This window comes from Lygodium microphyllum, chromosome 26 (assembly GCF_053477565.2).
Source record: "Lygodium microphyllum isolate KBCC chromosome 26, Lygodium_microphyllum_v1.1.10, whole genome shotgun sequence".
Taxonomy (NCBI): domain Eukaryota; kingdom Viridiplantae; phylum Streptophyta; class Polypodiopsida; order Schizaeales; family Lygodiaceae; genus Lygodium; species Lygodium microphyllum.
In genome coordinates this window covers 26,706,894-26,778,982 of record NC_141160.1, presented here as the reverse complement: position 1 = coordinate 26,778,982, position 72,089 = coordinate 26,706,894, and the positions used below count along the sequence as shown (strand labels likewise).

General features: G+C 43.4%; 1 protein-coding gene across 3 annotated transcripts; it reads right to left on the bottom strand.

Moving 5' to 3' along the window:
* Window positions 1-12,192: 12,192 nt before the first annotated feature.
* LOC148013074 (alpha/beta-Hydrolases superfamily protein) lies at window positions 12,193-71,768 on the bottom strand. 3 transcript variants are annotated; one of them, XM_087668184.1, is made up of 10 exons: window positions 71,338-71,756; window positions 70,773-71,043; window positions 70,575-70,657; window positions 70,389-70,489; window positions 42,092-42,187; window positions 41,941-41,994; window positions 13,695-13,843; window positions 13,390-13,507; window positions 13,150-13,219; window positions 12,193-13,049 (listed from the first exon to the last, which is right to left on the bottom strand). In XM_087668184.1, the coding sequence occupies exons 1-10, from the start codon at window positions 71,477-71,479 to the stop codon at window positions 12,907-12,909; spliced, it is 1,227 nt and encodes a 408-aa protein (XP_087524310.1). In that variant the 5' UTR covers window positions 71,480-71,756; the 3' UTR covers window positions 12,193-12,906. The 3 variants fall into 3 exon arrangements, 1 of the variants encoding a protein (XP_087524310.1); XR_015688890.1 differs by lacking the exons at window positions 12,193-13,049; window positions 13,150-13,219 and adding an exon at window positions 41,311-41,512 and having other exon boundaries at window positions 71,338-71,768; XR_015688891.1 differs by lacking the exons at window positions 12,193-13,049; window positions 13,150-13,219 and adding an exon at window positions 41,311-41,512 and having other exon boundaries at window positions 13,392-13,488; window positions 71,338-71,768.
* Between the last annotated feature and the right edge of the window lie 321 nt (window positions 71,769-72,089).

The following is a 72,089-nucleotide window of genomic DNA, read 5'->3' as shown; positions in this document are numbered from 1 at the left end:
TTCAAAAGGAATAATAATTAAATATGGATATGTGATGAAGGAAAAATAAAATTGCAGCCATTTAGAAAATATCCACAATTTAGGTTATGAAAATAAGATTTGGATTTTTATATTTAATCTATTTTGTGTGTTTTTTTTTAAATATTGGTGCTTTGTATGAAAATATGTTAAAATTAAAAATGAAAGGAAAAATGTTAGGGGTGGGTGGAATTTTCTAGAATTTTTTTTATATTTTTTACTAATTTTAAATAAATTTTTCGTAATTTTTAGGTAATTTTGAATAAATTATCAAATATTTAATTTTCTGTAATTTTAGTGGTGGAAATTTCCACCTGACAGATTTTCCAAAAATTTGCAGAAATATAGGGAAATTTTTTTAAAAAAATTTGAAATTTTTCTGAGTTGAAATGAATTTATAAATTAACTAAATCAATTAAATCAGGGAAAGCAGCTTAGTTTGGTACGTAGGGTCAAATCAAGTCAGCTAAGTCCTGTTAGTCTGGACAGATCAGGTAAGTCAAACTAAGTCAACAGACTAAGTCAAGTCATGTTAGTCAATGGAGACTAGGTTAGTCTGGGTTAGTCTAGGTCAGCTAGGTAAGCTAAGTCAAGGCAGGTTAGGTTAAACTGGGTTAGTCTAGGTTAGTTAGGTAAGCTAAGTCAAGTCTAACTAACCTACATTAGGCTAACTAACCTAGGGTTAGTTAGTAAAGTGGGGACTAACCTAAGGTAGGTTAGTTAAATTAAGGTTAGGTTTAGGAGACTAGGGTTAGCTAACTAAACTAAGGTTGAGTTTAACTAACTTAGGGTTGGATTAACTAAACTAGGGTTAGTTTAACTAACTTAGGGTTAGATTAACCTACGTAGGGTTAAATTAACCTAATTAAGGTTAGATTAACTTAATGAAGGTTAGTGTAACTAATGTAGGGTTAGTTGACTAATGGAAGGTTAGTGTAACTAACATGTGGTGGTGGGGGGGGGGGGGGGGGGGGAGAAGGAAGCGCAGGCGGCGCGGGAAGGAGCGAGCGTCGCGGGGAGGAGCGGCTGGAGGCGCTGTTGCAGGCGGAGAGGGCAGAGGAGGACGAGAAGGCCGCTGGGCGAGACGGCGGAGCGGCCGTGAGGAGAAGCGGGCCGCTGGCGGACGAGGTGGTGCAGGAGGCACGGGCGACGGAGCGTGGAGGAGATAGGAGGAGCGAGTGGAGCGGAGGACACCGCTGAGCGGGAGAAGGGCGCAGGAGGCCGCCGAGCGGGGGAGGGCATCGTGAGGAGGAGGTGCCTGGTGGTGACCTTGCTGGGAGGGAGGGGAAGGAGGGAGGCGGCGCTGTGGGGAGGGAGGGGAAGGAGGAAGACGGCCGCTGCGGGGGGGTCGAGGAGAGAGGGGGGAAAGAGAGAGAAGAAAAAGAGGGAAGGAGAGAGAAGAAGAAGAAGAAGAAGAAAAAGGAGGAGGGAGAGCACGAACAGTCAGGTACAGGTACGTTTTTTTTCGTTTTTTTATATGTTTATGTTTGTTTTTTCAATATTTGGGTATTCTTTTTTTTTTTGTGTTTGGGTGGTTGTTGTGTTTGTTTCTCCTTTTTTTTTCTTCTTCTTCTTTTTTCTCATTTTTCTTTCTCTCTTTTTTTTTCTCGGTCTTTGTTTTCCCTTTTTGTTTGTTTGTTTTTTTTTTCTTGTTTAAATTAAAGTTAGTTTTTTTAAAATGTTTTTTTTGGATTATTTTCTTATTATTTTTCTTATTTGGAGTTTTTATTGTATTTGTTTTTGTTTGAAATGGTGTGGATAGTGTTTTTTTTTAATTTGTTTTTTTGGTGATATTACATAATGAAAAAAAATAAGAAAAGAACGCATCCCTGGCCCGTGCGCATGCGCGAACAGGGGTAAAAAAATTTGCAATGACGGATACAAACGGACAAGGACGGGGATGCACGAGCCACGGGTGCCACAAGGGCGTCCCAGGGCGCGTAAAACCAAAAACAGGTGCGCTCACGCATGAAGCGAGAAACACGGTTAACGGAAAAAATAAAGAAAATTTAATAAAATCCAAACCGTATGTCGGATCAAAAATCCGTAAAAATGAAAAATGGGCCGGGGGATAAAGGAAAAATGTTGGAAATATGCAACACCGGTTCCGAGACAAAATCAGGGTGCTCACATGGAAAAAATGCAAAAAAAAAAACCCGAAGACACAAACGAGCATTAATATCGAAAAATCCACACATCGGAATGAAGTATGGAAAGAATGAAAAGTGTGCAGAACAATGTGTCCAATGACCCTATCATGTCAAAACATAGTTCCGATCGAGATAGGACGCGTTCACATGGAAAAAAAAATTCCCAAAAATGGGTCGAAAAATGGACTCGAAAATGAATACGGGAAAAACCGTGTGTCGGAATAGCAAGTGGTAAAAAGAAAAAATGTCTCGAAAAAAGGAATTCATAGGATGGGAACAACAAAGCTCTGTTTGGGGGGAATTAGGAAGGGTTCACATGGAAAAAACACGAAAAATGCATTTAAAAACGCTCGAAAAAATCAATAACTAAAAATCCAGCAGTCGGAAGAGGGGGGAGGAAAAAGGAAAAAGTGGAGGAAAGGCTGGCAGGACACGGCTGTCAAACCAAACTGGAATTCCGATGAAAATAGGGCAGGTTCACATGGAAAATTTGTGAAAATAGGCACGAAAAAAAACTCTAAAAACCCACAAAAATTAATAACGGATGAACCGTGTATCAAAATGACACAGAAGAAAAAGGAAAAATGTCAGGGAGAAAGGGTAGGATAGGCTTGACATATGAGATCAGGGTTTCGAAGCAATAAAGACGCGTTCACATGGGAAAATATCCCATTTATAGAAATTACTTCAAAAAGTAATAACTTGAAAACCGTCTGGCGGAATAGGGGTCGGTAAAAAGGAAAAATAGGCAGTTTGAAGGGACGAACAGGGTTGTAAGGTTGGATGGAGTTTTTGATAAGCGTAAGGTTCATTCGTATGAAGCATAAAACCAAGAATAATGGCAAATAGTCACGGAACAACCCCTAGGATAGGGTGAAATAGAACGTAAGGGTGGGGAAGGGACCCCGTCAGGGTAACATAAAAGCAGGGCATAGATGCATGATCAAAACAGAGTGTATGCATGGGGGTATACAACATAGACGCGCAGGGACGCGTCCCGACACTTAAGACTTTAGCAGGAATGATAAACCAAACATCAAGGACATGGTACCTCACATCAGACCAACCACAAATGTCCCCACACTTAAAACATGACCAGTACTGAGAAACAGAAGGTGTAGGGTTAGAAAAACTTGGCCCATATTGCTGAGGAGGAATATCGACTATTGAGATTACATCTGGAGGCATCGTCGGCTGCGGGAGGTAACAAGGTGTCTTCACAGCACACGTCCTTTGTCCTTCGTGGTAGAGATCACGCGGCAGCACCTAGGGAGATAGCTAGTTGAAAGAATCATAGGAAATTCGTCGATGACGAGGGATATTACACTCAACTCACGATCACTCAAATGGAATGAAAGAATAGTCACTCACCCCATTATTAATATCACTCGAGGAAATCAGGATGAAAACCCATAGCTCACACCCGGTTTAGGAATCAATAAAGGAATGGTGCAGAGGGAGTATGCCAGGGTGCACAATTGATAGTGCATCAGTACGTCCAACCCGTCTGGCATAGGTGCAAGGAGAAAGGCAAGGGAGCCTTGTAGTGCAGTGTATAGAACAGAATGACGTGTCTTGTGCTTATGGCAGAAACCCAGCCCATAGGTGCATAGGGAAATGGAAACGTACCTGACTCCAAAGGTCGTAATGTCCCTCAATCCTCACCTCTCGGTAATTGATTGAAGAAACTCCAGAGTCACACTCAGCCCACCCTCTGTCTCACGCTCCGTTGAAAGATAGAGAGGGCAGCCATGTCCTGAAACCCGTTGATATAATCCTCACGGTCACTTGTGCAAAGGTTATATGCCTTGTGTGCATTTGATGGTGCAACTGTGCATTCCACCCTGTGCTGACATACAGTGCAAGAAGGAAGGCCAGGGAACCTTATGGTGCATTGCATAGAAACAAATCGTGCTTTGTGCATTGAGAGGCCCTTCCCGTGTGTGCAACACTCCATTCACACATCTCACCTCTCATTTGATTTAAAGGGAAAGACTGGTCACTCACCCCACCCTCTGTCTCACGCTCCGTTGAAAGATACAAAGGGTAACCCATACTCACGTCCCCATCCTGTTAAGATGAAAGCTCACATCACTCCAGAGGTTGGTGATGAAGATCATATCGACTGTTGGTGTCATTAGGATCTTAAGGAGGAGGCATACCCAGGGAGGCAGCCTACAAATCTCGTACATCAATGATTTGTAAGAAGAGTCGTCTGTTAAGAAGGGCAGTCGGATTGATATTGTAGAGACAGCGCACCAAGGGAGGTGGCTTTAAATTGCTTGCTGAAGAGGTTCTACTGGTGAGTCAGCTATCCTGAACTGCGGGGTGTTACCACCTTTTCCACAGTCAGCTTCTCGCCCAAGGGTGTTTCCACCTTTTCTTGGAACAAGGCCTGCTATGACAGGGAATTTCTTCCTTTTCTCCCATAACAGTTTCGTTTGTTTTGTTTTTTTTTCTCTCTTCTTTTGCTTTTTCCTTTTTTTTTTCTTTTTTTCTTTTTCATTAAGAAAGAGAATGGTAGAAATACCATATGTTAGGACCAACCTCGCCACCGTTGTTGGATCAGACGAGAAGAGAACAATGTCGGGTTGAGATGTTTCTGTGAGGGGGTAGCAAAACGAGACCGCCTCATGAGGAGAATCATAAGGGCTATCAGAAGCACAACCAGAAGGACAGTGCAATGCCCAAAAGGGAGAGGGTAGGTTGACTGTGATTGTCAAGATCCCCAGGGAGGGAAGTACTTCTTCAGGCGATATCCATTAATCAGGAAAGGATCATCAGAGGCATCAATGGTCTGCACTTGAACAGAGCCGTTAGGATTGACGGCCAGTACCTTGTACGGGCCTATCCACTGTTGTTGGAGTTTGCCATGAAACTTGCCAAATCTCGAATCATAGGCTAGAACAAGATCACCTTTAAACTCCTTGTGCTTGCATAGGCCTTGTGTCACGCTTGAGTGGTTTCCATGCACTGTAGGGCCATCCGCCAGATCTCATCCAAGCATTCCAAGTGCAGGAGACGATGTTGCAGTGACTCACTATCTCCCAAGCATTCTTTAACTGCCACTCGCAAGGAGGGCAATTCCAACTCAACAGGAAAGACAGCTTCTGTACCATACACTAGCTGGAAAGGGGTTTGTCATGTTGTTGCCTTATAAGAAGTTTTATACGCCCAGAGGGCCTCTGTAAGTCGATCGTCCCAGTTGCGACGATGTGCAGCAATCGTTCTTGTCAGAATCGAGCAAATAATGCGATTGGTGACTTCAACTTGGCCATTGGCTCTAGGGTAATAGGGAGTGGACTTACGATGGCGGATCTTATACAGTTCCGTCAACTCCTCCATGATTTTGTTAAGAAAATGAGTACCTCTATCACTTACCAGCTCTAGGGGACTGCCAAAACGGGTGATAATATTCTCGTACATGAACAGTGCTACATTGTTACCATCATCCCACTTTAGGGCTTTAGCTTCACACCACTTTGTGACATAATCCGTACATACTAAGATGTATCTATTCTGCTTCCGTCTGGTAGGTGGATCAATGGGACCCACAAAATCAATCCCCCACTTCTCAAACGGCTTTAGGGGAAGAATGGGTTGCAGTAGCATGGCACTTGTTTTGGTGGGTTTCCCCATTCGTTGACAAGCATCACATCTTTTACAGTAATCATATGCATCCTTGTGGAGGGTCGGCCACCAGTATCCTGCTAATAGAGCCTTCCTGGCTGTTGCTTCTCCTGCGAAGTGTCCACCACATGGTTCGTCATGGCATGCTTTCAATACTATACTGATTTCATCTCCTACGACACATCTTCGCAGTACTTCATCTTTGCCTTTCTTATACAGGGCTCCGCCTAGTAAGGTGTAGGGGGCTGATTCTAAGAGAAGCTTCTTCCTCTCGTGGCTTGAAATGCCAGGAGGATATTGTTGGGTTCCCAAGAGGTTGGCTATGTCTGCATCCCAGGGAGTAACTATTTCAACTAGAAACAAGGAAGCATCAGGAAGGTCTGGATCATCCTGTTCCTCTTCTTCTGTTTGAGGGATCCGTGATAGATGATCGACTAAGACATGGGAATGGCCAGGCTTAGTGACTACTTCAAAGTCGAACTCGTGGAATAGGAGCAACCATCTCATCAGTCGTCCTTTAACATCTGCTTTGTTTATCAAGAAGGACAAGGCTTCATGATCCACATAGAACTTGAAATGTGTGGACAATAGATAGTGTCGAAACTTCTCCAATGCAAACACCATTGCCAAGCACTCAAGCTCTGTCTCACTGTGTAGTTTCGTTCCCTATCAGTGACCTTTCGGCTTGCATAATATATCGGTTGATCTAATTTAGAAGGGCCCTTTTGACATAGGACAGCACCTAGCCCTTCAACTGATGCATCTGTGTGCACATGGAACTCCTTCGTCCAATCAAGAGGCTGTAAAATATGTGCTTGGATCAGGCACTGGTTTAGAGTATTAAAGGCCTCTTCACAGCCATCCGTCCAAAGGAAATCCGCCTCTTTCCTTAAAAGCTTGTGCAGAGGGGTTGCCTTGGTTGCAAAATGTGCAATAAATCTTCTGTAATAGCCCACATGGCCAAGAAATCCTCTCAATTGCTTGAGATTTGTTGGTGTTGTTAAGGCGGCAATCTTTTCAATCTTTGCCAGGTCTATTGCAATTCCTTGTGCAGAGACAATATGGCCCAAAAGAACTCCCGAGGAGACGCCAAATACACATTTGTCGGGGTTGAGAGAAATCCCATACTCGTGGCATATGTCAAAACATTGCTCTAGGTGTCCCCAGTGCTCTCGGATCAAGCTCTAGATGCAGAAGTCATCAAGATACACCTCAATGAAATCATGCAGATGGTTCTAGAAGGCAGCCATCATTACTCGTTGGAAGGTGGCAGGAGCATTATAGAGTCCGAATGGCATCACTTTGTAGGCATAGGCCCCCCATTCTGTGGTGAAGGTTGTTTTAGATTGGTCCTCTTCTGCTATTTGGATGTGGTTATATCCGTTGAATCCATCCAAGAGGGAATACAGCTCATGGCCTGCCACTGTGTCCAACAGTTGGTCTATAAAAGGGATAGGAAAATGATCATTCTTCATCTTCGAATTGAGCTTTCAAAAGTCAACACATATTCGAAGTTTCCCATTCTTCTTGGGTACTACCACAATGGGCGAAACCCATTCACTGTTAGCCACGGGATAGATGAACTCTGCTTCAAGAAGTTTCAATAATTCGGCCTTCACCAGAGCAGAGTAATTAGGATTCATCTGTCTTTTTCTTTGCCTTACAAGTTTGGCATTAGGCTCTAGGTCAATGTGATGTTGGCATACTATGGGATCAATCCCCTTTAAGTCTTTGTAGAACCAAGCAAACACATCTAAGTTCTCCTTGAGTAGGTCTCACAGGACCACTAGTTCTTCTTCTGGAAGATTGAGACCCACTTTCAGGTGATGTTCCGTTCCTTCAACATCCAAGAACGTTACTTGTCTTTCACCTTCCACTTCGCGGATAAATGTCCCACGGATTGCTTCTGGGTAAAGGTCTGACTCTTTCAAGAGATTCCTATCCTCGTCTAATGTCCCACTAAAACCAATGTCCTCCTTCTGAACAGATGACTCATTTGTCCGTTTAAGTTGTTGAAAGGGTATCAGATATTTTTTTGCTTTTGTTTGAGTGGTGACCTCTTCAGGACTCAAGGCTTCATCTTCAGAGGATGCATCCAAGAATGTTACATAGCACGGACCTGCTAGAGGCCGTGACTTTGAGGGCTTGGGCTTCTGTTGGCAGAGGGCATCATCATCATCTTTTCTTTTAACTGAACAGTCAGGGCAACAAGAGCCACTGGTGAACTTAATTTTTATGCTTTTAATCCATTGCTTATACAGATTTTGCATACTTTGTGGTCCATTGACCAACCCAAACGGAACCATGGTCATTCCATCCAGCACCCGAAGATATTCAACCTCTGAGATCTCTGTAGGGACATCAACAAGATCATCCTCTATCAGAGGGAATTCATCATCTGCACTTTCATAACCTACTTCATTTTCTTCCTCATTATTTTCATCATCATCCTTTGGAGGCTCTTACTCTGCTTTTATAGAGGCTCTGTAGGAGAAGAACAGATCTTCTGCCTCTGCATCTGCTTCTGCTTTTGTCACCAATTTTGGCTCTACTTCTGCCTCTGACTCTGGCTCTGTATCTGTTACTGTCTCTGTAACTATCTCTGTATCTGCTCTGTCTCTGTTCTGTAGCCGCTCTGTATCTGCTCTGCATCTATATTGTATCTGCTCTGTAACTGTACTATCTCTGTACTGACTCTACTCTGTCTCTGCAGCTGTCATGTAACAAGGAGAACAATACATCCATGCTTCTATTTCACTGTCAGAGGTGATTTTAGAAGTTAATTCTAATTGAGGCAGGAGATATTCACCCATGGACCAGGATTTTACTTCCATTGGCAGTTGGCTTACAGTGCCCACTGTTAGGGACTGTGCCTCTATTTTCTTAGGAAAGATTTGCTTAACAGCCTCTTCATCTCCTGATGTACCATCTGTTACCTTGTTAGAGGAGTCGATTATGACTTCAATGGATGTGGATCCATTGCCTTTTTGCGATCCATATAGCTTTAACACTACTTAATTGGATCCTCTGCCTAGGGCTAGGGTTCCTTTGAACCAATCCGTCTTGGCTCTTGCTTCAAAAAGCCAAGGTCTTCCCAATAGCAGAGGGTATGAAGTCCCATAATAATTTGGTTTGACCACCAAATATATCAGCCAATAGTCTCTTCCTACAAGGGTTGTTTTTACGTATGGGAGGATGCCCAACGGTTTGACTCTACTTTGGTCTGCCAATCTGATAAGCATTACAGTCTTCCACGGTAAGTTTATTAACCATTACAATCTGCTCTCTCTTGAGATCTACCCAAATATTGTTAAATGTGATGTATTCAAATACAACTTTTGTTTTTTTCTTTTCATAGGTCATTCATTCTTTGATATGAACATATTCCTCCCCAAAAACATTTGGAATTCTACAATTCATAGTAGGCCTGGTGATTGAAACTATAAGTATAGTAGACCTTCCACAATTCCCACAACAATCATAATTCTTGACTAACTACTTTGAGCAATGGGTGATAGTAATCAATATATGAAGAAATGAATTACCATAAGCAAGCTTTTTCAATCATTTTGTGTGAGGTGACCAACCAAGTTACAAATGCAAGGCACAACTCGTAGAGCATTATTGTTGAGCAGATGATTGGTTCAATATGAGAGAGGATAACCTTTTGTGACCAAGAGGATGATTGTCTTTTTATAAACCTTTTGTGATCATTGTCTTTTTATAAACCCTCTCAAAATACAAGGATATTTCTCATTATCCAAGTGTTACAATTGATGCATTCATCAAGCGTAAGGTTGAGTGTATCTTTCCTAGCATCATTTGTCCATGTTCCTTTGAAATAAGGGCTAGGGAAGGAAATGCTTTTAAATTTATTATAGAAAAAAGCCTACATAATGACAAGTTCCAAGATGGATAACATGATGTGGGATGTTTTCACAACATTTAGTAATGTTAGTAGAGAAATTATTAAAAATGGGGTTGGGATGTTGATGAAGATGTCCTTTGCAAAGTTAGTAATCCAATATGCTTGAGCTAAGGTGCTAGAAATAAGTTGAAACTTCTTGTTAAGATCAATTGATAGTTTCATCATGACTTCCTTGCAAGAATGGAGGATTGACATGAAAACATGTGTATAGTTAGTATACACAATAATTTCCACATCGGCTAGCCAACTAAAGTAATTTTTGTGAGCCTTGAAAGTTCTCATTAAGTAAGGTCCATGCAACTAGAATTGTTGCTTGCCAATGAGGACATAAGAAGTATTGTATACATATGTGAAGCATAATCTCATTGATATTAGTATCCTCCAAATCATTTCCCTAAAACCTTTCCATGGCCATGTAAGTGAATTTTTTGGCAGACATGTATGTGTTGTCAAGTATGTGTGTGTGTGTGTTTTTTTTTTTGGGGGGGGGGGGGGGGGGGTTGTTGGGTTTGGGGGCGGCAAGGCTGCACTTTTCATACATAATACTAAGACAAGAATAGAGCAAACATGTGTGAGGGTGAGTGTGTTTGTGTACACAAAAAACCTTCTAAGTGATAACATGTGTGTGTACTTAAGATGGACCTAGTAGTAACGTGCGTGCATGACCTTAAGATGTAGCAAGTGCATACCAAGTGAGCTAAGTGTATCATTCAGATGTGTGTATGCGAACACATGTACATGTGCATACATGTGCATGGAACTGGTGAAATTTTAAGAGAAATGTTCATTTGGTAAGGGTCTCAAACAACCATATGGTACCAAACTTTCAAGATCAGTAGCAATATCGATGTCTATGTTGCATACATGCACTCAATACAAGCTTTTATGTTAGAACATATGTGCGCATATAAGAGACCACTATGAGATTTTGTTGAGCAATTGAACAATTATCTATTTCTTCACATTCTTGTTCAGTTTATGGTGAAAGGTCATGTTGTGAGAGGAGAGAGAACCAAGGTCATGTTTCACCTATGGAGTAAGAGTAATGGAATCCATACACTTGATCTTTCTCCATGTATCTTAATTAGGGGTGTTGATTTATACTTTGGACCAAGGATATCTCAGGTTGACAAGATTCCCCCTAGTTTTATTCATACATAATACTAAGATAAGAATAGAGCAATCATATGTGAGAGAGAGTGTGTCTGTGTACACAAAAAAGCTTCTAAGTGATAACATGCATGTGTACTTAAGATGGACCTAGTAGTAGTAATAGTAGTAGTAGTAGAGAGAGAGAGAGAGAGAGTGTGTGTGTGTGTGTGTGTGTTAGTAGTGTTAGTAGTAGTAGTAGTAGTAGTAGTAGTAGTAGTAGTAGAGAGAGAGAGAGAGAGAGAGAGAGAGAGAGTGTGTGTGTGTGTGTGTGTGTGTGTGACCTTAAGATGTGGCAAGTACATACCAAGTGAGCTAAGTGTATCATTAAGATGTGTGTATGCAAACACATGTACATGTGCATGGAACTAGTGAAATTTTAAGAGCAGTGTTCATTTGGTAAGGGTCTCAAACAACCATATGGTAACAAACTTTCAAGATCAGTAGTAAGACTGATGTCTATGTTGCATGCATGCACTCAATACAAACTTTTATGTTAGAACATGTGTGCATATAAGAGACCACTATGAGATTTTGTTGAGCAGTTGAACAATTATCTATTTCTTCACATTCTTGTTTAGTTTATGGTGAAAGGTCATGTTGTGAGAAGAGACAAAGCCAAGATCGTGTTTCGCCTATGGAGCAAGAGTTATGAAATCCATACAGTTGACTTTACTCCATGTATGGTTCACCCATGGAGAGAGCATTCTTAAGTAGGGGTGTTGATTTGTACTTTGGACCAAGGAGATCTCAGGTTCACAAGATTTCCCTTAGTTTTCAAAGAGGTGAAATATTAGGGATTTACCTTCTCACTATCATATCACAATAATGGTCTTAAGCTCCCAAAAGAATTACAAATGCAACTCAGTGGTGAGACAAAAAGAATTGAGTAGCATTGTCAGTTTGTTGCAGTAGGCTTTGCCCTGGCTTTCACTCTTCCCCATAAGAGCAAAGTAGATGTTGACCTTCAAAAGGACCTTAGCAAGAAAGTCTCTTTGTATAAACCTTCCAGAAACTATAGATGTAAAAGAGCTACTCTAAATTTACCCTTCAAAATGAGAGTCTCAGCTACCCTTCCAATTTGAGGGCTGTGTAAAGGGAATGAGGGAGTATGCAAGCATTAACTGGAGGCCTGAGAATCTCGTTCAACCGAAGCACTTGAAAATATCTAGTGAGGTGCAAACTTAGATGGGACAGCATGCAAAACTGAAAACTCAGTTGCCGACTGCAGCATTGAGTCCAATTGGAGGAGATACATACATTCAGAATACTGTAATGCTTTCTCCTTCCAAAATTCAAGGAAATATATAAATGCTCTGTTATACACTTGCTTCTTGCCTCAGGACTAGCATTTTCAGTTAACACGAAAACACAAATCAACAAACCGACCGACCATAGTGCGAATGAGTGAGTGGAGTCATGGAAGTTCAATATCCTTTTCAAACTTTGCACACTGAGTGGCCTCAACACAGGGGAGAGCTTACAACTAAAACTCTCAATATGCTGTCCTTGTCAACTGTAATGAGACATCGAATCAAATGCTAGATTCAGTGTGTACTGATTACAAAATGATGTGATGAGGAATGATTGAATGTTGAGACTGTAAAGTTTCTAGCACGCTCCAATAAACAATATATATGCTGACAATGTTCTACAATGGGTAAATGAGTGGTTATTTTGGCTGGTATCGAATAGTCCCCCAGAATAATGAAAATTTATGTGCTGTAACAAGAAATCGAAAATGGCTGCCAAGCATTTTTGCTTTCTAAAACATGCCAAATCCAAACCAGATATTTTGAACTCTACCAGTGTGACCTTGGAGAACAGCTGTATGTACACTCTGGATTGGTGAATGTCATTTTGATTACTCACCAGCACATTACAATGATTGAAGCTTCCAGATTCCAAGAATTAAGGTTAGGCTTAGCTTGTGAAAATCTACGTATCTCCAATTTCCAACAATCCACAATGATAACATCTGGAGTAATCCATGAAGTGCTAGGCCAGCAGATCCAAGAACAACTTCACAAGTTATACCTTCTGCTTAATGAACAATTTCTGCAGTCTACTCAAAGCAGAGCAGCAACATCCACATGCAAGCCATTCACAAAATGCCCTCATAAATGCTGAACAGCTATAGTCGCTCTCTAAACAGACCTCAGGCATTGCAGTTCCTGTGCAACAAACAGCCATGGTTAAGCCAAAAAATTTCCCTTCTAGGATACATGCTTGGGGCTTAGAGATACAATCAAAAAGTCTGAATAATACACAAACCTTTTGTCCAGTCAGATGGATGAATTTTAGATTCTGCTGCTTGAATAAGACTCATAATCTCTTGATTTACCTAATCAAAAGGTGAAAGGAAAAAACCAATATCTCAAAAGTTTCCATTTTCAGAGCTGGAAAATAAAATAATGTTTTACGTTAAGTGCTTAGTCAAAAAAGGATCAAGCTAGATATATCACGTGCATGTGACAATTGTTGATGAAACTTCAAAAGCCAATCGATCATTACCTCATCCACGTTCTGATGTGTGATAAGATGTCCTCCATCAAGTTCCACCATTCGAGCAACTGGATGCAGCCTTTTTGCTATAGCTCTAGCATGTCGTATCTGGGCAATGACATCACCTCTGCTTATGCAAGCATTACAAGGAATCTTATATGAATAGCACATTTTTGGATAATGGCAAAGCTCTCCACACTTGTCTTTAAAGAATGTACAAAGATACGACATTAGTGTAGAATGTCATTCGATATAATCTCTCAGAGCTAACAACATAATACATCCTGCTCAGTGGGCCAAGCAAATAAGTATACCGGCCATGAATCACAGAGACCAGAAAAGATGACGACGATATTCTTTTGTATTCCTCAGAGGTTACTTGATGTTTCCAGCAAGCATTTAGTTGGCCACTTTGTCCATAACTCGTCTGCATGCCATTCGCTGTGATATTCCTTACATATTCCTGCATAACCACATAAATAAGGTGACGTATTAGTCTGGATATGAGAATAAGTACTATTGAAAACCATAAGCACTGCATGAACATGCACAGCAGGATTATGATTTTATGGTTCACGGTGGATAGTAATTTCAAATAACCCAAATGAAGTTTCTCAAGATGCTCCTCTAGTTGAGAATGCATATATTCTATTGGTAAAATCTCAACATGGGACACATAGATCTATCTTTCAGTCCTTTAACACCTGTTGCAGCACAAGCTTTAGGGCTTGCATTAGAGAAACAGACATAAGCAAAAACAGCATAGAAATACATGTATTCATTACCAAAATTTCAACAAACCATGCAGACGGGTAAAACCTCAGTCCAGCAACAGCTGCAAAGAGTGCGACTAAAATTTCTGAGACGTGGATCATGATTGCACTATCCTCTAATTGGCTGAAAATAATCGTTAAGGCATAGCCAGGTGCTCCACAAAGCACCCACTAGGAAGAAACTGAATTTTGCAATGATGGAGCATGTGTCCAAAGCTCAACATCAAACTTCTCTCCAAGCTGGAGCCATCAAAAACTTCTAAGCGTTGTTCATCCATGTTAGAGCTCGTGCAATGTGTACTAAGACCTTTACTAATCTCACTTTTTCATCCAGTAAAGAACTAAGCCTCTTCTCGGTATTATCAGCCCATGCCTTTGCACCATGTATATCACCCATGACAGAGAGCCCATTCCCTCAGCATTAACAGTGGAGGCACATCATCAAATAAAATGCTGTGCAAAATCAGGCATCTGCATTCTGCATTTTGGACCCATGTTCAACTGTTCTCTTGAATATCCGCATGTTCAGCCCTTAGCCACGTGGCATACATACATGCAACACAGATTACTCGGATACAAACATGCATACGCCCATGCACGCATGCAAGCATGCATGTAGACACACATCCACCCACTATATTTAACAAGGTATTATACAAAGCTGCAACACTATTACTTTAATAAGGCCTTGTTAGAGATAGATATATAACCATTGGGTCGATACCTAATGAAGGTTCTTTTGCAATCCAAATTAACCTATTCCTATTAATACTTAATAAAATTATGCAGATTAGAGGTTAATATTAATAAGATTATTCAGATTAAAGGTTAAATGTAGAGTAAGACTTGTTTTCTCATCATCAAATTGCTGCTTGAATGGCACACTGCCCATCCATCATCACATGCCTGCTGTTGTTTGTGCACTGCTTCAGCTACCTGTCATCAGCAGTACCCCTGTAGTAGAAGAACAACAACAAGAAGCTGAAGAAGAAGAAGAAGAGTATTGCTAAAGACAGCCTGAGAGCCACCCTGGAAAGTTGAACTTCCAAACCATCGCCTTCTGCTGCCCTGTGAATCTGATGTGGCTTCACCTACAAACACCTCACCAACAGGATGTACTGTGCGCCACATGCCTGTGTGTCAATCTACAACAATGCAGTCCTACCATTGACACAAACATGCTTATCCTATCGCGCTAGTCAACAGCAGCCTGTCTGTCGTCGACTGACCTGCGTACGGCCGTTAAATCTATCCACGTCATCACAATTTAAAAAAGGCTCGACATGTAAGTTTGCTCACTTTTTTAAAAAAATAAATTTTGAATTTAAAGATTTAAAAAAGGCCCATACCTGCCCTGTTCACTACCCTCAGTTGCCTGAGTCCACAAACCTACCACCTGCCCCATTTATGAAGTGCCTGCCAATCACTCTCCTCACATGGCTGCCCTACACGCTTAGCTGCCTCTTACTCTGCACTGTGGTCTTCATGACAACTGTTGCAATATTACTTTTCTACTGCCCATCACTCACTTGCAAGATTGGTGATACTATCTTCAACACTATTTCCTCAACTCACACTATTGTTCAAAAGTATTGCCACTGATGACTGCATCTACTATCGGGATGTCAAGATATGGCATCACCATCCAAAAATTCTCAGGCGTGGACTTCTCCATCTATAAGAAAAAATTTCAGCTCGTAATTATGGGGGAAGGCATATGGAGAGTTGTGTCCACTGATGAGCCAGAGCATGTTCGGAACAACCCACAACATCATCAAGAATGGCTCGAGAAGAGCAAGTGTGCTCGCCATCATCGGGACCCTCTTCATCACCTTGATCTCACAAAAACAGCAAAAAGCAGTATGGGGTGGCCTTCAAGTCACATTTGGGGGAGATATTAATAATTCCCAAATTATTTTTGAAGATGCAATTGTTTAGTATCTCCTACAATCCTTCGGAGACTCTTAACAACGTCTTGATCATCTAAGTCTCATGTACCAACAATTGACCACTCTCAATGGTCATTTGGATGACGACGATAAAAAGTTTGTACTTCTTAATAGCTTGATGAAAGAAGCACAATTCCATGAAACCGTGACAACTCTCAAGGTGGCTCAAGAGATTAAATATGAGGAGATGGTCACCATCCTGTTGGATGACTAAAGGCGTAACAAAGATGCTCACATAGCAACATCTGCCTTCTACACCAAGAAACAACCACCTAAGTGCCAATATTGCAAGCATATTGGTTATACTATTGACCAATGCTACAAGAAGAAAGATAAGCAGCAAGACAAGCAACACACCCAATATGCTGCTCCTAATACCTTATCTGAGGCACTACATGAACAGCAGCAGAGGTGAGATGAATGCAGTAGTGGTGAGATGTGGCTCAAATACCACTGTTGAGTATAGAGCTCACGTGTTTGACTACCAAGCTATGGCAAATGGAACTCCATGGAGGGGGGGAGGAGGAAAAGAGGGGGGGGGATGAGAGAGAAAGAAAGAAAGAAAGATATATTAACATCTACATAAGGCCAATGTGATCTATGAGACAAAATCCAGAGTACATCCATATCTAATGTCATCTCATCAGTAAGGTAAAGATAACATTACAAAGAAGTGGGTGGCCTATGAAACAATACTGAAAATAACTATACGATGGGACTATACTAGGGTTGAACCATGTGTAGTGTTGTTCCATCGATAGAAAAGAAAAGGAAAGGAAAGGAGAACCAGATCTGATAGAACCATGTACAAAAGTGTGCTGGAGACTATGGGCTGTAGCTGATCTCAAGATCTACACATGATCTCAGCTATGATGCGGTCCCTAGTTGCTTCACTGATATGCTTGGTAGTGAATCTTCAGTGTCTCGTGATAATGGCTCTATTCCAACTGTGATATGGCCTCCTCGGACGTGGTCCTGGTAGACGGGGTCATCATGCTCGACAAAGGGAAATGGCTCTATCTAATGTGACTCCACGGTGTGGCCTGTAAGGTGTGTGGCGGGGTGGCTCTGTCTCTGCTAGGCTGGTAGTGTCAGTAGGGTCGGCTCTGTAGAAAAAGTCTGTCACTGCTCTCTATGTGTGTCCCTCTGGGTGAGCTGGCCTCCCGTCTCGCAATAGTACAGTTTGGCACCTCTCGAGCTCCAGGAGGAAAAGACCTAGGGATCTCTGGTCCTCGTACTCCATGACGCGACAAAGAGGTCCAAATCCATCAGGGAAAAGGTAGTGGCACCGTCCTTGTATATCATAGTATACTGTGCATCTGCATATGTAGTGCTCCTCCGTCTCAGGCTCTCGATCACAAAGCTGGCAAGTCCTATCCTCTGCTAGGGTATTTGTCCATCTGCCTGTCTCCATCTAAAGCCTATGTGAGGAGGTGCGAATCTGTCCGATAGCAACCCGTACGCTATGGGATATATGGGTGTCCATATATGCTGGCCGAATAGTGAAACCATCATCAAAGAGACACAAGAAATGACTCTTGTAGAACTTCATCCTTGATCCTAGAGGGAGTGGTGGATGGATCCATATCCTTGCTATCTCAATCCTCAAGATATCACCTTTGATCACCTGGTTCAACTCTGATCAGCTGAGAGAAAGTGTAGGGCATTCAAGGCTTTAATCCAAAGGTGGAAGACAGTCAAAATCCAAACCATATAGGCTGATCCAAATAACAATCTGTGAAAACCAGCAGTTCTTCTCACCTCCTACTAGAGGTTCCCATAGTCTGTGCCAAAAGGTCACTGCCCTGAAGAGTGCCTCCGTAACTATAGGTGTTGCCCCTAGCTTTGCTCTAACAATGGGATGTGGGGTGGAGGGCTTACTCCTAACCATGCGTGCTATCATAATGATCAATGGCCTTTCCATGCTATCCCAACCATCATAATAAACCCTCTCTACTCCAATCTAATAGTGAGTGGGCTAAGACATTTGTGGTACAAGCTGCAACCCATACCTCGGCTCCATATAGTAATGTAGGTGTGACTAGGGTATCAAACAACCAGAGTTTGGTGCGGGGCTCTTGGAACTATATGTGAGCACATTGACTCTCGAGTGCCCCTAGTGCTGCGTATCCACATGCCAAACGTGCCTCTGATGCCCCTCTCAACGAAAAACATGGGCTAGAGAAGGTGACTCCCAAATAGACATATTCCCTCACATGCTCCAATATGTCTCCCCCAAATGTGAATTGGTACATAGATCTAGTCGCCTATGCTGCTAAAGTATTGAAAACCATGATTTTGGTCTTCCCAAGGTTCACTGTGAGATCTTTATCTCTACAGAAGATATGCAAAGCATCTAGATGGCATTGCAATCCCTCCAGTGAATCTGAAATGAAAACAATATCATCTACATACAGTAATATCGGTATCAGCACCATGGCACTGCAATCCCTCTAGTGAATCTGAAATGAAAACAATATCATCTGTATACAGTAATATCGGTATCAGCACCCTTGCCAAGCTGGCTCTAGCTCCTTGATCTATGTAATCAAACACTTCATCTATGTATAGACCAAACAATGTGGGTGATGGTACTGTCAATCCTCTCTAATAGTCCCCCCAGGTGCTCGTACATGACCTATCACTGCCTCATATAATGCATGGACACCCCATCGTATACCCTCTGGTACTCCAATGTCCTGCAATCTCTGCATGATGCGTGTACGAGGCATTGTATCGAGAGCTTTGTGAAAGTCTACAAAGCAACAATAGATCCTCTTGTCTCGGGCTCAGCCCTCCTCAATAATGGCTCTAAGTGTGAGAATATGGTCCAGCGTGGTATATCCTCGTCTGAAACCTGCCTGTCCTTGTGCTCTCTTGCCTTGCATTTCAGCCCACTCACTAAGTTCATGCTCCAATATAGATCCATATATATTGGCCAAAGTATGACCGATCATGATAGTCTTGTAGTTGCTAGGAATCAGGGGATCACCACTTTTAAATAGCGGAAATATAGTATTGTCTGACCAACTCATAGGGAAACCTTCACATACTGCTCTATTGAACATATGTGCTAATATGGGTGCTAATATGTCACAAGCATGTCAGAATGTTCTACTACTAGTCCATCCTCATCCTATGCCCTTCCATTTTGTAATCTATAAATTGCATCCCTAACCATTTTCCATGTGAAGAAAGACCACTATGTTGGCCTACAAGCTTGTGGGGGCTGCATAGGTGGCTGTCCTGGCAGGCCATACAACTGTCTCCAGTCAAGCCAAGCATCTAGTGATGTAATCTGTATGGGGGGTTGTCTTTCATGAAACATCTTCCATGTGCTCTTGCTATCCCGCCCCAAAAATAGCTGATATATCTATGCTTCTGCTTTCGCTAAGTAGTCTCGTTTCTTCTTCCGCACGAGGCGTTTGAAGAACACCTTTGCTTGGCGATGTGTCTAAGTGTCTAGCTCCACTTCTCTCTGTAAGCGAGCTCGGGTGACTACACTCATCATCATACCAGCTATTTCGGTGAGCAATAGATCGTGTGGATCTACATCGGGGCAAGGTGTGTGGGAATGCATACATAGGCGATCCATGTATGGCCTCTGCTAAATCCCTTGTACATTCTTCCAACGATCTACTCAAGTCCAATGTATGTAAACTGGTCTACATGTGAAGAAGCCTGAGAGGGCGTCACAAGATCCAAAGAAGAAGGTGCCTAAGATGTTACGAGTCAAAATTGAGTCATGTGTGGCTCTCACACAAAGACTAGCCTCCACAGTCACACCATAGGATACTCTTTAGAAGAGCACCGACTCTAATACCATGTGAAGATATGCTAGGGTTTGCACTTAGGAAACATAGCATGTAGCACCAAGACTAAAACACAAAGACTCAGATAGAGACAAAAAGCAAAACTCAAACCCTAAACGCGAAACACAAAACACAAAAACTCAAAACTCAAACACAGAGACAAACACATAGAGAAGAAACTCTAAAGTGAATGAATGTTGTAAATGAATATAAGAGTGTATAGAACGCCCAAGGGCAGAGCGATGCACTGTCGAAGAGTGACGTCCACCGGAGACAAATCCCAATTACAGTAACCACCATTCAGAGAAAGCTAAATAATGAAGGGCAGCAAGCTGCTCACCAAAACACAGCAGTCGGAGAATAAAATATAGTAAACACACCAGTGTACCACCAGAGGAAGGCTAAAAACTGATCACGAGGCAAAGAACTATCAAGCGATAACTGGAGAGGTGTTTCTTGATGTAGATGGCCTGCTAGACTGCAAAAACGGAGATACTACAGTAGTCGCCCAGTGGGAGAGATGTCAACAGCTTGTCACCTAGCCCCAAATGTTGAAAACACAAGCTGATGAAGTGCTATGATGGCACAATAAATGGGGACCTTTAAACAACGGAACAATGGCTGAAACAAGCCGCCTGGATAGTGATGGGCTGCAATCGTGATGGCTGGACAGCAAATGGTAGGTGGCTAATGGCTGAAATTTGCACTGTAGAGTGAGAAACCTACACAAAAGGATAAGGCTGAATGGTGGCCATCCTGTCTATTTATAGATGTTAAAGGGTGCCCCAAAATTTTGGATTTTGGGGGACCACTGAAACTCTCTCAAACCGTGCACCAAATTTGTGTTTTTCATTAATTAAGTGTATTTTGGGGCTATTTAAAAATGCTAATCAGCTATAAAGCGTGTCTTAGCTCAACATCCCCTACATGTTGGATTCAGAGTATACAAACAATACACCCCTCTATGTTGAGGATGATGAGGTGATGCTTGAGAGAATGAGCCTAGCACTAGAGGTGTTCTACATAGTAGCAAGTGCAAAAATAAAATAGCGAAAGTTGGTTGGTTTTCTTACAAACACAAATTCTAGCACCGAGTGGGATATCCACTTAGGTTTTAGATAGGCGAGCAATAGTTGTCAATCACACAATCAGGTATCTTGGATTCTGAGTGGGACTTGATATCATACAGCCCCTATGCTTGACTCCATCCAGCGGAAGCTAACCTACTAGAGAATGATGCCTCTCCTTGGCGAGCAAGGCCCTAGTGATCAAACAAGTTCTTTTGGTGACAGCCTGGTACATTGCCTCTTGTTGTTGTTTTTCTTTGTCATGCATGGCTCAACTATATTCCCTAGTTCAAATTTTCTATGGCCCCAACTCAAGCGGGTCCAAGGATTCCTATGCTAAGGTGGCTTATAATACTAGCATCCATCATTGCTCCAAGGGGTCCTAGGGATCATTGATCTTAAGTACCAAAGTCATGCCCTATCGGGCTTGCTAGTGATCCAAGAGCTCACTTGCAATAGGTAGACATGGAAAGTCCTCTAGGAGGGCTTTCAAGAGTTCACACCTCATCAAGGTGAGGACTGGAGACAGTCTCTAGGACAGATCTCCACTCTACAACATTGTCTACACTACCCAAATCATCCTTTCTTCATAGCCTATTGCAAATCTAGATATAATGTAAGGCCCTACAGCAATGGGCCCTAGCATGCCAAGAGTGTAGAAATTACACAGTACAACAAACAAAATTTGAGCAAGGAGTAGATAATACACAAAAAATAAAATAAGAACAAAGATTGCTTTAACTTTGAACAAACTCATATATAGATGGCTCTATCCACCCGTACACTTCCACTATCAAGTTTAGATGGCGATCCAGACAGATGATAGGCGAAGAGCTCAAGGCTAGCTAGAAGAACTCTGATTGGGTGAAAGATAGATTGATGATGGCTTTTGAGGGGTCTTCCTTTTATAGCTCGGGAAGGTAGTCTAGTTGGCCTATCCAACCATATTATGAACCTTTCCTAGTCGGCCTAGGAATATTCCCTTACCGTCGTCGGGCTAGATCCACAAAGGTCACCCTTTTGCCATCCTGTCACATAGACCTCATTTGGCATACAAGTCAAGACCCAACCGTGCTGACACATGGCTTCTCCTCATAATGGGGGCCTTACAACTTAGATCACTATGGATCATTCGCCACACCTTACGAGGGTGGGGCATTGAGCATGTCAAAGAAAGAGGAGATTGACAAGCAGCCTATTATCTAGAACCCATAGATCTGACGTCATGACAAGATGTAACTAGTTTGGCTAGGAGGCTAGATTGTCCGATCCATCAAGGTTTGAAATGGCATCCATAGATTGCAACCTTGAAGATTCTATAGCAAACAGCACGACGTCAAAAAGAGGCAAAGACTAAGAGGAAGGAGATTGATGCAATGATCCCCCAAGATTGTTTAAACCCCCTTTCCCTGCCTCTCCAAACCAAAAAAATGAAAAAAAAAAAAAAGCAACACGGACAGGAGAGGTGTAGGCAGTACAGTTTTCACCAATGGACATTCCTCTATAGGTGTTAGGTAGACTCCAAAGTATCCCCCCATGCACTTTCTTCTTAGTGTAGAAGGATGGCCGTTGGTTTTCTTACAAACATAGATTCTAGCATCAAGTGGATATCCAATTGGGTTTCGGATGAGCTAGCAACAGTTGTCAATTAGACAATCAAGTAACTTGGGTTCCAACTGGAAATTGATATCATAGCAGCAAAGTAGTTTACCCCTATTCTTGACTCTATTCAATGGAAGTTGACCTACTGGAGCACAATGCCTCTTCCTAGCGAGCAAGTTGCTAGTGGTCAACTAGGTTCTTTTGGTGACAGCCTAGCACATTGCCTCCTATTGGTGTTTTCCTTCGTCATGCATGGCTCAACTACACCGCCTAGTTCAGAACTTCCTATGGCCTTGCTTAAACACCTCCAGGGATTGCCTTGTTAGGTAGACTAGAGATCCCAAGACTCACTTGCGGTAGGTAAACATGGAAATTTCTTCTCCCAAGGCTTTCAAGAGGTGAGACCTCATCTAGGCGAGAAGTGGAGACCCTATCTAAAATGGGTCTCCACTACAACATTGTCTATACTACCCAAATCATCCTTTCTCCACAACCTGCTACATGCCCAAAAACTAGTGGAGCCAATGTAAGGCCCTACAATAGTGGGCCCCAGCTTGCCAAGAGGAGATTGACTGTGAGATCATGACAGGATGTAACTAGGGGAGTGCTCTCATATCCGGTGGGCTGGCTAGCAGGCTAGCCCTACCCGACCTGTCAAGGTTTAGAAGACATCTATAGATCATAGACCTAGAGATTGTACAAGTAACAAGATGCTGGAGAGAAGCAGAGGCTAGAAGAAAGGAGGTTGATGTGGCGACCCCCCCAAAATTAGTTAGCCCTCCCCCCCTTTCAAAGAAAAGCAAAGAACCAATGCAACCAAGAGATGTGTAGGCGGCACAGTTTTCACCAATGGGCATTCCTCTATAGGTGGTGGGTGTGAAGAAATACCCTGACACAGAAACAAAAATAACACCGTACGACAAAGCACAAATTGATAGAAGAACACAGTTAGAATTAGGGTAACTCAAAGACAATGAATACAAAGAAATGAAGTGATATGACTATTGAATATACAATTCTCATGCAGCAAACACACTATGTAGTGAATGAATATTGTACCTCGAACTCCTGTATCTCAAGGATCAGGGCAAGGATAATGAGCTAGAGAGTATGTCGTACTCCAAACGAATCCCAATTGTAGCAAGGTAGCCTCCGGATGTCGAACACCAATAAATGCAGCCAAGAAAGGCTAAACCTGATGCAAACAGCAATACAAGAAAGAAAGACTAAAACCGTAGATGAGGAGAGAGAAATACTAAAAACGCAGGAGAAAACACAGCAGCAACAGTCAACATGCTGAAATCAGCTCCAAACAGTGTGTGGTAGGTTGGTGATAAACTGTTGTAAACAATAATGGCCAACTTGGACCGCGATGTCCTTCAGATCCGGGATGTGGGTAGCAAGCAGAAATACCTAAATCTGCAAAAACGAGGTTAAGGCTGAATGGAGGGCAGCATACCTATTTATAGAAAGTTTGGGCCCTCCCAAGTGGGTTTGTGCTTATAGTATACAGACACTCTCTAGGAACGCATTTCTTTTTATCATTGGGTGTCGATGAAAAAGAAAATGGCTAAGGTGTGGATGACACAAATATAGCAAAGATGTGAAGCAAGCAAGCAAGCTAGGGACAACTACCTTGGAGATTGCCATGTGCAATGCCACGAATATGGTGGATCTAGAGTTGACTACTCCAAAAGACCAAAAAGGGATAAATGCGCACACATGCATGTTTACATAAACAGAATGCCAATGCATGGGGTAATGCAAAGGGAGATGTAAGATGTCATGCTCATGCAAAATGCAATGCAATGGTGCCACTTGGACAATGCCCTCGCAGGGGAATTGTTCACTTGTCCAAGTGTCCTTTTACAATCATGTCATCCTAACAGTGCAGATGAAATTACAAATGTCTATAAGTACAATACAAAAGAATAAATGAATGAATGTCTAAAAACTGTAAGCACCATCACTGTCACTATTAAGAGAAGTGGCCGCCCCCTCTCAAACTGAAAGGGAAAGCAAGAGGGAAGCACCCTCTCCCCATCCACCTGAAGAAGTAAGGGAAGGCACGAACTGTAGAAATAGTATCTAACTCAACCTGCTCTTTGGAGAAATGGAAGTGGACTCCCACATGCCACGTTCATGGTGTGCTGATCAAGTTGTCCGCAAGGGCAATGGCACTCTGGTTGTCATAGTAGACAATGGTAGGAGAGTCACAAGGGAAGTGAAGCGCCACAAGTAAGCTCCTCAGGTAGATGGCCTCGATGGTGCCATCGAAGAGAGACCTATACTCAACCTCGACTATGGAAGCCACCACCATCTCTTGCTTACGGCTCGACCAAGAAATGGGAGCCGTGCCCAAGGTGAAGAGATAGCCGCCATGGGAATGCTGGGTATCAAAATCCCCTACCCAATCAAAATCAGTCTATCCCTACAAACATAAACCAGAACCATAAGTGAAGCCATAAGAATAAGTATACCGCAAATATAACGCAACACACGAAGATATGCAATCTAATGTGACATCCTAGATGCTGTGAAATATTGACTAAGAATGCTGACCAAGTAAGCTAAGTTTGGCCTAGTATGAGTTAACCAAAGAAGTTTTCCTATTTTATCATCAAGCGTATGTGTATATGCACGACACCCAAAGACTTTGAAGTGGGATATGACAGGCCGAGAGCCAAAGAATTCCACGTTGAGAGCCGCAGTCGAGCACTAGTTGAGAATGTCCACCGTAGTGTTAGCAGCCTCAACCCAAAGGGGCTCAAGGAGATCTACTACGAATAGCATAAAGCGTGCCATTTCCATGATTGTCCGGTTCCGACACTCTCTGACTCCATTCTGAGAGGAGGAGTTGGTAGAGGTGAGCTAACGAGAGATGCCATGCTGCTATAGAAACTTAGAAAACTCGTTGGAGATGAACTCACAACCGCTATCACTCCTCATGCAACCAACACGACGACCTGTTTGGTTATGAACTAGCAGCACCCAACCAGAGAAATATGTGAAAGGATCGAACTTATGCTTGAGGAAGTACACCCACATGTATCTCGAATGATCATCTACTATCAAAAAGAAGTACAGCGTGCCATTCAAGGCAGCATTGGAATGTGGGCCCATAAAGATCAACGTGAAGAAATCTAAGATACGCCTCAGCTCTCTGTGTAGACTACTAAGAAAATGGGGTACAGTGTTGCTTCCCGAGCTGACATGCTTTACAGTCATCTCAAGCTAGCTTTAGGCGAGAAAGTCCCTCAACCATCTCACGGTGAGACAACTCATAAAATAACAAGTTCACCCTAAGCTGAGGAACATGGTATACATTGTCCAATGAAGCCAAATTGGAACCCTTGTCAGTAACAAAACTGACGCAACCTTGAGCCTGGATCTTGACCAAGAGTTGTTTCCTACACGGACCCACCCATCTACAGGAACTCGGGTACGAAAGATGTCCTCTATAGGAGCCATGTGATGTGTAGCTCCACTGTCCACAATCCAAACAAGTACTAATGTGCTCGGCTATGACGAGTGGGCTTCTACGATAATAACGTCGGGAGGCAACTCACAGATGTGGACGAGACTCGCATCGGATATCTCTACAAAGACAATGCGGGCCTTTGTAAACCAGCCAGATAAGCCCTCTAGAGCTGAGAACGTCGTCAACTGAGATGGTAAACCGATGGCAATGTGAGTCTAACCTTTCTACTACTCCTTGCCATCACCCTGTCTCCCCTGATGGAGATTGCCCGACCGAGGAGCGGGGGTCTGTGACTTGGGTTTTGATATTGTGCCTCTTACCTTTGATCAACACTTGTCATCAAAATGGCCAACCTTTTGACAATGTTGACAATACCTATTTTTCTTGGGTACATTTTGCCATCCGGGTTTGATTTGAGACAGGGAGTTTCCTTGTGATTTCCTTGCTTGATTTTGATTTGAAGTTTGATTTGATTTACCCTTTCCTTACTATCCCTTCTGAGAATGAGGAATAAGAACCCCCTTTGAGGGATTATTTATATGAAATTGATTAAACAGCCATGCATAACGCAATAGCTAACATTCAAATTCATAGAATATGGGTAAATTTGACAGAGATACCACTTACTGTAAAAAATTGAAGTATTTAAGCAGAAGCTTGTTAGGAAACAATGTGACCTAATCATCAGAGAACTTAGGAGTCCCTGTAGTTAAGAATTTGGCAAGAAGATGCCGATACTCAGCCAACTTAACTTTCAAGTCATCCTAGTTTGAGATTTTGAAGTTTTGAAGCTCGTAGTCAAGATTTATTTAAGGGATCCTATCCCCAGCTGCATAGTGGTCAGTCAAGTGTGGCCATCGCTCTTGCGCTAAGTCAAAATGCTGAAGTCGAGAATAAAACTCACGCAATAATCCTTGCATCAGCTCGACAATAGCAAGGCATCCCTAGCCTTCCATGAGCGGATGACCTCATATGAAACAAGTGCGGAATCGCATTGGGGTTTCAACCCCTCCACAAGATCCCATAGCTTCTCTGAGTCAAGGACATGTCTCATCAAGTTTGACCAAGTTGTAAAGTTTGACCCGTTAAAACGAGTCTTGTCATTGAATGCATGCTTGGCGGAAGATGAGATAGAACCATGAGGTGTCGGGAATGTGAGGTAAGATGGATGTGGAGAATAAGATGGTGGTGGTGGTAGTGGTGGTGGTGGTGGTGTCTAATAAGGAGGGGGAAGAGATGCGTAAGCAAAAATAGGCTATGAGTGTCCAATGAGTGTCAATTTATACGAGGGCACTGAAACATGAATGTTTTCGTAAGGTGCCGGTGGAGATGGAGGCACTGGGATACGTAAGCCCTGTCCAAATGTCAGCTAGGACACAGCATAATGACCAGAGAGTCCACTAGGTAATGCCATGGAGGCAAACTATGGCACCAACTAATCCACACTCCAGAGAGACTAGGAGGAATACCCAAGCTGTAATGATCCCGAAAGTGTGTGAGGAAAAGGTATAACATCACCCAGCTAAGGAAGAGATGAGGTCCTAACCACTATGCCTAAGTTTGAAGAACCCCCCAGTGTGGTGAATGAAAACACATGTGATCCTACATGAGAGGTTACATACGGTACACTCAATGGAGGTTGAAAGAATATAGCAACGGAATAAGAGGGTGGAATAGGAGGGAGATTAAATGGATTTGTGATAGATATAGATGTGGAAAATAATGTGAGTTCGTTTTGTCCATTAAATGCATTAAATTGAAATAACGATCATGAAGATGCACCTACTTTATTTTGACATTTGAAAACAAAATTGTTTGAAGGAAAGGAAAAGGAAGGAGTACTCACGGTTTCTTGTTTCAACTGCTTACCTAGTCTTGAGTTCATAAAGAAATATATGTCTTTCTCGTTACTCATAAACCAAAAATTATTTTACATACGTCTTTCATCATGAAAATCATCCATACCAATAGGAGAAGGCCCTACCGACGCCCCGTTGCTCTCGCCCCCACCATCGTAACCCCATTGGACCCCCCCCCCCCCCCGTCCCTCAAGGCCATCGCTGTCCCCCCCTTCTCGGCATCAAGCTACGTCTCCCCCTCCTTGCTATCACACTAGGCCCCTACGCCCTCCCTTCTCGCCATCACGTTGCCCCCCCTCCCCGCTGTGCACCCCCCCCCCCACACCCTATGGTTCCTGCCGCCTGCATCCCCATTGCGCCGCCTCCTAGGCTCCCCCTCCCCGTCTGCACCCCATTCGCATTGTGGCTCCACCCACCTATAACCATTCGCGCTGCCCCCCCTCCCCTCCCCACCCTGGTATCTCCCCCACACTGCCCTCAAGCAGACGATCCAGACCCACCACACACTGCAACGCCACTCTGACCCCCCAGGCACTTGTTGGCCTTCACCCTGCGGATCCAGGTTCCCCCATGGCTCCAGCCTGACATAATCTCCCGTGGCGCCCAATGCCTCCACCGCCGTCAGAAAACAAACCCCGCTATCCTCACTATCACACCTCCCCCCCCTCCCCATAGCTCCCTCCACTTGCAGCAACACCCCCCCCCCTCTGGCGGTACAGTAGTGTGTTTGGTAGGTTCTCAGAAGGGACACGCAATGGAAACCTCTGGTGGTGCATTCTGCAAGTGCCCCCTAGTCAAATACCTTGTGTGTAGTCCTCTCTGAGAAACAACTCTTAGCAGTCCGTACCATAGAACTGGAGCTAAAAGAAACAGCGATCTTCAGTCAAGTCGTAGGAGACTCTCCATCCAGGGCTCAACTTCGGAATTGGCTTCACTCCACACTGCGCATCGGCACGGCGCAGATCATGAAGGCGATTCTCAAGGGCAAGGGATCTTCATGGTACGACTCACCTCGGCAGACGCAATCCATGAGTTAGTGGCCAGTTCACCCTATGTCTCCACGAAGGGGTTCATATACGTGGTCCCTTGGTACAGTGGCTTCATTGTGGAGGCATTCACGCTCCACAACAATTTCATTAGACACCCAGTCGCCCTACTCTTCCTCGAACTGGCGATAGAGTATCACTAGCTTGTGGAAGACTTTGGATGGGGCTCTTCGACACTGTCCTTCCCGCCTCTTTTGCGAATGCAGTGATAGCCGCAAAAGTCCCAAAGGTATGGGTGGCAATGAAAGAGACAAAGAACATACCACAGTTTCTAGAGATTGAGGCAAGCGCATATTCCTTTAGGCAATAGGTTATTGTGACTAGGCACAGCCCGAGTAGTACCTACATTCCCATGACATTGGGCATCTGGCACAGAGTGCACGCGCTTCGGAGCCAAGGCAGCTTCACCGACAGGCCCCCACAGGTGGACGCGGACAGCTTTACACGGGTCTAGAGACGACAGAGAGGGAGACAACGGGGGGGGGGGGGGGGGGGCACAACTAGCCCCTCCGATAGCCACGGTAATAGGAAGCAGGAGGGCAAGCGTCGCCCCCTCGGCAGAACACCACGTGTCCCCCCCTTCCTCACCCCACCCAGTAGGACTACATACCTACACATCCACCTCCTACAAAGGCGTCACAAGCCACCTCACCCGAGGGCACACATCCCTCCCCCCCCCCCCTCCCCACGGCTCCCCCCCCCCCCAAACCCTAGTCCACAGCCCCCCCTCCCCAGAGCTACTAGCCCCCCCTCACCCACCGTGTGCCTCTGACCACCCCACCATCCTTCGATCCTCCCCCTCTCCACCATCACCCCCACCGACCAATACGCCTAATCCCCACCCAGCACAGGTGACCCCCCCCCCCCCACAAGAGGTGAGAAGCCCCATACACCGACATCCTCCACTCACCGACAGTCTAGCCCCCCTTCCCCTCCCCACACAATCACCAGCGCTTCCGTCCATGCCACCTGTCACACTTTCCCGAGACTGGCGTAGCTGCTACCACAGGAGTTTTTCTGCAGTGGGTCGTGGTCTTACCTCAGAGTTGCAGAGCGCAGAGAGTTCTCACTACCCCTGGAGGTGAGAATCTTCGTGGTAGGCAAGTCAAGGAGCGGCAAGGTCTATCTACTGGCACCACTGGATGGACCAAACTACGCCTTCTTCCTTCAGACGTCTCACACAGGAGACTGGACGTCGACTCGGATAGAGAAGGTGGAAAAGCTACGTAGCAGATCACATCTCCCAGTGGATGGGAGAAGGTGGACTGGCACTTTTCTCCCAGCAGTGGCCAGGTTGCATGATGGACATTAACTAGTGAGCTGGGGCCGAGATCCCACATCTGAGCATTATCTTTCGAGCCCCCTTGCAGTGGAGAGCCCCAATGGATGTGATCGAGTGGCCCCTAGCAGAGACGGCCCGTTTCTACCAATGTACAGAGTCTCACCCTCTCAGCCTCGCTAATAGATGCCCTGGTGGTACCACCAGGCGCATCCATCACCCCCATCCACCCGAGGGCTACCCTGGGGAAATGGAGTTCACTGTCCAGGCCGACAGCAAAGCGTATCCGCATGCCTCATAGCTCCTCTTCTTCGTCAACAACTTCCACACTCAACAGATGTTTGTTCGGTCAGTCACAGGTTTCTCCATGAGTTTACATCTTGCATCCTGGAATGTGAATAGCCTCCACTACAGTGAGCACGTGGTTCCAAGAAGTTGATTGTTCGACAAGAGCTGCAGCCTGCCCTTGCTGAATGGATCGATAACTTACTTCTACAGGAGCACAAGCCCACTTCCGCCCAGGCCCAGCAAGTAGGGAAGGTACTCCTCGGTAGTTCACACACTTACTAGGAGCACGCCATTGATGCCCACGGCAAGAGTGGTGTATACACCTCTATTGGCCCAAGCCTCACCGCCTCTGTACGAGACCACAGAACGATCGTGAGAGGGAGGGTTCCATGGATCAGATTGGATATTGGGAACTCATGCCTTGGAGTCTTCAATGTCTATGCCCCTACTGAGGTTAGGGCACGCAGCAGGTTCTGGATGGAGATCGCAGCAGGACTCCCAAAGACGGACTCCTGGATTGTTGGAGGAGGAGTTGAGGAGAAGGGAGATAGACACAGCAATACCTCAGGAGTGGCTTGCCCCACTGAAACGAGAGCCAGTAGAGCCCAGGGAGGTATGGGTTGCTAGGTTTTCATTAGCAAGTATCCCCCTACAAGTGGCAGGTAGAGTGGGAGGCACCCCACATGGGACTTTCTTCACCGTGCAAGAGGGAGAGCGTCTGGCCCTTGACCTCGCAGGATGAGAGGATAGTTGTCCTTTCATAAAGGAGGATTCGGGTGGTTGGCCTTCAAGGGAAGACATGGAGGCTGGACCCTTATGTCTTCTGGAAGGAGCTCAAGGAGTGGCGCCTCTAGATTTGGGAGGGCAGGCCACTTGATGAGCAGGAGTGGGATTCGAGAGAGTGGCTATGGCTGGCCACTGCAGTCGCCAAGAAGCCACCGAGATTCCTAAAGTACACAGCCAAGATTGGCAGACACGTACTAATTGTCAAGAATCGTGCGGTGGGGGGATGTGCTTGAGTTGTTGCGCCAAACACACTGTATACACAAGAGGAAGCTCACTCAAAAACACAAGAAGAGAGATGGAGACCAAAACGTTTTCTTGCTAGTTTCTTCTTCTTCTTCCACACACTATACAATGTACACAAAGTATAGATAAGATATAACATAAAGGAAAGTGGCCTACTAAGTCAAATAGTGCATAACCAACTATACTAATCGACTGGTGCTATATCTTTGCCAGTTGTAGGTAGGTGTAACAAACTAAATATAATAAGTGATAAGTCAGTAGCCATGTGAGTATCATAATGACCACCAACGTGCTAAGTGTAGACATACGGACCCATCTAGCTAAGCGGTCTATCATCAATGTCCGCACGTGTTGAGCTTGCCATCTCAACACTCCCTCTCAAGCTCAACTCTATCTCTGCAACCCCAAGTAAGCTTCGGAACTTTCGAAGCTTCTCTGCACCCAATGCCTTTGTGAAAATGTCAGCTATCTGATCCTATGTGTTGACATATACCAAGTTAATCTCTCTTGCAAGTACCTTCTTTCTCACAAAGTGGTAGTGCACCTCAATGTGTTTTGTCCTAGCATGAAACATTGGATTTCTAGCTAGCTGTATGCTGCTCATGTTGTCACAATGAATGACAATTGGACCATCTCCCTACAAGTCCAAATCACCTAATAACTTTTGCAGCCATACCACCTCACATGCTGCCATAGCAGCACCTCTATACTCAGTCTTTGTACTCAATAAAGCAACTCTAGGTTGCTTTTTGCTGCTCCATGTAACTGCTGCACTACCAAGGGAAAACATGAATCCACTTGTAAATCTTCTGTCTGACATGCTACCAGCCCAAACTGCATCTGTGTATCCAAAGACTTGTACATCCTTACCTGCCTCATAAAAAAGTTCATAATGTAAAGTGGACTTCACATACCTCAATATACGTCTAACTGCATCCAAATGAGGCTTTATAGGCATCTGCATAAACTGACTGACAAGGCCAACAGCATAGCTCAAGTCTGGCCTTGTGATAGTCACGTAAATCAAACTCCCTACTATCCTCTTGAACATAGTAGGGTCTTCTATCTCATCCCCAATGTCAGCACTCAACTTCACATTTTGCTCCAATGGTACTGAAAGAGGCTTGCATGCTGTCATACCATACTTGGATAACATATCCAAGCCATACTCCCTTTGGAATAGCCATATACCCTCATCACATCTGATCACCTCAATACCAAGAAAGTATCTCAGCTCACCCAAATCTTTCATCTCAAACTGCTTCTTCAAGAAGTCCTTAACTTCAACAATCCCAGTGTCACTGTCACCTGTAATAATCAAGTCATCCACATAGATGACTATGATGACCAAACCTACATCTCTCTTTCTCACATAAAGGGAGTAATCAGCATCAGAAATATAAAATTCAATATTGACAAGATACTCTCCAATCTTGTCAAACCATGCTCTAGGTGCTTGCTTCAGCCCATAGAGCGTCTTCTTTAACCTACACACATATGTGGGATGCTCTAAATCCTCATAACCTGCTAGCTGCTCCATATACACTTCTTCTTGCAATTCACCATGCAAGAAGACATTCTTAACATCCATTTGCTGCAAACTCCAACATTTAGCTGCTGCCAAGGCAATCACACACCTAACTGTTGCCATCCTAGCAATTGGACTGAATATCTCTTCATAATCTATGCCATATGTTTAAGCATAGCCTTTTGCAACCAGCCTAGCCTTATACTTGCTAACTGAACCATTTGCATTATGCTTGACTTTATAAACCCACTTACAGCCAATAACTTTCTTACCCTTAGATAAGGGTACCAAATCCCAAGTATTATTGGCTTCTAATGCAACCATCTCCTCATTCATTGTTGCATCCCAATGAGCATGACCAACAGCATCCTCAAAACAAGTGGACTCAACATCCTCAACTAGTTTCACCATATAAGCATAATGGTGAGTTGCATAACCTTCAAAACCAAATCTTTTAACAGGATATCTAACCCTGCTAGATCTGCGTACCACCGGATCACTCAATGGAAGCTTTACATTACTATGAGCTCTCTGTACACCTAGTGTCCTGATTGAAGGAATGCCAAGCTCATCATCCAAACTCTCCGAACCACTAGAATCTCCATCAAATCCCAAATGACTGGTAGATGCATCATTACCATCCAGCACTTTCTTCTTTCCTTTGTCCTTCCCTGCAACACTTATAGATCCACCTGAAGATGTGGGACTACTCCTTAGTCTCCCAGACCAAGAACTCACTGTAGGTATAGTACCAGATGATGTTTCTGGTCCACTAAGACTTTGTGATTCTTATTTTTCTTTTTGCACATAGCTGTCCTGATCATTATCATCATCTAATACATCACCAATAGGTGCATACCAGTTGTCCATCTCATCAAAGATAATATACTTGCTCACTCTGAACTCACTTGTGATAGGATTATAATAGTGATACCCTTTTTGCTCCAAAGAGTATCCAATAAAAACACATTTTTCTGCCTTTGGATCAAGCTTCTTCCGTAGCTCATCTGGCACATGAACGTATGCAACACAACCAAATACCTTCAAGTGCGATACATCGGGCTTCTTGCCGGTAAAGCATTCTTCAGGAGTCATCCCATGAACTGCAACTATGGAAGTTCTGTTCATAATGTAGACAGCAGTATGGATAGCCTCAAACCAAAAATGTTTGGGCATATTCTTTTCAGCCATTAATGCCCGTACAACTTCTGCAATATGCCTATTTTTTCTTTCTGCAACACCATTTTGCTATGGGGTATACCTGCAAGTAAATTGCCTCTTTATCCCATGAGTCCTCAAGAAGCCACTGAACTCATTAGAGAGGTACTCTCCCCCTCCATCTGATCTCAATCACTTCACTTTTAAGCATGTTTCTGTTTCAACAGCTGTCTTAAAAGATTTTAAGTGCTCAAACATATCACTCTTTTCCTTCATTCCTTGAACAGTCATCAATAAATGTGACAAAGTATTTGCTGCCACCAAGAGATACATTCTGTGTAGGCTCCCAAACATCTGTATGTACTACATCAAGTATATTTCTACTCACTTCTCTATCATGCGAGAAGGGTTGTCTCGCCTGCTTACCAAACTGGCATGCTTCACAGACTTTATGCAATTCTGCAACTCTAAAAGAAGGCAAACCTATAACCAATCCTCTAGACTGCATTAATTTCAGCCTTTGCACATTTGCATGTCCAATACGTTTATGCCATATTTCAATATCTGCAACTACTCCTTTTCCTTTAGCATACATAGCAACATCCATTGCAGGAATTCCAGCATCTAAAGTGAACATTCGGCCAACTCTACTTCCTTTTGTGACCAACCTGCACTTATCATTAAAGTCTTCTACAAAACAACCTTTTGCATTGAATAGGACTTGCAACCCCTGCTCTACCATTTGGCCAACAGATACTAGATTCTTTGTAATTGATAGCACATGTAATACATCTGTCAGACTCTTTGTCTAGCCATCATACAAGGACAAGGGAACCTTTCCAATGTGTGAAATTGGGTGGCATGAATCATCACCCGTCTACACATAACCTAGGTTTTATAAGTCCTGCATCTCTCCAAACCATTCAGCATGACTAGTCATATGATTAGATGCACCTAAATTTACATACCATACATCATCATGTATCCCCTTTTCTGTAACTGCATTCATCATATACTGCATAACAAACAGACGCTCATTTTTGCCTTCATTCTGTCGTAAAGACGATGCATAGTTTCCTTGCTACAATTTACCACTGCGAATATCATCCTTCTTAGCATAACAATTGGCTGCAATATATCCTATTTTGCCACAATAATGGCAAACAATAGCAGAATTTTCAGAGCCTCTATTCTGTCATCAACCTCTTCCTCTAGAGCTCCCCCCGTCTCTAAAGTTTCCTCTGCCTCTAGAAACCTGCATTTCACCAAACTATTGATTGAACCTGTTTTGCTGGTTATCGCCAGCACGTCCCATACCACAACCTCTCAAAGAGAATCTACCATGTCCCCTTCCTGAACTCGAGTAAAATGCTTGGATCTATTCACCATTTCTTTCACACGAATCACCCTGCATATTAATCTCTTCAGTAATCATGAGAGAGATCAACTTATCAAAATTTGGAAATGGCTTCCATACATATACGAAAGTAACAAATGATTTCGAAGTCCTCATCGTTAAGGCCACTCAAAGTGGATGAAACCAAATCATCATCATCCGGCATTGCATCAATCGCTGGTAAAGCATCTGCAATGCTCCTCACCTTCAACACATACTCATTGACAGACATTTTTCTTTCTTCAAGGCATTCAACTCTTGCTTAAGTTGAATCTTTCGTGCCTTTGTATTTACTGAAAACATGCTCTCAAAAATTGTCCAAGCTGCATGTGAAGTTTCTGCATTCCTCATATGTCCCAGCATAGTATTATCAATGACTGCAAATAGCTAGTACATCACCTTTTTGTCTTTCGCATTCCACTCTTTCCATGCTTTTAACTTATTTGCAGTCGGAGGGATACCCAGCTCTGGCTCCTTTTCTTCACCTGAGACAAACTCATAAAGGCCCTTTCCAATGAGAAAGTTTATCACACGGAACTTCCATAAAGGGTAGTTGTTCTTGTCGAGCTTGTCAATAATGGGATTTTCACTGTTCTCTGTCATTATCACAAACAAGGATATAACACAGCAAGCTAGTCTTCTACAATCTTTCACAACATGTGCACAGCAATACACCAAGCAACCTTTTTTACTGATTGCTCAATAGTATATATAATCTGCAACTTATTTGCAGATAAACCTTATTTTTGCTTCCTGCAAACACCTCAAAAATTACAGATTCGCAATCTGTAACCTGTGCACCCACTTTCGGTCAATACAGCCAAAATCACAATGTACCCTGAAACTGTTGTCCGCAACCTTGCGGCTCTAAAACGGGGCTTAAAACGGCCTCAAATACCCAAAATAATTGCGGATAAGCGGAAAAACCCTAAAGAGCTTATCTGCAAAATATACAGTGATCTGCTCGTACACCAAATCTCACAGCAATTTGAGATTTTTGCTCGACCCTGCTTCCGGTGCCTCCGCAGGCACTATCCAAGAGAGAGAGTGGAAGAATGAGAGAGCTTCTTATCCGTTGCTTGCTTGCTCGAACCTTGCTTCTTCTCCTTCGCTTCAGCCTTCGAAATCAGCCTCTCTCAGTGGTGGGGCTCTGATACCATGTCAAGAATCGTGTGATGGGGGGATGTGCTTGAGCTGCTGCGCCAAATACACACTGTATACATAAGAGGAAGCTCACTCAAGAACACAAGAAGAGAGATGGAGGCCAAAACGTTTTCTTGATGGTTTCTTCTTCTTCTTCCACACACTATACAATGTACACAAAGTATAGATAAGATACAACATAAAGGAAAGTGGTCTACTAAGTCAAACAGTGCATAACCGACTACACTAATCGACTAGCGTTATGTCTTTGCCAGTTGTAGGTAGGTGTAACAAACTAAATATAATAAGTGATAAGTCAGTGGCCATGTGAGTATCATAATGACCATCAACGTGCTAAGTATAGACATACGGACCCATCTAGCCAAGCGGTCCATCATCAATGTCCGCACGTATTGAGCTTGCCATCTCAACACTGATGCAAGAGAAAATGGATTGTACAGCAAGCACTAGGTGGAACACAGCATCACAAAGGCTTTCCGACCGACCTTCTGGCACCACCTATGGGATAGCTGGAGACCAAGGAGGGTATCGTATTTCTTATGGCTGGTGGCACATGAAGGCTTGGCAGTGGAGAGTTGGTTAGCCCAGATGTAGAACGGAGGTTATAAACACTGCACACATTAGCCTCTGGAGTCTTCAAAGCACTGCCTTTGGTCGTGTGAGGCAGCACAACTCGTGTGGAGAGAAGCATGCCGCATCCTCCGTTGTATAGCACCCAATCTTGGATATATCTCATGCGGAGCTTTCTGCTCGCAAGCAATCAGCTAGGGCCGTCACCTTCTCTATAAGGCTAGGATGCAAGACACAATATTCATTATTGAGGTAGGGTCATGCGTAGTCGTCGATTTGGAGGCTCTACCCATCCGCCAAATATTGGAGCCCACAGCAAACCACTCTAAGGTATGGGAGATCATAGGGGGTCTTACTGGATGGCATATCTAGAAGGCGCGGTGTCAAGAGGTTTTTGGCGAGGAGAGACTTTTAGTACATGTGACTTTAGCAGAGCTCTAGACCCCCATCATCCACTCCCTCCGCGGCCGATGAGACCAGGTGTAGGGCGAGTCTCGAGCTCGGCAGGAGCTCCGTTTTCATTTCATGCATACTTGGGGAGGCCAGGACCTGTTTTTCATGATGCAGGTAGGCAGCCCCAGATGGCAATACATCCCCCTCTCCCCCCCCTCCATGGATTCTTGCCCCAATCCCCCCTAGTTCTCCCTGAGAGGCTTGAATACTTGATATATCTGTGACTCTGCATTAGCTCCAGCTAGTCTGTTGAGTATGAGCACTTTCTTGTATTTCAATTTTTCTGAAGTAATATAATTAGCCACACTTTATTTGCAAAAATACCAATAGGATAAGGGGAATCATCATTAACAAAATCTGAAATGATGGACGTACCTGGCACTAGAGAGAATAAGTATAAAGATAATGGAGTGTACTCTATGCTAGTTTCCACTTGCGGATGGCCAATCCTAAGTGGAGATTCCGCTCTTCCTACATGGTCAATAGATCGGTGCACCAAATCTAAAGGGTGAAATTCAAACTTACCTTCTATTTGATGTTGGTCTCTATGCATCAAAATGAGATCATACTCAGCTACAATGATCTTGTAAGTTCATGGAACTCCATGGTAGTCCAATGTTTGTCTAGGGCCATGTCGGGAACTTATGAAGCAAGTTGTGAGATCTACTCTAACTCATTCCTCGAAGGATTTAGCTCGAATATGAGAAGTGGTGCGAAAGTAGAGTTCGAAGTCATCTGCCCTTCTATTGTTCTTGCTTCTTGTGTAGAGCTTTCAAATCAAGGCCTAGGTTTCTCTCAAAGAACTCAGCTCTGATACCATGTGCAAAAACACCCTAGCACAGAAACACAAATAGCACTATACAACAAAGCATAGACTGATAGAAGAACACAGTGAGGGTTAGGGTAACTCAGAGACAATGAACACAAAGAATGAATGAAGTGATATGACTATTGAATATACAATGGTCATGCAGCAAACACACTATGTAATGAATGAATACTGTACCTCGAACTCCTGTATCTCAAGGATCAAGGCAGGAGTAATAAGCTAGAGAGTGTGTCGTACTCCAAACGGATCCCAAATCGCAGCAAGGCAGCCTTTGGATGTTGAACACCAACAAACACAGCCAAGAAAGGCTCAATCTAATACAAACAATAGTGTAGGAGAGAGAAAGACTAAAAACGTTGGCTGCAGAAGAGAGAAAAAGCAAACGCATGTTGCAAGAGAGAGAGAGACTAAAACGCAAGAGAAACCAGCAACAGCAGTCAACATGCTGAAATCAGCTCCGAACAATGTGTGGTAGGCTGGAAACAGAAGCCAAACTATTGTAGACGACAATGGCCAGCTTTGACCGCAATGTCCTCCATATCCAAGGTGTGGGCAGCAAGCTGAGATACCTGAAATATGCAAAAATGAGATTAAGGCTGAATGGAGGGCAACATACCTATTTATAGAAAGTTTGGGCCCTCCCAAGTGGGTTTGTGCTTATGGAATACAGACACTCTCTAGGAATGCATTTCTTTTTAAATAAACAAAGTTTCTTCCTCAATTAAGTATGTTTTGGGGCTGTTTAAGTGAAGCTAATGCATTTTTAGCTCAACAGTGGATAGACTTTGTGGTGTTTCCCCAAGCACTTTCTTCTTAGTATAGAAGGGTGACAGTTGGCCCTCAACAAAGGAGAGCAAGATCTAGACTTCTGTGACATCTCTTAGAGAAGAATCCGTGTCATTGGCCTCAAGGGAAGGCATGGCAGCTAGAATCTAGATGCACTCATAGGCTGGTCTAACATCCAAGAGTAGTGCCTTTGGATATAAAAGAGTCTGCCACTAGATGAGTTGGAGTAAGAAAGCAAAGTGGCTCTACTGGCCTCAGCAATCGTCCAGAAGCCCCTGTGTTTCTTCACTTACATGGCCCAGATAGGTAAACGTGTCTTGACACACGCTCACATGGACTAGGCATCCTTACATAGCAAACACCAAGTAGAGTACTCAATAGAGCATCAGGAATGCTTTCTGTTGGACCTTCTAGTGACACCTTTGGGATACACGATGGGGCAAGAGAGTGCCTTATTCTATACGGCTTGTAGCACATGGGAGCATAGTAGTCCACTGGCCCAGATACAACAAGATGGAGTCTATAAGCGCTGGCCATAGTAGCGCTTGGAGACTCCAAGTAAGTGTCTTTGGTCATTCAAGGCAACCAATTGGTGGGAAGAGGAGTCCGCTAACTACTCCGTCAAGTCACACCTAACCTGGAGTGGATCTCTTGGGGACCTTCCGCTCACAATCAGTTAGCCCAAGGCCTCCATCTATTTTATGAGTAAGAGGTGCATCATACAATCTCCGTCATTGAGACAAGCTCTTGTGTTGTGGTTCGTCTGAAGGCCTTGCCCAACTACTAGATATTGGAGCCTACAGCATCACAATCAAAGATAAGGCAGATCATTGGGAGCATCGTAGGGTGGCACATCTGGAAGACACGCTAGTAGATGATCTTTAGTGGTAAGAGCCTCTCGGTATACAGAACCATAGCAAAGCTCCGGATATCCACCATTCACTCACTCTGCGGGGCCAGTGGGATCGACTGTAGGGCGACTCTCGGCATTGAAGGGGCTCCAGCAGCAGTTCATTCTCACCTAGGGTAGCCATGGCTTGTTTTTCATGATGTAGGCAGGCAACCCTAGGTGGTGATACATTTCTTCCCTATGGCTTCTATCCCCCATCGCCCCCTGTGAAGGGAACTGCTAGGATTTGCACTGAAGACACACAGAGTGTACGACCACGATAGAAACACAAAGAGACAGACACAAACACAGAGGGCAAAACTCAAACCCTAAACGCAAAACTCAAAACTCAAACACAAACAGAAGAAGGGAGAGAGAGACAAAGTGCTAAAGCCTGTAGAATACTAAGAAGGGTAGAAACCCCCTCTCAACCTGGATATAGATGCCAAAGAAGGAAGAGGAGCCTGATGTCGATCTTTATATGGTGCTGAGAACCATAAGAAATGAAAGAAGATGAAGTGGATGAAGCACCCCACTAGAAGAGCAAGGTAGAAGTCACTGCTATGATAGCATCGAAAGAGATGTTGCACGATCTGCCTTGGGAGGGGAAACCGCCATGCTGGAAGAAGAGCAAGCACTCCTAGGATGATGAAACCATGAAAGGAACAGTGCGCATCCCCACGTCTCTAGCCCAGGGAGGACCAAAGCAATCTGCAAGTTAGCCCTACACTGAAAGACAAAACCCTACAAAAGAGATGAGAATCTGCAAACACAGAGGTTAGTGGTGAGATGCTCCAAAGCAAAACAGAACAAAAAGAAAATCTAACTCAGCTGGAGGCTGGAAACTGGTAAACGCAGCAGTGTACCACTGATTGGAGGTTGAAAACTGTGCATAGTCTGCTGTAAACAACAGGCTGAAACAGTGTCTAAGAGTGTCAGGGCTTGCAATGCTGAAAACGCAGGCTGGCTGACCTTGGAGATGATGGGCAGCAAACTGAACAGCAGTCTGGGACAGTTTGGAGCAGTCGCCAGCAGCTGAGAGTTGTCGTCTACAGCAATGGACAGACTGAAGATAATGTGGCTGCAGTCGTTGATGGCTGGACAGCAGATGGAGGTGGGCTGCAGGCTGGAAATTGGTGCCAACAGCAACAGAGGGTGTGTGGGCTGGTGTAACCTGCAAACAAGGATAATGGCTGAATAGGGGCAGCCTATCTATTTATAGATGTGGAAGGGCACCCCAAAAATTAGGTTTTCCACTGAACTCTCTCGAACCGCTCCTCATTTTAGGGTTTTACTCTAAAATAGCATTTTTAGTGTGTTTTGGGGCTGTTTAAGAGGCTAATCAGCAAGTAATACATATTTTAGCTTAACACCCCCTTGACTGCCTTGAGAGACTTGTATATATGATAGTTTTCTGAATTTTAGACAGCTCCATCTAGATTGTTGAGCATATGCACTTCTTTGTAAATTTCTTTCTTATGACTAATCTAATTAGCCAAACCATTTTTCCCTAAAATAGTCCTAAACCTTGAACAGTTCCAATTTGAATTTAGGCATGTTTCTACAACTTCATGTTAAGTTGTAATTTTAAAAACTAGGTACCTTGTAAAGATGATCTCTCCTTGAAATTTCTCCAATCATAGCATCAAGATAATCCTGGGAATGTCAAAAGCTGTAAGCTGAGCAATCTGCAAACCACAGCTTCAGAATTTGAATGTACCACTAAATCCTGATTAAAGCACATGGAAGGTACCTGCGTGTAATGAGTATCAAGATCCAGAAGTGCTCTTTCTTCTGGGGTCTTTGCTCTCCAGAAACGAAATGCAAGTGAAACCAATACCCAGTCAAGCTGCACAACAACATATATATAACATGAGAGACATGAACTTTCTGCAATATCTGATTACATTAAAACTGAAACAGAAATAGTAAATTTCAAAAACTGAAAGGAAACATCTATAAAAACTAAACATATATCAAGTGAACATACTACGAAAAAGTATCTTTGTTTATGAAGGTTCGTTTGTATCCAACACTTAAGGGGAATCCTTACACTGTAGTATGTACCAGGATTGCTGAAGCCCATTTCTAAAATAACGCTTGAAACCAGTTTCCACAACTGTGCTGCAGGATAGAGCTGCAGCAAGATAGATACTGTGCTATGGCTGGCCCAAATAATGTGAAACTCAGTACTTGGCATTTCTTGTGACAGATCAAATGGCTGGAAACATGGTGTTTGCCCATTCTACCATAAAATACACTACCTCAATCGGTTCCCAAACCTAAGGTGAAGTTCTTCTAGCTATTGCTTGTACCAATCACAAGATAGCCAGCCCTGGGAATTTTTGTTTATGTTCCAAACCAATTCATCACATGAATAAGATCTAGCAAAATTCAATTTGAGCCTGAGGTTCTGACCACTCCATGCAAGAACTCGGTCTAGCTCACTTAGCCTTCAGCCTAAGGTTCTGATACTTTTTCAAAGATAGCTCAATGAGACCTGAGCTTAGGTTCTAGCTTTAAATTTCCCAGCAAAAAAAAATTCTAATTCATTTATGCTGCAGCGTAAGCCTTGGAACAAGTCCATTCCTTGTCTAGCTCAACTACCCCTTAGGTTGGGTGCCAATTCTATTCTAATAATTAATCTCTCAATACATGTCCAAAAGAGGCACAGCTCTTAAAAAGCTGCCCTTCTGCCATTCACCCAGTTTGCATTAAAAGATATTAGTACTTCAACTTAACAATGTACTTGGAAAATTTACCCCTTTGCAAGCTTTACTTCTCTGGAATAAAAACTTTGTTCCGGCTGAAGCATTTCCCCTGATTTCTTCATTTGTGATCTCTGAACTTCAGTTCTAACAACAGAAAATTTGTATTAAGAATACACCAACAAACCTGCAGCTTCATCCTAAAAGCTCTCTCATTGATTCCTTCAACATGTAAAAAGGTCCGTAGTGTTTGTTAGAGAACTTCACATATGGGCTTTCCTTTCTTTTATATTTTAAGACCCTATTTTCTCAAACTTGAGTAAAACTCAATGTCTTTCTTCATGAGTTATTGCTCTTTGATGTCTATCGGAAAATCTATTCTATGACTTTTGAGACCTCAATAGCATATTTTACTTCCGCAAAGTAGCATGTCATTCACAAGTGCACATGTAGCAATGATTCCACTATGATTCATATTATGGGTAACATAAAAAATACTATTTCCATTTCATATTTCTAGGAAGGTAGAAGCACTTACAGAGATCTAAAGACTTTAGACTTGCTCTCTTAGACTATCCAAGGATGATAGGCACGTAATGTCAAAAGGACCTAAAATTTTATTGCTCTACTTAGCATTTGATTAAAAGTTAACCAAATGTGCTAATGTGACTTATACATGTGAGGTACAAGTTAATTATTTAACAGTGTGAGACATAGCACCCTGAAATATCAGTTGATGCCAAAGGCAAAAGTTGTAATAAGTTATGTCCGATAGATACTAGGTGGTACTTAGTGTCAGATTTTGGCCTAGACGATTTTATTGGCCACTAATGTCAGTTGGTGACATTAGAGACTAGGCATTAATTAATTAATTAATGCCGGTCTAAGGGCTAATAACTCCTCGAGGATGCTTGGAAGACAAATTGGTCTAGCCAATTTAATTATTGGTTGGTGGAATTATTTTCTGGGCATTGAAATAATTATTAAATTAATTTAGATAATACTAAAAAATGGGACTAGAAGGCTGTCACTTGGTAAAACTTGCCTGTGAAAGTGGAATAAACGTTTTTGGGGGATAATGGAAGTTTATTCCAACCATTATGAGAAAGAAGGAGGCTATTAGAAAGCAAGGAGATCTTGTTATTGTGATTTGCAGCCACTAAGGACTAGTCCTATAATAAGCAACAATAGTTTGGAGCCCTCCAGGTGTAAATGACAAGAGCCCAAGGTCCTTTTGGTGCAAGTGACAGCATACAAGAGGGGACAACAGCCTTTTGGTTGATCCTAAGCTATAGGTGACAGCTTCCATAGCTATTTGAGTAAAGCAACAATAGTTTTCTAGCCTTTCTCACAATGAAGCTCTGAAATTTCTCTCTACAGTAGTCTCTCTCATCCTATAGCCATCTCTCAAGTTATCTCAATAAAATCTTGCCATTTGCGTCATCAAAGGTGGAGATATTGAAAAATCTCTGTTGTAAATCCTAATTTACAGCAAAAATTAGGATTTGACAACCACCTCAAGATACATGCTTAGAATTAAGGCCTATAACTTCAATTCCAAAAGCTAAAATTAAAGAATTTCAAGGAGATTCAAGAGGTTAATGAACCCATATCAAATTTGGGGCTTAATTTGTCTTTCAAGGAGTAGGGTGAAATCCCCAACCAAACCAAGGGGCAAATTGGTTTGAAGGCTTGCTAGTTTGCATCCAGGATACTATATGCTAGCAATATTTCTACCATTGGGATCACTATTCAATGTACTAGTCATTGTGAATTGGTATGTATATGGCATGGTTTGCACCTAGGCTCTGAAACTATACGTTTGCAAGGTTATTGACATGTATGGAATACATGGAATGTGCTGAGCTAAAAAATGTATTACATGCTGATTAGTCTCTTAGACAGCCCCAAAACATGCTTATTTAATGAAAAACGCAAAAACGGTGCACAGTTTGAGAGAGTTTCTGTGAAACCCTAATTTGGGAGAGTCCATCCACATCTATAAATAGACATGCTGCCCCTATTCAATCTTCATCCTTTTTGTGCAGGTTTCGCACTATCGTGCAAATTTCAGCCATCAACCACCTACCATTTCCTGTCCCGCCATCACCAACTACAACCCATCACCATCCGCCCTAGGCAACCTATTTCCAGCCATTGCCTTACTGTGGTCCCCATCTGTTGTGTCTTATAGCACCTGATCAACCTGCATTTTCAACATCTGGTGCAAGGCAACAAGCTAGTGCTATCTCTCCCACCATGCAACTACTATAGTACCTATATTTTTGCTGTCCAATAAGCCGCCTACATCAGCACACACCTCTTCTATTGTTGCTTGACAGTTCTATGCCTTGGATGACCAGTTTTTAGCCTTCTCCGGTGGTACCTATTGCCTTTACACAATTTCAGCCTCCAACTATTGTGTTTTGGTGACCACCCAAGTACCCTTGAATATTCAGCACTCTCTCATCTCTGACTAGTGGTTACAATACTTGGGATCCGTCTTCGGTGGACATCACTCTCTATACTACTACTTTGCCCTTGGGCACTCTATACACTCTTCACTCATTTATAGTTTTAATCCACTTCAAAGTTGTGTTTTTTCTCTCTCCTTTTGCTTGTGTTTGTTTCTATGTTTAAGTTTTGAGATTTGCTTTTGGGGTGAGTTTTGCATGTTTGTGTTTGTATCGTTGTGTTTCTGCCATGGTCATACACTGTATTTCCTCAGTGCAAACTCTAGCAACTACTCCATACTTTTCTCCACATGGTATCAGAGCTAATGCTCTTGTAAAGAGTATCCTACAGATATTGTGAAGGCTTGGTTTTATGCGAGGCACATGAACGACTCGTAACCAAATCACAATTTCTCAAACACCTTCTCGAGACCCCATGGAATCTTATCAGACTTCTCCATCCCTGGAGACCCTAAGGAGGCATTATGGACTCGGTAAGAAAGACAATACCCCACCTTCACCTTCACCTTCTTTGTTTTCTTCTGTTCTAGATTTCAATCTAATGGCAAAGGAGTTTGAAGAGTACTTGCACATCACATATAGTCGAACTTACACCACTCCTACCAACGTTGCTACTCCATGCAGACTGGTTGGTGAGACTAGCCACCTCTCCAATCATGGAGGACATACGACATTTGGGACAACTAGTGACCCATCTTCTTCATCTCAGTCCGTCCCATATTCACACTTTTCTACCACTTCACATCTCAGTGCATCGTCACAGGGAATACCACCCTTTAACATTGTATCATCCCCTTACCCTCAAGTCACTTTGCACCATGGGGCTTGTTACTGGACATGCCACACTTTAACACAATTACCTCCACCTTTTTGCAAGTAAGCACATCATTTCCACTAGGACACTTGTGATAGATATCCCCCTCACTACTCCCAAACACCCACCTCCTTTGACCTCTCAAACGCAAGGATTTCTATCCTTTGCTTATGGTGCGTCATCACACTTTCCACGGGTCACTCACTCCCACACAAGGATTCCCATTCTCTATTCCACATGTCCCTATCCCTCCACCATGGGCTCCTCATGCGGTTACCATGTCCATGCCTAGCCAATCCATGCCCACATTCGAATCCACTATACACACTTCTGGCATGCATGGTGGATACTCTAGGATTAATTTCCAAGTATACTCCACTAACCCACTCTATCCACCCTACTCTCATTACACACCTTATTCATCTCCTAGCACTATGACTCCTATTGCAACATCCAAGAATGCCTTTATGGATAAGACTCATTTTAACGGATCGAATTTCACCACTTAGTCAAACTTTATGCAACAAGTTTCTCTCTGCTTCTACTTGTGTTTGTTTTTTTGTTTGAGTTTTGAGTTTTGCTTTTAGGGTTTGATTTTTACACATCTATGTCTATATTGTTGTGTTTCTATTGTGGCCGTACACTCTGTGTTTCCTCAACACAAACCCTGGCAGTTACTCCATAGTTTTCTTCACAAAATGTACATTTTGATCTAATGTACATTTACAAGGCATGTATGAAATACATTGATATATACAATGTACATTTGCAAATCATGCAAAAGAAATACAATTGCATAAGTTACATGTGGTTTGCAACTAATGTATGTGTTACATGACTATCATGTGGTACATCATTGCTATGACGTGTTGTTTATGCTCAGTTTATGCATTACGATGTCTTAGTTGTCAAAATAGTGTTGGGTTTTGGCATGTGGATGCATCCCTTATGATTCTAAAGGTGGTCATGATCCATATGTGTGAATTGTAACTAGTTTAAGTAATTGAAATTATTCAAAGGACATGAGTTAAGCAATAGGTGCACATGTTGTTTGACTATGATGCCAACATGTATTTCCAGTAGTGGCAATAAACACTTTGACACATTGAAGTACAATTAAGAACGATTGCAAGGATTTCAAGGGGATGGCCTATCATGAGGACATAAAATTTTATTGCTTTGCTCTGAATTTGATTAAAAGTTAATCAAATGTGCTAATGTGACTTGTACATGTGAGGTACAAGTTAATAATTTCACATTGTGGGACCTAGCATCCCAAAATATCAGTTCATGCCAAAAGCAAAAGTTAATGTGACTTGTACATGTGAGGTACAAGTTAATAATTTCACATTGTGGGACCTAGCATCCCAAAATATCAGTTCATGCCAAAAGCAAAAGTTATAATAAGTTATGTTTGACAAATACTAGGTGGTACCCAGTGTCTGATTTTAGCCTAGACCAATTTATTGGCCACAAATGTCAGTGACATAAGAGACTAGGCATTAATTAGAGCAGGGAGATGCTATTGATGTAATTTTCAGCCACCAAGGACTAGTCCTATAGTAGGCAACAGTTGTTTGGAGCCCTCCAACTACAAGTGATAGCGACCCAAGGTCCTTTTGGTGCAAGTGACAACATACAAGAGGGGGCAACAACCTTTCTAGTGGTCCTAAGCTATAGGTGACACCTTCCATGGTTGTTTCAGCAAGGAGACAATAGTTTTTCAGCCTTTCTTGCAATGAAACTCTAAAGTTTCTCTCTACAACATTCTCTCTCATCCTACAGTCATCTGTTAAGTTATCTCAGCAAAATCCAGCCATTTGCATCATCAAAGGTGGAGATATTGAAAAATATCTATTTAAACCCTAATTTACAGCAAAAATTAGGGTTTGACAACAACCTCGAGATGCATGCTTAGAATTAAGGGTCTAAGACTTGAATTCCAAAAGCTAAAATTAAAGAATTTCAAGGAGATTCAAAAGGCCAGTCAGCCCATATCAGATTTGGGGCTCAATTTATCCTTCAAGGAGTAGGATGAAGGCCAATCCCCAAGAAAACCAAAGGGCAAATTGGTTTGAAGCCTTGTTGGTCAACTTTAACAACAAGAGGCACTTGGATTAGTAGAGGAGATTAGAGAATCTCAATTGTATTTTATCCAATTGCAATAAAAGCTATAAGCATACCATAAGGGACACCAAATTTGGGGCCAACATGCTATCCATTGTCCAAGATTAAAGTGGTAAAGTATGCATTTTCAGTTTATGTGAATTCTACACTTACTATAATTGTTGATTAATTATGTCATTACTACCCTCTCCAAGAAGGAAGCTTGGTTTCACACCTAACCTTTTTTATGGAACTAAAGTTTGGGGTTGTAGCCTATACCATAGACAATTGAGCCCACTCACTCAAACTAGTCCAAAAAGAGACCATTGACGATGATGATATTATGCATGATCAAGAGTAAGCCGTCCACCCCAAACTCTATCATCAAAGCAAAGTTAGGGGAGCATCTATGGTTATGGAGATACTCCTTAGAGAGCGATGACTTTCTTACACAAGGCATGGGAGCTCCCATATCACAAATATCCCAAACTGGCATTGACCTCCCCCAAACAACTACCAAAAGTGGATGAGAGGAAATGTTGGTACTTACAAATGACAACTTGGATGAGCTTACATGGATTGACACCTTGGATGAGCTTACATGGGCTGGATATCAGCCAACTCTCGCCTTTTGACTATAGCTTGGACTGTCCTACATTTTCTCTCAGCCAATTTTGTTGGGTATCTCACACGCCTTACTTACGCCTACGCTCATATGGGAGTGTGCGGGTGATCACTAGGACACTGGGGCACTTTTTACTCTCGGTAGGAGAGGTTTTTTCCCCCAGATTATGTGTACTATTTTGTATGTGCTTGTGGTGCACACTTACGGGCACTTACTGCGTTCGGGTGTGAACAGCCCCTTATAACCCTAAGGTATAAGGGTTATCATTTGTACTTTCAGCTAATACTCTATTCAGTACTATTGCATTGGGTATCGTGCTCAACTCTGTCTCTCACTCTCACACTGTCTACTGCACTTCAGCTGCACCTCGATCCTCTCCCATCTGACATTTGGTATCAGAGCTCAGCTCAGAGCAGTCTTCAGTCTGCAGTCTGCAGCCCCCGCCAGTTCTGCCCCAGCCGCCTGTTCCTGCCCAGTCCTGCCTGCGCCTGTCAGTCCGTCAGCGCGCAGCACCAGGCGACTCCTCTGCCCAGCGTGCAGCTCCAACAATCAGCGCGCCACCTGTACCTGCGTGCTGCCACCTCTGCCCAGCGCGCCTCCTGTACCTGCGTGCTGCCACCTCTGCCCAGCGAGTCCTCTGCCCTGTGTCTGCCCAGAGTGCCCCTTCGCCTGTCAGTCTGCCTGCGCAGCCTCCCTGCGCTGAGCTAGCCTGTGCCGTCAGCTCCAGCTGCCAGCGCGCCACCTGTCTCCACCAGCCAGTCCTGGGTACCGCCTCCTCTGCCCAGTGCGCGCCCAGTCCTGCCTGCGCGTGTCACTGGACCTGCACGCCTGTACCTGTGCGTCAGTCCGACTGTACCTAGCAGTCATTACCTCGGGAATCGTGCCCGTCGTCAACATGCAGAGGTAACATTCTGCACTTTTCTTTTACACAGGAGTTCGTGCAACAGGTTCAGGTTCAGCATTGGGAACAGGCTGAACAGCAGGTTCAGTTTTCAGCATTGGGAAACATGCTGTGTCTGTCTGTGACACATTGAATGCACATTTTGGGGCTTTTGTAACAGACATTTGTGACAGAAATTTTGGGCAGAAAATTTTGGGGCTTTTGATGTTTTAGTGCTGCTGAGCACTAATTGCACCTTGGGAAGCGTGCATCAGTGACAGTTTTTTTTGACAGTGTACCCTTTGCACATTAATTGCAGACTTGTGTTTGCTGCAATTTCTGGAAATTTGCAGATTTCCAGCCCGTACTACATTGACATTGCTCTATTACCTTTTGGGAAATAATGGCAAATCAGGGAGGAGATGTATTCACTTATGTGTCCAAGGAAGACCGATTGGATGGGAACAATTATTCCCTTTGGTCTTTCATGATGAAGAATGTATTAGTGGCCAAAAATTTGTGGGATTATGTCAGTGGAGAGGAAGCACGACCGGGAGTTGTGGCTCCCGCTACTCCTCCTCCAGGAGGACGTGCAAGAGGGCAACCTCAGCCCCCTCCACCTCACCCCGCTCAGCCACTTCCCCCAAGAACTGCAGCTCAGAAAACTTGGGATACACGGGATGCACAGGCTATGTCGCTGATTGCATTGGCAGTTCAGCGTTCTATCATTCCTCATATTCGTTCAGCAGCTTCTTCACAAGAAGCTTGGTTGATATTGGAGCAGATGTTTGCAGGAAAGAATGAGACTCGCATCTCTTTCTTGAAGAAAGAGCTAGAGACTCTAAAGATGAATGAGGGTGATTCTATGCAGGATCATCTCAACAAAATTCAGGACTTGCGGGAGCAACTCATGAATGTGGATGAGTACTACTCAGATGCGCAGCTGATTTCTACGACATTGAATTCACTGCCTCCCTCTTACTTGGCTTTTCATACTGCCTTGAACCTCACTATGAGGATTTCGAAAGAGCCCATCACTTTCATTCAGCTTGTCAGTTTGCTTCTAGAGGAGGAACAAACTAGACGGAACAGTGGTGTGGATGGTATAGCCTCGGAGCAGGCTTTTATGTCAAGGCAGAAGGGTAAAAACAGCCAAGGGAAAAATGCTTCGCAGAGTTCTGGTAGTAGTAACACTTCACAGACAAGTCAGAAACAGGGGGGCACGCAAGCCAAGAAAGGAAAATGCCATTACTGCAAGAAGCCTGGCCACTACATCACTGAGTGCAGGAAGCGCATCGCCAAAGAGAAGAAGAAGGAGTCAGGGATGTCTATTTCTGCAGCTCCTTCCACTGCTAGTGAGTCCGCGTCCTTTGTTGCAGACAGGGACTATTGTTTTTACACTTGCAGTTATGATGTCTCTTGGGCTGATAGAGCATTTAGCTCTACAGAAGATGCTGACACTTGGTTCTTTGACAGTGGTGCTTCACGGCATATCACATCTCGTAGAGATTTGTTTGCTTCTCTTGGTGCACCTCCCGTTGGGAAGTCTGTTCAGTGTGCTAATAATGCATCATACCCTGTTCGTGGTATTGGGGAGATTCAGCTTACAGCCATTGATGGCTCTATTCTCCGCCTACAGGATGCTTTGTATGTGCCTGGCATTAAGAAGAATCTGCTTTCCATTTCTTCTATGGCACGTTGTGGTTTGCAGGTCACCTTTGATGATGACCGTTGCATGGTCCGTGACAAGGAACACATGACATTGGTCTTGACAGGTTCTCTGTGTCATGGGTTATATGAGTTGGATGCTCTTTCGGTAGATCAGTCTGCATATTTGACATCCACTCTTACTCCTGCTATGTTAGAGGCAGAGTTATGGCATGCTCGTTTGGGGCATGTAAACTATGGCAGCTTGATGCTATTACAGCGTACTCAGATGTTGGATGGATTACCTCTCTTGGAGAGACCTCCTAAGCATTTATGCGAGGGTTGCATTTTGGGGAAAATGCATCGTTTCTCTTTTCCCCGTGATGTTGCTTTTAGAGCAACAGCCAGATTGCAGCTTGTGCATTCGGATGTTTGTGGGCCCATGCAGACACAGTCATTGGGTGGTTGTTACTATTTTGTAACATTTATTGATGACTTTACACGTTTTTGCTGGGTCTACTGCTTGAAAAAGAAGTCAGAAGTGTATGATGCATTTTTGGCTTTCAGTGCACTTGTGGAAACTCAGTCTGGTTGCAAGATTAAGACTCTCCGTTCGGACCGAGGGGGGGAATACATGTCCTCTATGCTGAATTCTTATTTGCAACAGAAGGGCATTATCCATCAGTACACTACTGCATATACTCCACAGCAGAATGGGGTAGCAGAGAGGAAAAATCGGTCACTCATGGAGATGGCCAGATGTATGCTGAAGGCAAAGAGTTTGCCTCATAGTTTTTGGATGGAAGCCGTCATGTGCGCTTGCCACATTTTGAACAGATGCCCTACCAAGGCCTTGAAAACCGTCACACCTTTTGAGGCTTGGCACAGCCGCAAACCTTCTGTTGGCCACTTCCGTACTTTTGGGTGTCTTGCATATGCCCATATTCCACAGGTACTTCGAAAGAAGTTGGACAACAAGGCTGTAAAATGCATCTTTATGGGATATAGCAGCGAAAGCAAAGGCTACAGACTCTATGATCCCGTGACCAAGAAGGTTTTTGTCAGCAGGGATGTTGTATTTGATGAAAAATCAGAATTATCCTTGGCTGGTTTTGATACATATCAGGCTGCCCGTGATGTCTTTGAAGGGCTGCTGCCCATCACATTTGGTGATTCAGCTGGTACTTCAGCAAATGAACCTAATGTTCAGCCAGCTGCTCCTATGGAACATGCAGTAAATCAGCACATTGCTGAAACTGAAATTCAGCAGGAACTTGTACACAGTCAGGAAGCAAGACAGGTGCCTAGATGGTACACGCAGACTATGAGAGATAGTCATTTGGAAACACCCTTGGCTGGTCGTACTCGAAGGCAAACTCGACTGCATGATTCAGCACATTCCATGGAGTTTGTTATGGCAGCATGTACTCATGATAATGAGGAGCCTGAATGTTTTGAGGATGCACGACATAGTGTGCATTGGATGGCAGCCATGCAAGCTGAATTGGATTCTATTCATAAGAATCATACTTGGGATTTGGTGTCTTTGCCAGTTGGCAAGCGTGCCATTGGTACGAAATGGGTCTACAAATTGAAAAGGAATGCAGATGGATCCATAGATAAGTACAAGGCACGGCTGGTAGCTAAAGGCTACGCACAGAAAAAGGGCATTGACTATGAGGAGACCTTTGCTCCTACCTCCCGTATGACGACCATTCGGTCTATGATTGCCTTGGCTGCACATTTTGGTTGGAAAGTGCATCAGCTGGATATAAAGACTGCATTCTTACATGGGGAACTTCAGGAAGAAGTGTATGTACAGCAGCCCATTGGTTTTGCAGTTGAAGGCTCAGAAAATTTAGTATGCAAGCTGAAAAAAGCTCTATATGGTTTGAAACAAGCTCCACGAGCTTGGTACGCAAAGATAGATGCTTTCTTGCTTAGTCAGGGGTTTGTAAACAGCCCATCTGAGTCTACCCTTTATGTACATAAAGAGGGGGGATCCATGCTGATTTTGTGTCTATATGTAGATGACCTTTTGCTCACTGGAACACATGCTGATCAGATTTCAGCATTCAAAAATAATTTACAGCAAACTTTTGACATGTCTGACTTGGGTATTTTGCACTATTACTTGGGCATCCAGTTTGTACATGATGCTAGAGGCATTGGATTATGTCAGTCAAGGTACATTGGGCAACTTCTTGAGAAGTTTGGCTTACAGGATTGCAAGCCAGTTTGTACACCCATGGAACCTGGGCTCAAACTGTCATTACATGATGACAGTGATTTGTTTGATATCCATACTTATGCTCCAGCAGTGGGATGTCTCATCTATCTATGCCACACTCGGCCAGACATACAGTTTGCCGTTTCAGTTTTGAGCAGGTACATGCATCAGCCTCGTATGTCGCATTGGCAAGCTGTGAAGCGTGTGTTTCGTTACTTGCAGGGTACTAGAGCTCTTGGATTGCTTTATGCCAAGGGGGGACCACTGCAGTTACATGCTTACAGTGACTCTGATTGGGCTGGTGATTTTGATACTCGTCACTCCACTAGTGGCAATTGTTTCTTTCTTGGCTCGTCATGCATTTCTTGGCTTAGCAAGAAACAATCCACTGTTGCCACGTCGTCATGTGAAGCTGAGTACAAGGCAGCCTTCACTACTGCAGTTGAGTGCGTATGGCTTAGACGCTTACTTGCTGATTTGGATGTATCTGTTACGGAGCCTACTCCTTTATATACTGACAGTCAGAGTGCCATTGCAGTGGCACGGAACCCTGTGTTTCATGCTCGCACGAAACACATAGTGTTTCATGCTCGCACGAAACACATAGAGATTCACTACCACTTTGTCAGAGAGAGGCTACATGCAGGTGATATCAGCCTTGTCTACTGTCCTACCACCAGCAATGTGGCAGACATCTTCACCAAAGCTCTTCCACAAGACAAATTTGAAGCATTTCGCGATGCTTTGAATTTGACGCCCTTTGGTGGCGGATGATCCTTGTACACTTGATCACTCTTCACTCCAGGGGGGTTTGTTGGGTATCTCACACGCCTTACTTACGCCTACGCTCATATGGGAGTGTGCGGGTGATCACTAGGACACTAGGGCACTTTTTACTCTCGGTAGGAGAGGTTTTTTCCCCCAGATTATGTGTACTATTTTGTATGTGCTTGTGGTGCACACTTACGGGCACTTACTGCGTTCGGGTGTGAACAGCCCCTTATAACCCTAAGGTATAAGGGTTATCATTTGTACTTTCAGCTAATACTCTATTCAGTACTATTGAATTGGGTATCGTGCTCAACTCTGTCTCTCACTCTCACACTGTCTACTGCACTTCAGCTGCACCTCGATCCTCTCCCATCTGACAAATTTGAGCTGAATTCAATCATGAGGACCATATATCTTGAGAGTTGAGATGGGGAGAACTTGGATCCAAGCACCTCTCCCTCTAGGACCAAAGATGGAGTTTTACAGGTGTCACTTCCTATATCACTCTAAGGATGGATTTATTGTTTGACCATAGTAAATAGACACATGCCTCTCCCATGGTATGCAGGTTGTTACTGGATAGATAGGCACCTTCTCCTACTAGTTGAGGACAAAGGCAGAAAGATGAACAAATACCTCAACAGAGGATAGAATATGTTAACTCTACGACAGAGAACCCAAGACCAAGGAGCACTACATATGTAGATGTATAATGTGCTCTAATATATGAGAGAGGTATCATTGCCTCTTCCTTGAGAGCTTCGGATGTCACAAGGATGTGTATTTTTAATGCTTAACTTTGGTATTATTAAGTTGTACACATGTGAGGTACACGTGGAATGCAAGTCAGTTAAGTGATAGTAAGACCTTAGTTACTCAAGTGGCTAGTGTGTGACATTGGCAAAAGTTGTAATAAGTTATGCCTAACAGTTACTGGGTGATACCTGGTGTCAAAACTTGGCTTAGAACATATAATTAGCCATTAGTTTTAGCTCTGGGACTAGGGAATTGGCTTTAATTAATTAATGTATTATGTCACTTTCAAGTTAATGAGTACTCAAGATCACTTGGGTAATAAATTAACCTAGCCAATTTATTTTTTGGCTAGTCTTTTTTTTTTTGAGCCATAAACAGTGTAGTTATTATTTTGAAAATTAATTTAATAAAACTAGATAATGCTGGAAATTGTTTTGGAAGGCTACCATTTGACAAAACTTGCCCATGCAAGTGGGAAAAACGTTTTTTAGGCTAGGGAGGAGAGAGAGAGAGAGAGAGAGAGAGAGTCATTCCAACCTTGTGCAAGCTGTGTGTGTGTGTGTGTGAGAGAGAGAGAGAGGGCTAACATTTAGTTTTAGCCAAGCAACGTCATATTTGGGATGTTCCATTAGTGAAGACAGCTTTCATGGCTGTCTAGACAGGTCAGCTATTGATTTCTTCTATTTTGGCATGATGAAAGTCTGAATTTGTTGCATACTAGCATGATACAGGTGCAAAAAATGTCACACAAGCCAATACTTACAAACACTCCAACAAATGCAACCCCAGCAAAGATAGAGACAAAGACAGCAAGTAGGGAGATGATGAGGAAAAATGTCAAGGACAAGATGTCAAGATGTATTGCAGCAAAAAACAGTACCACCATGACCAGCACAACTGAACTTGAACGACAAGACAAATGCATCGAATAAAGCAACACATGTCAAAATGCAATGAATGTAGGCAGAATGCTGCCTCCTCAGGCAACCACAACCATGCCACTTAGCAAGACCACAATCACTGCACAAGCAATCAACCAACAAACCCAAGCTGTCAAAAATTGTGAGATTCAACACACAGAAAGATTAAGAAAACCTGTCAAATTGTGAGACTCAACACACAGAAAGATCAAGTAAACGTGAAAACCTGATACCATGTCAGAAGACAAAAGGTGGGAGCAAAACACAAGATCAAAGAGCATAGAGATGAAGCACAAAACACATGAAAGTGTAAAGAACAAATGAGAGCAATGGAACTGAATCTAATAGTGTGCAACCAAAGCAAGTACAACAACCATTACCATAGCAAGCAGGAAGCAAGAACACACTAGCCTCTCTCTATATCCAACATGACATGGAATGCAGAAGTACAAGTGCTCCCACAAAGGGGGAAGAGCACACATATATAAGGACAACCCAAGTATGAATGCCCCCCGAGAGGAATGCAAGAGGCCAAAGAGAGTAACTTCCCAGTCCTCCTAAGGTTGACACACATGAGGCACAATGGTGGCATCTAACGCTTTGGTCCTTGATGTTTATCTCCAGCAAGAGTGCTCTTCTTTAGTGCCTTCAATAGTTCCTCGCTATTGTCATTTGGTCGGCCAGTGATTTTGCTCATCCAATCCCGAGTGGATACCTTTTATATGACCCCTATGAGGCCTCATCACTTCCATTGGCATGCCACCCATTTCTTCAGGTTTTTATCTAGAGAGGGGGTCATGCTACTTAGCTTTTCTTCAATGGATGGGATAGACATTAATATGTTCCAATCTTCCTTCGGATATGCTGCTATACTCAGATCTATTACAGACCCTTAAGCCTTCTTTGGAGTTTGTTCACAGATTTTGAGTTTCCTCCTCTGTGAATTGTTCCCCTATGCTGCTCCATTCTCTCTACTTCTTTGGCCTTTAGCCACACATCTTCTTCTATCTGTCAAAGTCTGACAAGGACATTTGGAGCTCTGGCACTCTCTCCATCTATCTATCTTTCATTTATGACAGCAGTTAGGGTGCAGATTACCGTTCCCCAAACCAGCACAGATCTGTCAATGCACTCTCCATTTTCCAGGCAGCCCACTCGGCTTTCTTCAGCAGTTGATTCTCTTTCTTGGCACATTCATCCTAGGCGATACTTTGCGGACCTGGGGGAAGCTTTTAAATAAGCAAACCTAGGCAAATATTTCTTGCAGCAGGGGGGCCACTTTTCTAACCCAGTCTTCAGCTTTTCTGCTGCTACGCCTGCATTTGCAGGTCAGCCATTTGGCTAGTGCCTAGCATATTTATAACCTCATCCTCTCTTGTTCCTAGCATTGCAATCAGTCTCTCCTCTTCATGTTGCCGTAGTCTTCTCCAGCCATCACCATCTTCTCTCTCCTCTTTCTTCAGTCAAATCTTCTCTGGTGCTTTTGCAGTCCAGCTCCCTCACTGATGTGGTAGTGAACACACTTGCACAAGCTGTTGTATCCAGTCCTCTTTCCATTCATCCAGACCAGAGTTTTGTTTCATTCATTATCATTTGTGTTCTTTCTCTCTGCATGTTTTCTTGCTTCCATATTGCACTCACAGAATTAGTCAAAATGCAGCACCACAAACTATCAAATTGGTGAAACTTGGAGAAAGAGAACTGCTGATTGGTAGCAGACTCTTATTGATCAAAACTGCAGTGTTCAGTCCTAGAAGTGGGGCCGAATAGATTTTCCACACCAAACGTGACAAACCTGACGTTAGGAAACTATTACATTTGGCATGGTGATTGTAGAATCTTGAATCTTCTTGTGTACTTTTTGAATGCAGTTCACTCAAATGCAAGGTCGTGTGTGATACTGCCCTGGCTGCTATGTGACAGTGGTCAACAACATACACTAGGATAAGTGGTCTAAGCCATGTACAAGTCAAGTAAATGGAAGTTTCAGATGACCAGACAATCAATGCCACTGATGGGTTGGGTGGACACCTCCTAAAGTACATTGGGTTTCAATGAATGTAGGAATATGATACTATGGCCAGGTGGAGAATGCTGCCTATACTTACATATTCTTTTCTCATACATAACCTTGTACCACTTCCGTTTGCAAAGAAAACACAAAGAGTGTAGGAATTAGGACTAACACATTGAATTTAGAGAAAATGCAAATGAAATAGGAGATGAATGAAGAATGATGAATGAAACTTGATTAGCCAATTGAGGTGTGACACAATGGATGCTCAAGAAGTAAAGGGTTATCCAATAGACATTCTCTCATGGAAGGAATTAAGGGACGATGTTAGAGAGAGAACTGTCGTCTAGGATGGATCCTGAGTACAACATGCCAATGCTCGATGCCAGATGCAATGTAGAAGGTAGCTCAGCAGCCATCCAGCAGCAAAAGCTGAAAGCACAGCAGTCTCAAAGCGATGGGAGCTGTCCAAAGTAGTTGGAAAGCACCAAAATGATGACAACCAGTAAGGTAGCAGGCTGAACTGCAAAACATAGCAGTCCAGTCACATATATCCATGACAGGCAGCAACATGGCAGATCAGCAAGCTGAAATGCAACTGTTTGGTGGTGTGGATAGCAAAGCTCTACCACCTGCAAACTGCAAAAACGAGATTAAGGCGAGATGAATGGTAGCATGCCTATTTATAGAAGGTTTCGGTCCTCCCAATAGGATTTGTGCTTATGGGACACATTTCTTTTTAATGAAAAGGTTTAGTTCATTAATTAATCATGTTTTGGGCTGTTTTAAAGAAGCTAACATACTTTTAGCTCAACAAATGTAGAGTGGGATGTAGTAGAAGACAAGGATGGGATGGATCAGATTGGAAATTGTAGTGTTGATGGAATTGACGTGAATGGACATGCATTATATTTAGGAAATTGAAGGTTACATGATAATGGAAATTATGTTTATAATGATGTACCACCTTCAAGCTAGCTATGAGAAACAAGACTCCAAGAAAAACTAGAAGAAGGGGAATTGCCTAGTTTTCTCTTATATGCTTCTCTTATCGTGCCTACATACAAATACCAATCCTCTTCAGAACTTGAACTTGAATGAAAAGTTTGAAGATTTTCTTCTTCTTGATTTACTACCAATATCTTGCAGTATTGATATAGAAGTAAAAGCATGTGTATCTAACAGTGGAGTAGGAGCTAGAGAAAATGTAGATTTGTACTTTGTATTGGTTTCTCCAATAGGATGGCCAATCCCAAATGGAGGTTCTATCCTTTTTGCAAAGAATCAAGTCGGACTCGTCCTATGAAATCTCATAGGATCTATAGACACCATGGTAGTCAAATGTTTCTCCACCAGTGTCAAATCCTTGCTAGGCAAGCTATGAAGCCCACTCTTGCTCGATTCTCAGCATAGGATGTTCTAAAGACTTAAGTAGTGTGGAAGTTTTCGAAGTCATCTTCCCTCTAAAAGTTTGTATTTCTAATGATGAGCTTTCTCAATCAAGGGCCTAGGTTCCTTCAAAGAGTACCTAGCTATAATACCATGAAAACAAATACTCAAATAAAGAATACAAACACAATCGTATAACATTGTACAGACTGATAATAGAACTCAATAGGGTTAGGGCAACTCAAAGACAATGAACACAAAAAATGAATGAATGAATAAATAGATACAATTCCCAATGTAGTGAGCATACTATGCAAAGTGAATACAAAACCTCGAACTCCCGTGTCTCTGAAGGACCAAGGCAAAAAGTATTGGAGTGTTTCGTACTCTGTACAGATCCCTAAACACCATTAGTAGCCTCCAGACGTGATCAGCAACAGCAAACACAAATCTGGAGAGTCTAGATCAGGCTGAATATGACTGGTTGGAACAGTGGGCAGCGGGATGAAGTACCAAGGAGATGTAGTCATCAGCTGGAAACTCAAAACATAGCAGTATGCTGCCCCTAGAGGTGCTGGCAACTGCTGAATGCTGCAAACACAAGCAAGGAGAGGCCCTTAGACAATAGGCAATGGCTGGGAGATGAAGTATGCAAGCTGGAAACTGTTGCTGATCAGCAAACACTAGTCTGGAGGGTTGCAAACTATCCCCACAAGCTGGAGATAACTGGTCACCACCACAAACTGAGGTATCCACCAAGGAGGGGTGTAGACAACAATTGAAAAGTAGCTGCCAGCAGGAGGACATGAAAATAAGATTGGGGATGGGTGGACAGGCTGCCTCCTATGTATAGATGTGTGGATCCTCCCAAATCAGGGTTTGGCTTATAGGACGACATAGAAACTCTCTAGGAAAGTTTGGTAATAATTAAGCTTTGGGGTTGCAACAAAAAGCTAATCAATCTGTAATGCATTTTTTAGCTCAATATCGCCTTTCAAAAAAGGAATATAAAGAGGTGAGTTAGGCCTCCAGGATTGATACTTTCTTTGATGTATTCCCAAGACTCCATGTCCATCATCCTCCAAAGGAATGATGAAGAAGAAGAAGCATGCTTCCCCACATCGGACCAAGGTGTCAAAATGAGCTATCCGCAGGGGAAGGTGGTTGAGACATTGTGATTTAGTTCATGTCGCTCATTCAAACCTAGCTCTCACAATAGCTGGGGATATTCTTTACAAGAGTACCACCTTTGACATCATGCAAGGATGTGCTAGGGTTTGCAGAGAAACCATGGACAATGTGCAAAACATGACTAACACAATGAATCAAACCATACACAAATGAAGGAGATGTACAAAGAATGTTGAATGAGCAAACCAAATACCAAGGTGTAATACACTAGATGCTCGAGGAACAAAGGGCTGTCCAACAGCCACTCTCTCGTGGGAGCAAGAGAGTGTCAGTGAGTGCCATCCTCTAAAATGTATCCTAAATGCACCAAACCACCAATAATCGATGCCGAATGTCATGTGGAAGAGAGCAAAGGCAGCCATACAGCAGAACCTGAAAACAGCAGTTTTGGGATCGATGGGAGCTATCTGAGGCAGTTACACAGCACCACAATGATGACTGCCAGCAAGGTAGCAGGCTGGACTGCAAGCAGTCTGGTCACTCACGTCAATGGCAAGCAGCATTACAGGTCAGCCGGCTGAATGTTGGGGATAAAGGCGCTTCCGCCTAGCCACCCATATATTACTACACTGACAGTATGTAACCGGCCTATTCACTGGGAAGGGCAGTAGTGTACAACCAAAATAAATAAATGCTTTCACCCAATTTAACAGTCGCCCACTTTACCTTAACTTAAAGACACAGAATCAAGAAGAAATACAGGAAGCTAAAATGCTCCTGTTGCCACACAGACACCCTGTTGGCCCCTAAGTTAGGCGCCCCTTGCGGTATTTCTTTATTCTTAAAAAGAGAAAGTACAATGGGCTGTCTTTCACCTATTCAGGGTGAAATTTGATAGCATAACAGTACAATTACTGACCCAAATCAAGCTGACGAGGAGGGGAAACTCTGCCCAAGTTTGAATCTTCTGGTTGGAGTGCAGAATTGACCATTTCAGTCTGATGTAATTACTGGTTCAGACCTGTTCTGAGACCTGTTTACAACACATATTGTTCCCTGCACTGTTCTGCCCACTGTAATTATTGCTTCACACCTGTTCTGAGACCTGTTTTCAGCTCATACTATTCCCTGCACTATCCTGCATCATCTGGGCCAAGTGCCCCTTGATTCTGACATCAATTGGGCTCTGAAATACCCTCTGAACAGTCCAGAATCAGTTCTGGTTTAGTGCTGTTTCAAACACTTGCTTGGTGAGGTTACCACCCTCACCTGTCCCTGCTGGGAACTACAAACAACTGCCCCTGTTCCTGGAGAAAGGAGGCTCTTGCCTCATGCAAAAACAGCATATTCCCACATAGCTGTACCTGAATCAGAAGAAAAGCCCTTGATTCTACAGCATAACCGTATTGTCAGGGAGAGAAAGAGAGAGAGTAGAAAGCAAGCTCAAGCCTCTGTGCATCATAGACAAGGTAGACCAGCTCTCAAGAGCTCTCCATCTATAGCAATCCATCTCCCTTTCACCAAATGAGCCCCCCATGCATTGAAACTCGTTTTTGTGCTGCCCTCTCTCTCTCTTTTGGGAATTTATGCCCAAATTGTGACACATGGCATACATGAAACAATTTTCCTGTTTAAACCTCTCGGTCTAAAATTTTCCATCCTCGGTTCAAAATTTGACCTCGGCACAGACCAGAGGATTAATCCTCGTACAAAAACGAAGATAATGACGCGAACAGATTCTGGGGTCCAAAAATAGTAACTCCCTAAATTTTAGGAGTTACTTCCATTGCATCCCCACTAGTCTTTTGACCATCTTTGCAGACTATGGCTACATCCAAATCTATAATGTGGCTCAACTGAAAGTGAATTTCCACTGATGATCCCACATGGACTAATCTCTTGAAGATTTGTCCATCTTCACTTTGAACTAGTCTCTTCCAGGCTAGTTCTTCAACACACTTGTCCATATACACTTTCACAAGTTTCTTCCAGGCTTGTCAATCTACAGTGCCATCAGTCTCTTCCAGACTTATACTGGACCTTAACTGTCCAGTCTTGACTCACTAGACATTCCTGTCCGTTTCACAAACTGGCCATGCAACTCAGGCGTTTAGATTTCAAGAGGGATCCTTCCAAAAAGAAAAACCAAATAAAATATGTAATAAAGAAATCAACAAAAAATGTAATAGTTGTCACAGTCTTGTGACACAGTACCCGCCACTGCACACTGCAGGTGGCAGGCGCCCGTCACAGTCGCTTATTCTTTATTTTTTTAGTGACAGTTTGAATAAAGGAAGGCCCAGCCACACATTGTGGTTGTTGGAGTTTTCACTTTTGAGTCTCTCTCTCTCTTGGCTCTTGCTCTCCATCCGCCATAGCTCTCACCACCAAGCTTCTTCCACTTGGGTTCCACTTCCCTTTCAACTGGTATCAGAGCAAAGGCATTGAAGCTTGCTCGGCTTTCTCTTCAGCCCGGATTTGAAGAGCTTCAACCCGAGCTTCAATGGCAGCCATGGCACCTTCATTTACAAGTATGTTTTGATCTCCTGCCTCCTCCCCGAGCTTCCGCACCTTCATCGGCTTCTTCTCGGGCTGCATTGGAGCCCCCTCGACATTGCCAAGTGCCCCCGAGGCCTATTGAAGACACCCTAGCCCCCAGGAACAGCTAGCGCAAATTTCGGCGCATTTTTAGGGGGTTAGGTTGACCTGATCCTAGCATTTCCCTGCTCTTCCTCGGCTTCCCGGCACTCTTAGCAACCTTCCCAAGCATTGTTAGACTCCCCGGCATTAGTGCTTAGCTCCCCGTGAACGATTCGAGTGCTTCCCTCTTCAGCCCTTTACTGTATACACAGTCCTAGGACTGTCAAAACAGGGCAGCACTTGACATTTACTGTTTGATGCTTCTTGGCATTGCCCGTTTGATGCCTATTGATACCCGGTGATGCCCGGATGTTATGGGATGCTATGTCTATGCTTTGGGACTGATTTGGAACAGATTTGAGCACCATTTGAACTTCATTTAACAGTAAATTACTTGCTGTAACATAGTGGGCTGAAGCTCATTTACTTGGTGTATGCATTGGTTCATGGATATGGGGTGCTTACTGGAGGTTTGTATGATCATACCGATGTATTTGGAGGTTATCAGACGCTTCTTCTTGGTTCCGAAATGCTTTTGAGCTTGGAATAGGCTCCGCCTTAGTCATCATCACTGGCATTTGGCTTCAGTTGGCATGCTTTGGACCGGTTTATGCCTGTTGTCACTGCTTGACATTTAGACTTCTTGCATTTATGTTTTGGTCAGATATGGATGCCACTTGGTTTGCCCATGCTTGACAGTTACTTGGAGCTCTGTCTTCAGATGTATTTGAGCATTTTGGATCTATTGGGCATTACATTTGGTTGTCAGTTACATGCTCTTTGAATGCTTTCAAGCTTATGCTTTACGGATCTGAGATAGCTTGGGATTTATGCTTCGGATATACCCTACTGGAATTTGGCATGTCTGATGCTATGTATTCGATGTATTAGAGTGTTGCTTGCTCTCTTTGCATCTGACTTTACTTCCAGTGGAAGCCTCTTGGCATATTCGAATGTACACACAGTTTTACTTACACTTGAGCTTGAGCTTGTGGGACAATTACATGCATTTGCTCTCTTGAGAGCTTTATCTCTGCAGTTAGTCTATAGTGGGCTGATTTGATACGCCTATTGGGGCAAACGCCTATCTCTGTCACAGGTTTGTCAGTTTTGTATGCATCTTGGATGGTTATGTATTGAGCTTCTTGCTCTATCAGTTGTGCTTGTGCTTGGTCTCTTCTCTTACCCTGAGACCCATTACATGCAAGACTTCTAAACCTATGAGATGTCTCTTGCCTGACAGGTTGTTGGTTTGACAGTTCTTGGTATCTTCTTGCCCCTGGACACTCACTGTTGGATGTATCTTGCTACCTAGCAGTGGCAGTGACATATATATCAATGATTGCCTCATTTTGGGACAGTTTTACATACTACTGTCATTTATTACAGCAAGCTGAAATCTACAGATTTTGAGCACTTCTATGAGGGTAATGCTTACTATTTGATGTTATCTTGGTCATATTTGGTGTACAGGTGCTTCTCTTGGTGATATCCACTCTTTCAGCCAGTTTTAGCCGTGGTTTTAGAGCATTTTCTGCTAATTACAGCAACCTGCAATTTTATTTTTTTGCTTTGATTTGGGATAGTATGGCTGGTCATCTGAAAGACACAGCTCTCTTTAACATTGCCAAGTTGGATGGTACCAACTATGGGTATTGGAAGTCCCAAATATGGTAGGTTTTGGTGCAGAAGTTGCAGATTAAACCCTTGCGTTTCAAGGGTGTTAAACCTGAGGATATGGATGATGATGTTTGGATGGAAGTTAATGAGCTATGAAAGTCTACCATTATTTTGTCACTCTCAGAAGAGGTCAATCATAATGTTGTTGAAGATAAGAATCAGAGTGCATGGGATTTATGGGAGAAGATTCAGAAGCTTTATGCGCAGCAGAGTCCTACGTCACAGATGTATTGGCTGAAGTAGTTAATGGACCTTCGCATGGAGGGGATATCCCCATCATCTCATTTCAGTTAGTTTCATGCTATCATGAAGAATCTGTTGTCACAAGGTATTGAATTCAAAGACAACTTGCACCCGTTGTTTCTGCTTGGCACCTTGCTTGAATCATGGGATGTCTTCTGTACTACCATATGCACGAACAAGCTTGATGGGCTGAAAATCAAAGATGTTGAGAGTGCTTTATTGACTAAGAAAATCAACAGGAAAAACAATGATGCTTCCCGCTCCTCATGTGTATTGACCGTTATAGATGGCACACATGACAGGCATGATAATGATCATAAGAGCAGGGACTCTCAGAAATCCACGTCCAAATCAGGTGGTCGCAGTAAGTCCTGTGGACAGAAGTCTAATCTTATCTGTCATTATTGAGGGGAAAGCACGACATATTAGGCCACAGTGCCATAAAATGCACGATGATAAGCACAAGGAAAAGGGAAAAGAAAAAGTGTAGGAAAAATCTTCTGAGCGCAGTATTGTACCTGCAAAGTCCAGTGTGAAGATAGAAGAGGTTAATGTCATGCAAGCCACTGATTCAGATGATGATTACATACTTGCAACTTCTTCATGCGATGCCTTACAGACTTCTGAGATACATTCTATGTATGCGCAGTGCTGGCTCTTGGATTCGGATGCGTCCTTTCATGTGACACCCTATAGAGATTGGTTTCATACCTATCGTACCATGTTTGGTTCTGTGCGCCTTGGTGATGACAGGTCTCTTGACATTATGGGCATTGGAGATGTTAGGTTGCAGTTTCCTTCTGGCAGTTCTTTTGTTTTGCATGATGTACGCCATGTACCTGCATTGACTCGCAGCCTTATTTTAGCTAAACAGCTTGATGATACAAGGTATTTTGTGTCTTTTGGAGACTCTGTATGAAAGATTACTCATGGCAAGCTTATACTTGCAAGAGGTGCCAAGTCTAGCAACCTCTATCCCTTATATCTGAAGCTACATTGGATCATGTTTTGTCTGTGGGTTCTACTCCCCATGTATCCCTTTGGCATGCTCGTTTGGGACATATGTCTCTTAAAGGAATGAAAATGCTCCGTACTTTGCAATATCTTCCACCTTTTGACTCTTCGCATTTTGATTCTTGTAATCATTGTTTGTATAGCAGGCAAACTAGAAATACGAATAAAAAATTTGGTAAGAAACGCATGGGTGAGCCCTTAGCTCTTGTGCACTCAGATGTATATGGACCCATGCCCTATCAGTCACTTGGTGGGACAAAGTACTTTGTTACTTTCATAGATGATTACTCACGTAAGATTTGGGCTTATCCCATAAAAAGAAAATCCGATGTCTTAGACACATTTCAGCGTTGGCTTGCATTGGTAGAGAACCAGCCTGGGAAAAGGCTCAAATGCCTAAGGTCAGATAATGAGGGTGAGTATGTATCATGTGCTTTTGAGCAGTTTTGTGATGAGCGGGGTATTAAGCGTCAGCTGACCGCCCCTTACACCCCACCCCAGAATGGTATGGCTGAACACATGAATAGAACCATTCAGGAAAGGGTCCGTAGCATGCTTAGCCAGGCTGGCTTACCGCAGCACTTTTCGGCTAAGGCAGTTACTACTGCATTGCATCTCATTAACAAGTCGCCCAACAGTAGCATTGACTTTCAGATTACAGAGGAGGTATGGGCAGGCAAGCCCCCCTCTTATGATCATTTGCGTATCTTTGGATGTGAGGCATTCTGCCATGTGCCCAAGAATAAACGCAACAAGCTGGATCCTAAAAGTGTCAAATGCATTTTCATTGGCTATGGAGATGCAGGAGAGATGGGTTACCGTCTATGGGATCCGCAGGTGAGAAAAGTGATCCGCAGTCATGATGTCATCTTTCATGAGGACAAAATGCATATGCAGCCTGAGAAAGTGGTTGAGGTACGCAGAGTTATCTTTCAGGAGGAGCCACCTGCTCCCGTTCAGCCCGCTCCACGGCCAACTAAACAACGTGCAGCATCACCTGATGCTCATGGCCCAGATACTAGACATGCTGATGTTAGACAAGATGTCGGTCAGGCAACAGAGACTGGATTGAGGCATTCTACTAAAGATAGACGACCTCCTAACCGTTTTGCACCCTCTATGGATTATGTACTGGTTACAGATGCAGGAGAGCCTCTCACTTATGATGAGGCTATGTGCAGAGGTGATTGTCACTCTTGGGAGAGGGCTATGCAGTCTGAGCTTGACTCATTGCATAAGAATCAGACTTGGGATTTGGTTTCCTTGCCTTAGGGTAAGAAGGCTTTGCCATGCAAGTGGGTGTACAAACTGAAAAGTATCCCGAACACCCCAAGCCAACATACAAGGCTCGATTAGTTGCTAAGGGTTTTAAGCAAGAGCATGGTATTGACTTTGGTGAAGTCCTTTCTCCTGTGGTCAAGATGACTACCTTACGCTTAGTCTTGGCCTTAGTTGCACAGCTTGACCTGGACTTGTACCAGATGGATGTCAAGACGGCTTTTTTACATGGGCACTTGCATGATGAGATTTACATGGAGCAACCTCAGGGCTTTGCAAACCCTGGCAGGGAACACCTAGTGTGCAAATTAAAAAAGAGTCTATATGGTTTGAAGCAAGCACCTAGGGAATGGTACCATAAGTTTGATGCATTCATGCAGTCACAGGGCTATAGCCGTAGTGCTATGGATCCGTGCTTGTACATGAAGAAAGCCCGTGGCGGTTCTTTACTGATTTTGGTACTCTATGTGGATGACATGCTTTTAGCATGGACAGCTTATAAGGAGCTAGATGCTCTTAAGGCTCAGCTCAAGAAGAGCTTTGAGATGAAAGATTTGGGACAGACCTCTCATTTACTTGGTATGCGCATTATACGCGATCGATCTCAGGGACTACTCTATCTGTCATAGAGGGAGTATATTCATAAAGTTCTTGAGCGCTTCCGCATGCAGGATGTTAAGCCTATTGGCTGTCCATTACCTTCTCATGTGAAGATTTCATAGGCCGATTGTTCGCAGACAGATGAGCAGAGGGCTGAGATGGCCAAGATTCCCTATGCATCAACCATGGGCAGTCTTATGTATGCCATGATAGCCATTCATCCAGATATTGCTTTTGCAGTTGGGGTTGTGGCACATTATATGGCTACACCTGACAAGAAACATTGGGATGCTGTGAAGGGTATCATGAGGTACCTGAAGGACACAGCAGATATGTGTCTTTGTTATGGGAGCCAGGATACAGAAGTCATGGGGTACACTGACTCTGATTATGCAGGACATATAAATAGTAGGAAGTCTACTTCTGGCTATGTGTTCACTTATGCTGGAGAGGCTATCTCTTGGATGTCCAGGGCACAGAAGTGTACGGCCCTTTCTACTACAGAGGCCGAGTATATTGCGGCCACAAAGGCTTGCAAGGAGGCTATCTGGTTAGGCCGTTTGATTACTAGCCTTGGTATGACAAATACTATGCCTACACTGCATTTGGATTCTATGAGTGCAATTTAATTGGCCAAGAATTCGGTCTTTCATTCGAAGACGAAACATATTGAGGTGAGGTATCACTTCATTCGCGAGGTCGTTGAGGACGGATCTGTTGACCTTGTCAAGATTCCGACTAAGCAGAATCCTGCAGACTTGCTCACGAAGAGCCTCACTACCGAGCGCTTTGCCTTCCTCAAGAGATTGATGGGCATTGGATGAGATGACATCTTTTTCCTCATCCTGTTGTACATGTGTACATATTGTACTATCTTTTCTTTTTTCTCTCACTCAGACAAATTCACCTTTAAGTGGGAGGTGGTTAAAGCGCCTCCGCCTAGCTGCCCGTGTATTACTACACTGACAGTACTCGCCACTGCACACTACAGGCGGCGAGCGCCCGTCACAGTCATTTATTCTTTATTCTTTTAGTGACAGTTTGAATAAAGGAAAGCGCGGCCACACATTGTGGTTATTGAAGTTCCCACTTTTGAGTCTCTCTCTCTCTTGGCTCTTGCTCTCCATCCGCCATAGCTCTCACCACCAAGCTTCTTCCTCCTGGGTTCCACTTCCCTTTCACTAAAACAAAGCTATTTGGTGAAGAAACGCAACATCAGCAGATGATGATGACAGTAGCCATTGATGACATCAGCACAGGCAGCAAATGATGATGATGAAGGCTGAAGCAGCAGTATTGATGAGGCTGCCAGCAAGGACAGCTGGCAATGGAGGCACAAAGTAAAGGATGCTGGAGAAAATGATGATGTCAGGACTCAGTAGGGAGGAGAGGTTGGAGAGCCAGCACTGATGCAAGATGCAAAGGGATGAAAGTGACAAGGACAGCAATCCCCTTTTATGGAATTTTCTAAGCCACTTGTCCTACCAAAGTTTTACAATATCATTTTTAATTAAATAAAGCTTTCTGGGATGCTTTCTAGAGTCAAAACATCCCAGAAAAATGTGATACATTCATAGCAATTTCTAGGTTGCTTAACAAACTTTTGGTGCTACTAATTTATATGGGTTTCTTTATTACCAGTTCCATCAGCTCACAAGTTCCCCATCTTTTGTCACACCTTCGCTTGTACCAGCTTAGGAGCTACTACTGTATACAGGTTAGCCTTTTCTTTTTGAACACCCAGAATACCCACCATGGTTTACCTACCCTCAGAATATTAGACAAAGTGCAAGGCAAGAGCCATGCCAGCACTGGTCCTATGTGCAAATGGGATACCTTGCAAGGTGAAAAACTTGGACTTTGCTAATAATGGGCCTTAAATAAGCTGCTACAAACTAAGTTGATGAGAATGCTGATCCGAAGATATGCTGCAACCTTTTTTATGTTTCATGTTTGTAAAACCATAAAACAACCTTCATTAAACACCTTGACAGACTTATGACTTAAGGTCAGTGCACAAAAACTTTAGATCAGAGTTAAATGGACAGCACAGCAAACTCATCCATCCCAGTAAAATTCCTTGAAGCACTTAAAAGTAAAATGACAAAATTTCAGTGGAAAAGCATTCACCTTAGGTATAGTCTGATAACCACCCCCTGTTCCACTCAGAAGGGCAAGTGAGGATAGTCTGTCTGGAACAATCGCTGCCATCTTGCAGGCAGTCATGGCCCCTATCATTGTACACCCAAGCCAAACCAATGTCAACCACAGGTCCTAATCACAGCTCAATGCACTGCAAGACTGCAAAACCATTACCCAGAGAATGGCCCAAAACGTGTGCTTTTTCCCATCCCAGATGATCCAAAAGAGCCACTGCATCCATGGCCATTATTGCAGTTCTGTCAAACATTTATGACAGCAAAATCATCTTAACAGATGTTTAGTGCTAAAGTGTCAATATACATTATGTCACAGGTATCCAATCACACAATCAAGGAGTTTGATGCTCCTTACGTATATTTGGATTTGCTCTTGGGTGCTGTGCTCTTTCCAACCCCTCGATTGTCAAAAGCACACACCTGAATGCCAGTTGAGGCTACTACAAAATCCCCAGAATTGCGATCATTCGCTTCGGTTTCTTGCAGACTAGCGAAATCATCCAAGCTTTGACTGTTTATACTGTGGAGTCTTGTGTTTTCTGCTAATTCGTCCCCATCATTGGGGATGGTAGTGCCAGCAAGCCTCAAGATCTGATTTCTCCAAGCCTCATGAGTTGCAGCCAGACCTGATTGTTGTCAATAGTTTTACAGGTCAATGTCACACTTAGGGTAACTTTTTGAAACCAACAATCATCAATTGAAGTGATCTATTTCATCAACAAATGGGTTGAAAGCTCAAAACGCATCGACAATTGCACATTCGATCAACCAATCGTTAATTGCACATTAGACCAACTAAACGTTTTAAAGCAAAGATTCTTCATTTTGCACATTTTATTGAAGCTCAGACTCTGTAGAGTCAATCCACTCCGATCAATGCCCAACAAAACGCAAGAAAATTGCAGGTGATTGAGGGGTACCCATGATGAGAAGCACTTTGACATCCCCTTGTCCATAAGTCCGATAGAAAAGCTTGACAGCCTGCGTGTCCTGCTCCGCAACAAGGCCGAGACGATGATGCTTGTACTTCCTTTGGTAGTGGGCGACCTCACAGTACGGCATTTCTGTGGCTTGAGGCACCACACCGCTTCTCTGTGATAGGATTCAGATTCAAAGGCAGTAATGATGCGGGTGTGAATTGGAAAGAACACGTGGGTTTGCCAGAGGTGCGGCTCAGGGCAGTGTAGTGCCAAAGAGGCAGGATATAAGCACCCAAATTGGCCAATTCAACGGAAGTGATTAAAGGTAAAACATCTGCGTAGAAACACCCCTATTAAGGGTAATCGATTAGAACCAGCCCTGATTCAGACCCCACTCACTACGGCCAGCTACACACTGCCCTGGTTGTCTTGGGCAGTGCCAAAATTGTCGTAGTTTTGCTTACACATATAGCATGCTCAACTTTTTCAACAAAACTACCTTGGGCCACTAGTAATAAGCATTTCCCTCCTGCTGATTGGTGCAAGTGCAATGCTTGTTAGGCATGCAGCAGCCTTTTGTATGAAAAGGCTTGTCACATGGTGAGTTGGGCGCAAACAAAAATGTGACCGAGGGAGATCCCCCATCCAAAACTGTGCACCACAAGAGAAATACGGACCGAATAATAATTGACCACGTGACCCTCCGAACACAATTTTTTCCATGCAAGCTATTCGTCCACTCCGGTGTGTGA

Bases quoted from the DNA above. Each gene is read 5' to 3' on its own strand.
- LOC148013074 (XM_087668184.1), bottom strand. From the start codon at position 71,479: ATGCCGTACTGTGAGGTCGCCCACTACCAAAGGAAGTACAAGCATCAT. The intron at 71,044-71,337 runs GTACCCCTCAAT...GACAACAATCAG, and splicing joins CAAAGTGCTTCTCATCATGG to GTCTGGCTGCAACTCATGAG. The intron at 13,508-13,694 runs GTATACTTATTT...TTGCATAAGCAG, and splicing joins GTCTCTGTGATTCATGGCCG to AGGTGATGTCATTGCCCAGA.